At 43.5% G+C, this 71,903-nt stretch overlaps 1 protein-coding gene across 2 annotated transcripts; it reads right to left on the reverse strand.

The window, feature by feature from the left end:
* Positions 1–5,732: 5,732 nt before the first annotated feature.
* SNAP25 (synaptosome associated protein 25) lies at positions 5,733–34,037 on the reverse strand. 2 transcript variants are annotated; one of them, XM_035552940.1, is made up of 7 exons: positions 33,966–34,037; positions 33,271–33,312; positions 24,582–24,630; positions 15,858–15,975; positions 11,756–11,881; positions 9,543–9,687; positions 5,733–5,801 (listed from the first exon to the last, which is right to left on the reverse strand). In XM_035552940.1, the coding sequence occupies exons 1-7, from the start codon at positions 34,035–34,037 to the stop codon at positions 5,733–5,735; spliced, it is 621 nt and encodes a 206-aa protein (XP_035408833.1). The 2 variants fall into 2 exon arrangements, with proteins under 2 accessions (XP_035408833.1, XP_035408834.1); XM_035552941.1 differs by lacking the exon at positions 15,858–15,975 and adding an exon at positions 16,113–16,230.
* Positions 34,038–71,903: the final 37,866 nt, after the last annotated feature.

Consider the following 71,903-nt stretch of genomic DNA (forward strand, 5'->3'; position numbering starts at 1 on the left):
ATAGTGAAGTTAGCTAAACCATTTCTGATACACTATTTCATTTTAACCTTCTTACGCCAACTCGAGCTGTTATGGATTTTGGATGAAATAACCCAGCACTGGGGATCTGTCCCAGGAGGGATGAGGAAAACCTACTTCCTCTGCCTGCTTTTTAAAAACACAATTTTGAAAGCTTCAGCTTAAAATAAAATTATTTTTTGATTTATGAAATTTGGGCAAGTGAAGGAGAGTTGTTTTGCCTGTGTTAAAAAAGATCACCCAGCTGTCTCACAGAGGAGCACTGGTATCCACTAGGACTGTGGGCCAGACACGTTTAGCAGCCTCAGCTGTTGCCTTCCTGTGTAATATCTGCCCGCACTTGTATGTCTGTGCTTTGCCTTCTGTCCGCAGCTGTCCCAGCACCTTTGCTTGCATCAACCTACAGACACTTTCTGGATCCTTTTGGATAGACTATCCAAAAAATTTTCCTGGCAACTTGCATGCTGCCTGCTGGGACTGACAGGGCTGAGCAAGACTTTCTTATAGGTGTCCCTCTGAGTGATGGTGGAGTGGTGGGGTGCTAAGCTGTGGAGTGGAAAGCAGGAGGCTGCTTGTTTCTTTGGTGTTGCTCCTGCTGAGATCATGGAAGAGACGGCCTGACTTGAAAGCCCAGGGGTGACAAACATGCAAGTGGGTGGACATGAAGCAAGTGAAATGAGGGAGAAGGCTGAAGGAAGGCTAATTGAACACAGCTGAAAAAAAGAAGGAAAAAGCAATTGGATAGGTGCTAGGCGGCATAGGAGGGAGGGAGCAGAGCTGACAGAAGCCAGGGAGAAAGGGAAAGGAGAAACAGGCGGTGGGACAAAGGTGCAGGATGCACTGGAGGCCGGAGTAAAAGCAGCGTGGAGGGAGCTGGAGGCTGGTCCAGGGGAAGGAAAAGGCAGTTTGAGGCTGGGACTCTCCCATGAAAGATTCCCACAGCATTTATTTTATTGTTTATACCAAGGCAACAACAACCCTGATACCCTAGTTGCTACTTTTCACTTTCAGCAAGCAGCTGTGGAGCCTACCAAGAAAAATGTGCACCCCCTCCATGTGCTACTGACTCCTTGGCCCCTAGAAGGGCAAACCATTTACCCCATTATATTTTTTTGCACAGGCAGCGGTGATCTCAGCATGCAGCCCCAGTGGCTGTAAATCAGAGTGGTCCCACTTAATTTCTTTTGATTTCCCTCATCTTGCCATCTTGACTTTTTTAATTATGAAGTACCGCTCAAAACTAAACAAATAAAAAATGCCTAGTATTTTACAACACAAACATAATCTCTCTCAATCCTCTTACACAGAGGATCCAACATCGTTTGGCAAGTGCTTTGAAAAATAAATAGCTAAAATAAACATAACCTCCTGCCCCATCAAAACATCACAGTGCCCTAACTTCTCAGCAGGGTTCATCTCCTATGTCTGCATTTCTTGTAGCTATCTGCAGGTTTAAAAATACTGTGTTCTACTAACTTCCAAAGTAACTGTCCCCATCTCTTTCTAGAAAGGCAACAAAATGGTTCAGAAGACAGCAGTCACATCCTGCACACCTACGCCCACAGGCACACACAGCAGCAGTGCATATACTTAAGCTGTCTCTGACACATAATTTTCCTTATTACTAAGTGCTCAGCTCTTCCCTTTTCAGCGCCTTTAAAATAAAAGATTTATATGTGCTTATGTACATGTAGGAGAAGAAAGGGAGGGAAGAAGTGCGGGAATTGATTTGTCTGCTTCCAGATCCCCCAGATAAGCCTTGAGCAATCTCACCAGATTTGGGTCCAAATCCAAAGCCTGTGGAGGTTGTCAGTTACTGGTGTGGTGCACAGAATATTTTGGAGAGTAATAGTTGCCTGGATTTCTAGAGGGTTTAATGTATATCCGTAACAAGTGTGTCATGTGGTACAGGCATCTCGGTGAGGCGGTGCTTTACAGTTTGTCATGCAAACTGTGACATACTTAGTTTTCTTCAGAAGGATGCATCCTATTTAACACATAAGCTAATAAAATTTTCATTTATTTGAAAAAATGTATGCTCCTCGCTGTTCTTCAGAGTTGTCATTTCTTGTTGCATGCAGTAATACCACCAAATCTTCAAGGAATACTAATCAATTCTTTTTCACACTGTACCTTATGTCAAGTCCATGTGCTTTTCCTAACGTGCTCTATCAAACCACCGGGTACTGAGTATGACCCATGGTTTCTTTTTGTGTGTTTGTGTCAGTCTGGAAAACTGTAACCAGCTCTTCTGAGTATACAGTTGGTGAGTTTATGCTAATGTTGGGAAGCATCAACATCCTAAAGGCTTTAAGGTTATTTCAGATAATCCTCCTTGATGTTATTTAGATCTTCCAGTTTTTAAGTTTCTCACTGCTGACATCAGGCCAGGTATTTAATGAAGACAATTTTTTTGCACTATTTATTACACTACTTACGTATTTTGTTCTGTTGAAGAATAATATTCAGGTATACTTTTGGGAGATTATTTTGATATTTCTATTTCTAGGAAAGGAGGGGAAAGCATGATATGAAAGAAGTTGTTAATTGTGCACTTACAGAGCTCAACAGAGTCTGTATTATAGTTGGGCTTCAGTTTTAATTTAAGCAAGATTTTAAGTAATCCAGTTGGGTACTTCATTCAGCTATGGCATTTGAGAATATGAAAAAATTTTCTTACAGCCACCTCAACCCAACATGAACATGAAAATTTAGTTGTATTGTGCACAAACATTTCATGAAATTGCACTGCAAGTTTACAATTAAGTGATGGTTAATGAAGCTTTGTTTTTTCAAGCACCTTCATACTTTCTTGTATCAAACCTGGCCTTCCAGATGGCACTCATACTACAACAAAAGAAGTTGCTGATCCAAAAATACGTCATGGTCAAAGGGACATTTCTTGCTGGTAAAAGATGGCTTTACCTTTGAGAAAAAAAATGGTATGTTTTATTTCTACAGTCAGCGTGACAGCTTTATCTTGTGGGAGCTGTGATTCTGGCCCCCTGACCATCCCCTCCCTCTCAGGGAGCCTTACCCCTCCAGCAGGCAGACTCTGGGGAAGCCTGCATCGTACTATGGGGCAGCTACTCCCCCGGGGATGTGGTGTGTCAGAAACTTAATGAATGGAAGTGGATTGCTATAGGAGCAAACTGCAAAAGATCGAAGCTTTCTTTGAATTGTTTCAAGAACAATTAATCCTACAAAAGTCAATTTCAAAAACATCAGAGAAATGCAATATATTACGTTTACTTACTTAAGCCATTTCCAGCCATCTCCTCAGAGACCCTGCGTACAGTGGGAGAGGATACGAAGATGAATGCAATTTAACGTTTCAATATTTCTGTGTTTTAAACTTTGTTTGGCAAAAAACTCCAATAGCTTGGTTTTTCATCTTTGTTTGAGACTAAAACAGATGTCGAACCATAGCGATTTCCTTCACTGCAACAGCTTATATTTTTGAGTAGCTAAAACATACTTTGGAAGTCTATTTTTCTTCAGATAGGGTACTTTCATCATGCAGATGAGAGTACCTCTATTAAAATAATCATTGCATCCTTATATTTTCCTTACCCTTTTCAAATACCCTTGTATTTTTATGTTTTCATATTGACATGTTCTCCAGTACGATTACTGCCCTCCTTTCAGTAGTCTTTGATGGTGCAGAATGACAGTGCTGTCACAAATACTGGAATGCCTGAATGAACAGAATTGGAAATGGCCAGCAGATTAACAATATTTGTTTGAAGTTTACTCTTTGGATTGAAGTAGTGGGGGAAAATATTTACATAAATGAATTTTTAATAGATGCTAAAAATAAAAAGCTGCTAAAGAAAATACAGCTTGTGTATACATTATCATGTGATTTTAATTATGCTAGCATTTATGTGCTTTGTATATTTTGACTTAGGGCCATGTGAGACACATGAGTGAACTGTCACTCATGTAGAGTTAATTATAATTTGTCCATGTAGGGGAAAAAATAGGGAAATATGATACTTTTCATTGGCAGTAAGCATTAGTTGTTGTTAGTCCTTTGAGAAAATTATTCTTAGCAGACTGTACAAACTCTGTAGTTCAAAGTGTTCCCTGAAAAGGAGTATATTAACATGTGGCTGGATCCACTACAGGAATGAATTTTATTGACTAAAGAACTATACCCTTTTGCACCACATCATTTATTTCATTTTCCTTTCCCTTGAACAAGAAAATATATTTTGATTCAGTGTTTGGCAATCCAAACCAGGTTATTTAAAATAATATTCTTTTTGTGCTTAGTGCAAAATGCTATTTTTAGACAAGATACTTTTCCTCTTATACAGTATTGCAAACAGAAATTTCTCATAAAATTCTCATACAAAAACAGTTTGTAGAGAGTCTTTAAACCTCTTCGTGCTTCTCCTTTTCCCAGTAAGCGACAAATAACTGGGTCTCACTGACGCATAGAGTAACAAATGGATAAAGCAAGCGTGGATTCTGAGATCTATAATTTTTAATAATTTTTAAACTAGCTACAAAATGTCAATCACTTCACAAACTGACAGGAGACATAAGGAATTTCATATTACATGCTGTAAATGATATTTATCTCACAGTTTATCTAGAGTTCATTCATTTAGGTTTTTTTATTATTTTTTAATTAAGTCAGCTACTGAACATCTCAGCGATTTGGTGTGCATAGCTCTAGGTAAGCAACAGAGAACTGTACCGATAACAAACCACATGGGGATAGCGACTAGTAAGAGAGAGCCTTATAAAAATTACATTTCTTTGCACCATTTCATATGGTAGTCGTTTCCTCCAAAAGATAGTCTTCAAAATCAGCAGACAAACCTAATATATTACACTTATTTCTTTTTGTCTTTGACATATTTTCAGCCAAGCTTCTTTTGCTGGCAATGGCTAAATGGTGAGTGCCAAATCCCTCTTTTTTTCATAATTAAAAAATAAATAAATGATCATGATTAATAACTATATATATCAACAAGAAAAAAGTGGCACGACTGCAAACTTGCTGGTATAACATAGTCCCAAAAGAGTCCGAATACTGAGCATGCTTTTGTTGTCATTGTTGGTGTGCTACTGCCATGGGAAAAAGTCTTGTTTAAGTAGGAGTCTAAAAGTCTATTTATTCCTCATGCATAAATGCATAAATCACATCACTTTGTAGTGCAATGCTTGTTATAGTAATATAATTCCACATTGTCTAATCATGAAATCATAACAACAGATAATGGCAATGAAGAACCGAAGACAGCAGGTTTAAGTGCTTAAACATCATGATACCCAAAGACAGGAGTATGGCAGTAGCTCTGTGGAATGTCACAGTTTTACAAGAACAATACTGTATATTTAAAGGTTAACAGCACGTTTAGCATTCCAACATTGTTGTCATTCAGCAAACATCATTTAAAAAAAAGGAGAGGAAAAAAGAAAAGGAATCCAAACAGAAACAAGGAAAGGAGAAATCCCAAAAAACATCATAGTGAGCTATAGCCATCAAATCAGCACTATGTACAACCTTTGGAAAGAAAGATATCTAGAAAAAAATAATTACAAGTATCATTTTTGGAAAGCTGACAAACTACACAGGACAACATTTACAATGGGGTTGATATGTGCATGTGTGCAAACCTAGTAGGTAAATACCATGATAAAAGCATGAAGGTACTGCCCTCTTGGACAGCGTTAAAAGGAAATGCACTTTGCTGCATTTAACCACTGCCGAGCATCTTTGTTGCACGCTGGTTGGCTTCATCAATCCTGGTTTTATTGGAATCGGCCTAGGGAAGGACACAGGAGACAAATTATTAAGTGTCAGAGAGCAAACATGTACAATGCTTTGACGACACTCCTCTGGTGTTGGCTACATCAGCAGAAAATTTAAAAAAGGAAGAGAAAAGAGAAGAGAGAAGAGAAGAGAAGAGAAGAGAAGAGAAGAGAAGAGAAGAGAAGAGAAGAGAAGAGAAGAGAAGAGAAGAGAAGAGAAGAGAAGAGAAGAGAAGAGAAGAGAAGAGAAGAGAAGAGAAAAAGAGAACTGTTGTTACAGTGGTATTAGGGACCCAAATGGAAATTACAGGTGAGCCTGGTTTTGTGACGCTTCAGGTAACCTTTGAGCAGAGCTTTTCTGATTGTATTCAGCCTCACTGAACTCTCTTAAACACCTTGCCAGCTCTGTAGCTGGTGCTAATTGCTTGCACCATTAACAGTGATGGATGATGGCATGAAAACTGATGATGTGCCATGTGGACTTCAGCGAAAAGCTTCCAGTGCTCTGTAAGACTTAGATTCAGTGGACGTGGGCTCCATCTGGATCTCTTGGTTGCACACGTGACAAGAAAGGAGTAGGTAGGAGTGGTGCCATTATTCGTTTCTCTCAACAAAAAGCTCACCAGCGTAGTTGCAAAACAGTAACCTCTCATCGGGCAGCAGCACAGACAGGGATTAGGCAAAGGAAGGGAGTCTATCACCACTTGGGATTCTACCATTATTTGAAAGAATCAAACTGGAATTTAGTCCAGCGCGGGCTGAACTGTTAATTTAGCTGTCTTCCTTGTTGTAACACTTCCCATGCTTAAAAAACGCCGCTAATGAAGCAGCATCACCTTGGAGGTTTAGGAGTGCTCTTCCAGTGGGCAGAGCCTTTCACTGTGGCTTTCTGTTGCTCTGCAGAAGTTAGTTTTGGAGACAAAGACATTGCTGCAGCTGACAAAAACTGTCAAAGCTCCCTTCAAGCCCATGTTGCTATGTCGATTTATGCTAGCAGAGGGACTAGACAGAAAATGCTTTCAGTGTTTGAAATCAGACCTGTGGGAAAGGTGAGAGTTGTGTTACTGCTTTAAAAGCATGACATCAAACAGCAAGCTCTTTTCTGTGGTTTGATGTCTTCATTTTTTAAAACTTTAATGGTTATTCCCCCTTCTCTAGGGTGTATCCAAATTGTACAGATTTATTTTAAATCTCCAATTTGCCAAGGCAGAATGGTGAAGCAACTTTCCCACATACATTTCAAAACCTTTTAAAAATGGTTATACTGATGTGCAATAAATCATTGTTAAGAATCTTGGGCTTTTCTCCATAATTGATCTGGCAAATGCTATGTAGATGTGTATTTTTAGTACAGCAGCATGTGCCAGATCCTCAGCAAGCGTAAATCAGCATAACTACTCATTATGAACCACACTCCTTTATTTTAGCTATGAATTTGACCTTGTCTATCACGGAATAGTTTCATGTGCTTTTGCCAAAAGACTATCTAAAAAATAACTTAATGGCTTGGAAGCAGATAAGTTTGTCATGAAATGCATGCACATTGATTATTAAGTATTGATGAAACTGGATGATGTTTCATCCAAGTCAGTGGGAGTCCTTGCCCAGACCTTCCCACCTGGGTCAAGACAAAATGTTCTCAGCCCCTTCTGCTTTCCTCCCAGCCTCCCAATAATGGCTCATTTTAGGGCCAGGGTGTCTTCTGGTGATGATGTCTGGCCCATTTGACCTACTTACCACATCATCATTTTAGTTTTTCTCTTTTTCTCTCTGATCTGAGGGAAGGATAAAGCCTTTTATTTGTTGCATCCCCCTATTACCGTGGATAGATCAGATTACTTTCTGCATTATGAGATTGCTCTGGTTTGGATGCATGCATCCAGTTTAACATAAGTGCTTTAGAGGCATTTGGGCTAGCTTTGTGATGTACCCCAGCGTTTGCAATGTGTGCCAGCCCCGGGTCTTTCTAATGATCACGGCTGATCAAAAGCACAGTGCTCCAGCTGGTCAGAAAAAGGAAGCCGCTCCATCAATGCCCTATTGCCTGCCACCATATCGCACTGCAAAGTGGATGCGTATGCACGTGTCGCTTCAGTATTACCCAGATATCAGTCATTCCTGTCTCTTATAGAAGGTTTTCCTAATTGTGTTTCTTTTTCTAGTATCTCATTACTGCTCAGGCCACATGTCCTTAGAGAAATTCAGCATATTTTCACTGAGACTGAAGACTGTCTTGTTTTTGTGTTGCTTTCATGATGACTGCTCTGTGTACACTGCGAGCCCATCTTTCAGAACTGTGTCGCTGGTCTTCAATTTAACAAATGGCAATAGATTGCAGTTTCCCCATGGCTGCATGACATGCTGTACACCTGATGCTGCAGGAACACCACACAGATGTGGAAGGCCAGTCCCTCCATTAGCCAGCTGCTCTCAGCATGCACTGCCTAGAGATTGAGCCCACGTGCTTCATGTGGGGGACCACAAAGGGCCTGGTCAGTGATTTCAGTATCGAGATGTTTACAAGCACGAATTGATAGGATAATCCTTGTCAGGATGGCTGCATTCGTGCATACACAAAGCTGTGTACTCTTCTGTGTTGTGTAAGATGAGTTTCCTGCCTTTAAGACAACTTATACTTCACCCAATTCTCTTTGGTATCAAACCCCAGCAAGGAAAGATATCTGAGTGAATCCCTGACTGCAATATTTTCTGTAATTTTTTGTTGGTGTGCTAGGCTCTGATATAATTAATTGACATGAAAAACAGGCGTGGACATCCTGCTCATGTAAGAAGGTTCGCACGTGTCAGAAGGCTCAGGAGTAAAAGCTCTACCCCCTAAGGTCAACATTAAGTCTAAGCAGCACATGTAAGTCCTTGGGTTAGATCCTCAGGTTGTGTAAATCTCAGCTGAAATCAAGTGTTGTATTGATTTTACACCAGATGAAGATCTAGCCTCTTATATCACTTCAGCCTGGCTGTGCCTGTGCCTGGAGCTCTGCCAGTATGAATGCAGATGGCTTGCAGATCTCGGGATGTGAGGACGGCAGTGAGTTCCCAGCCGGGTTTGAAGGGTGCTGCTATCTGCTTCAGAAACCTGCAGTGCAGCCTGGCACTGGCACGGTGCTATCTGCCTTTTCAAACGGTGATTTCGTGATAGAAAGACTGAGCTTTTGGACTTCACTGGGCCCATGTAGGGTCCCGGTATGTGTATGCATGCTGAGAGAGCTGGTGGCTGCACCATTACCATACTGCCTTGCTTAACATGTCCCCATTCTCTTATTGGGACTGGTCCTCTAAACAAGTGATCCTATTCTGAATCTCTTGTGGAGTTTCTGAGGGGAGTAAAGTCCAGGAGGGTTTAAAACTTGCCAGGAAGTGCCAGGGTCCAAGCTCCACAGTTCTGTACAACTCAGGGTACTTTTCCTTTCCCAAAGCCCTTGCAGAAGGAGACTTTATTTGGAAGAGGTCTCCTCGCCAGCTGTTGTCTTGCAAAACCAACAGTGCAGGTTCAACCCAACCTGCAGGGAAGGCTACTGAAGATCCATAGCAGCAAGCTCTGCTTCGGCCCCGAGATAGGGAAGGAGAAGGGAAAGGAGCTCTAGGAGCTATTTCCATCCCTAGTCCTCCTCTGAGCTGAATTAAAACTACTACTCTGTGTGGGCAGGCTGGAAGACACACCTTCTGCCCCTCTTGGGCACAGCCTGTGCTTGCAGAAGGGAAAACACAGCCCCTTTTGGGGTTCTCTAAGTTCTTACCTTCTCCATGATCCTGTCAATCTGGCGATTCTGTGTGTCGATCTCGTTGCCCATGTCCAGGGCCATGTGACGTAAGTTGCCAATGATGCCACTGACCTGCTCAAGGTTTTCATCCATTTCGTTTTCCCGGGCATCATTTGTTACCCTGGGAACAAAAACCAATTATTTGAAGCAAAGAGAGAGGAAGTTCCCCCAAAAGTCTGATTCACCCAGAACCTCCTCTGCATCCTCCTTCGCTTGTCACCTGTGGAGCATGCTGCTATGCTCAGCTTTGAAGAAAAGGGATTAATAAGCAGCTAGCCTGAAAACCTTCACATGCTTATTTTTTGGATGCGGGGATTAATTGTCTGGGTTTGTCACTACTCACTCCTTCTGTTCCTAGACATGTTTTTGTCTGAGCTTCTCTGTTCCACTTATTACACCTCTCTGCTAGCAATGGTCCTTCTCAAAGGATGTGGAAGAGTGGAAGGATGCTTCACGTGGATCTGTGTGTGATTAGAGCACGTGGAAGTACCGGAGCATGATGGAATCAAAGCTGTACCAGCTACCTGCATTGACCTACACAGGATACCATCCAGTCCTTGCAGACTTGGGGCTCACTGAAATATTGGGCAAGGACAGCCTCAGTGGTGAAAATCCTGACCCAACGTTCTGTCTAATTAAATGTATTTTCAGTAGATGATAGAATCAGATTCTCTCAGATTTTTTGCCTTTAGTAAAGATCTTTTCTCTCTCCTCTTAGCCCCATCTCTTACAGCTGCTTGTTTATTAAAAGAAAAACTCACACGTGGGCCAGGGCACAGTTCAGTGCTCCAGCGACTGGAGAGGCTTGTGGTGACTGGCACTTGGAAAAGCAAGGCCATGGATCCCGCTCAGAAAATCACTACTTTGAGCCTCTTGTGTAATTTGTGTTCATAGAGGTGCTAAGAGTGTGCTACAAGCTGGTCGTGAAAGAATTATGGGATGGCATAACTTTTCTTCACTTCTATTCTGTTAGCATGTCCCAGCCTTTGGTTTGATGGGGCTGCCATCCAGAAATAAAAAAAAATAAGTGACTGGCAGACCCAGCAAACTTAAATGGCAACTCCATCCCATGCTCCAGATTGCATGACAGCATTGTTTCTATCACACTGATTTCCCTTTATCACAGCAGCCAAAAAAATAAGTGGATAATAGTTTTTGGAAAGATAATTACTTACTAATCCAGTGTCCTTAATCTTCAGAGATCAAAGCTTTGCCTACTGGCATGCCTTTATCCATTCAGCTGATGGCATTGTCATCTAAATACATGCTCTATACACACTGTAATCGGTATGTACTTATTGCTGGATCCCTATATGTTGCTGGAAGTTTACAGCTTGGTTGCCATTAGTATAGCTGTGTGTTTCAAACTCGCTTTCATTTGAGCGCACAGGGGTTGCCACTGAGGTGTCGATGTTTCCCCACAGTTGTGATCGTTCCCTGGTCAGTGAGGTTTTCTGGATAGTCATGAGCAGGGAAGTGGCTTTCTCAAAAACTATGTACCTCTGGTAGAAAGTGTGCTTCAGGTGCTGCACTTGGCTCTGCTTTGGCAGAGAGCCCGAGGCTCTTGTCTTTTTGAAAAGAAAGGAAGAGGTGCTGGATGCTTTGGTACATTTTCTAGCAAGGATGGATAATGAGCACTACATATCTTGAGGCAGTAATCATAAACCAGTATTTATCTGGCACTTCATTTCTGAGGTATTTGACAACTGTACATTGTTGCCTCCAGGGAGCTGGAGTGCAGCAGACAGGGCTGACCAGCTGTGAGAGTCTGCATCCTAACATTGCTGCTGTGCAGTATGCAACCAGGTATTATTTCTATTTTATTATTGCCCAAATCTGGTCAGTCTCAAGCAGGAAGGTTTAGGACTGCTTTTTCAAGCATCTTCTGATTCTTAGGGCTGAAACTCTGACATCCAGGACTCATGGCACATCACCATCCTCTGCGCTACCTCAAGTGCCAGCAGGGCTGGGGGGAGTCACTGGATGCAGTGGGTCCTTAGCACCTGTCCTAGTGGGTGTTGACCTGTATCTAAGTACCCACCATCCAGTGGAAAACACTGGCTCCGCCGCAGTACCCAGCACTGCTGAAGGAGTTAACGAGCATCACAGAACTCATGACCATATGGAAGAAATCTAAATATATCACCGACAAGGAAAATAGAGAGAAAACAGTGGAGAAAAAGGCTCACCTGCGGATAAAGCCACCACTGATGGCCATCTGCTCCCGTTCATCTACGACACGTGCAGGCTGGCTGGCTACAACACCGTCCTGATTATTGCCCCAGGCTTTTTTGTAAGCATCACTTGATTTAAGCCTATGCAAAAAAGATGATGAGTAACAAAGCATCAAGTGGACAAGGACAAATGCAAAACTCTTTACTTCTCCAAGCTAAAAGCTGAATCAAGCAAATGAGTTTTCAGATAGAGGGTCATTGATTGTATACCGATATATCATAACCCTGAATAAAAGGATTTATTTTTTTTTAACTTTACTGCCACAGCAACTGTGATGGTCAGAGGTTTTGTTTCCAATAGGGTGAATTGCAATTGTCAAGTCTACAACACTTCAGACAGGTTTTTGGATGTTGACTTGGTTTCCAGAAAGGAAAAGAAAAAACAAAAAAAGGAAAGAAAAAAAGAAGAGAAGAAATACAGATAACTAGAAAACATTATTTCATTTCAGTGACACATACGTTGTGACATCAAACACAGAGAACGTACTGGCAGACAGACATAAAAACAAAACTGCCAAGTATAGTGTGTACATCACATCACAGCAACACACCCTCTTAGAGAAAAATGGATTTGGCTAAATTTTAACATTTACCATGCAGAAGATTGAGCTTTTGCTGTTAACATTTTTGTGGCATAATAGGCATTTAAAGCCACTAACCGTTTCCACGGTGGTTTGGGGATGATTTCATTATAAAATTCATAGGGTTCATTAGATTTTTAAATAATATATCGGTACTTGAAAATAGTAATCATACATCGACAGTTGATGTACAAACCTTTGTCCACAGAGACAAAAAGTAAAATAGGCAGAAGTGAAATGAGTGCAGGAGAAAAGAAAAGATACAAGCAATCTAGCATCAGAAAGGGAAATTTTTCTACATTTTCTTCATGCACCAGCTACAGGCATGAATAAGAAGTAAAGCATTCTCACTAAGCACAGTTGCCCCAGTAGTTCATCATACTCTTAATGCATCAGCAGTAACAGCCTTCACAATAAGCAAGACACAGGCAAAAATGGATCATCACTTCCTTCAGGAGCTTTAAACCACAGGACTTTAAAATAGCCTAGCATGTCACCATGTTTATTATTTATGACGGTTAGAGTAGCTTTCAGAGAGCCATTTTTGACTGAGCTGCCGTGGACAGAAAATTAAAATCCAGGCATACCTTCAGTGGCAGATTAGCATGTGCAGCATATTTAGGGTTGCTGTCACTGGGGATGTCAGACTAGATCGAACACTGTGACAGGAGAGGGTGAGTGTTTGGGGTCTGTAGCTATAAATTCTTGGTTTTATTCGAGAAGTGGAGCAGTTTCCAACAAAGCTGTTGGGAACTGCCAGTCCCCATGGTTTCCCTGTTCTTCAGTCATAGAAACAGCCCTGTGGCTTGGATTTGGGTGGAGATACTTGGCATGCTTCTGGGGGCTTTGGGAAAGGACACAACAAACCCATCTCTGGTGTTATGTTCTCTCCATGCCCCCTGAAGCAGCTCAGCATCTGTTGAGCCTGAAGTTGTGTTGCATGCTTTGATGTAGAATTACAATACAGATGCAAAGAGGATCTTTCCCAAATATTCATCTGTTTTGTTGCTGACTTCCTATTACAATTTGTGAAGAGTTAAAAATAGGGTGCTTGGCTTCCTTTTTCTTAGTTCTCTGAAACTACACATTGATGTTGGCATTTCTAGAAATGAGTGAAAGTAGTTCTCTTGCTGCATGCACATTTACAGATATTCGTCTGCTCTTTCGACCTGCACAACTCAAAGTGACACAGTCTCTGCGTTTAAAGTAAATGATTTTATACACCCAGAGCTTAATCTCTGTTTTCTTGTGGACTTGCAATTAAAACAGGTGAAGTCTGGGCTTGCTCATGGTCAGCAGCAGTTGTACTTCGACTGACAAAGTCAACTTCGTCTGGACAAAGTTTCATGCCATGGGCATTCTGGGTCTTTTAAGAATGTAGGGTTGGACTTTACATTTTGGTATGTCTCACCGAGTTGCATTTACAAGTAGCGGCATATAGTTATACATGAAATGGTCAATCTTTTTGAAATATATGCATTTAATTTACCACTGGCCAGAAGAGCATTAGGGGATCACGGTAATAGTGATGCCCAGAGCTGTACGGATTTCTGTCCCTCCTACACTCCACTTCTCAAAATATCACCTTATTTGTACCAGTTGGTTCCTGGCAGAGTTCAAGGAACAATCTCTAACAGCATTTTTCATCCATACTTTGTTTCTAAACATGTTCACTGATTAGCAGTGCTAGTTTATGAAATCTGGCTGCAGTCTGCAAAGGTCAGAATACTGCCTTAAAGCAGGGAGGAGACACCTCTAAAAATGAACATTGAATGCACGCAGTATTTTTCTGTTCTTGCACCTGTTGATTTTGTGATGCTGCAATCACTGTGTAGTGGTAAATGCTTTAGGGCCACATGTCAGGTACTAACCCCATCCATGCCACAGATCTGACTGTCAGCTTAGCTTTTCCTACAGTACAGAATATTAAATCTGTTCTAAAAAAAAAGTAAATAAAAAATCCTGCAAAATGCATGGGGATTTTATTTTGTGCTTCAAGGAAGATCTTTTGATGTATGCATATGCTAGATTTCTCCAGGAGAAGCAAGCCAACTGCCTTGGCTTGCTCCTCTTTAAGCTGCAGCAGCTTTTAGAGTGTGGGAGTGTCAAAGTTTCTGCTGCATGCTCTTGTACCTGCACCTCTTCTGCTCTTGGTCAGCCTCCTGCTCTGATGCAGAGGGAGGGCAGGATGCAGCCTGTGCAAGAGGTCATATGGCTGCAGGCAGGCCCGCTGACCAGGGCTGAGTCTGTGTGTAGCTCTTTCCATTCCTCCTCACCTCTCCCACTCTGCACACCAGGCAGTAGCATGCATATTCTGGGCAGAATATTTATCCCAGCAAAGTATTTGTGGCTGTGACCACAGGAGCAAAATGGATTTTGAAATTTAAGGCAGTGTCTGCATTGTGTCCCAAGGGAATTCACTTCAAAAGAAATGGTGCCTGATAAGGCAGAAGCCCAGTCCTGCCCTTCCTACTCCAGACCAAATTCCTACCGAACTCCACGACTGATCTCTTTCATTTGGACTTGATAGTTGTGGTGGGATCGCCTGTGAACAAAGTTTCTGTGCCATGCAGAAAGGGAGGATGATACTGCAGGACCACTGCACTCTGCCCTGTTGTCTGTGGCCAACCATGTGTAAATGGTTTCACTGAAACCTAGGTGGTAGCTGACTCACTGCATGCTGGATTTGCTGTTCCATGAGGACTTCTGGTCAGTCCACTCTGTCCCCTGTTTCCTACACCCGCATAACAGCACATCACATTTTCATTTGGCAATTAAAACAAGCTTTGCATTACTTGGAGGACGGTTTCGTTCAAGAGTGGTGGCATGCAAGCAAATTTGATGCATTTCAACATTTCTGCTTAGTGTACATGCTACCCAAATGAGAGAAATTTGGCATGACGTGTTTGGGTTTTCTCAAATTTGGTTGTCTCTGGCAGGATGAAAACCATTTCAAGTTGGGTTCCAATCGTGAAACGTCATGTCTCGTTCAGGCTCTCATCAAGGACAATTTCTGTTGAACAATGAAAAGAAGCATGGTTTTCATTCATAATTTTGAGTAATGTTTATTATTGCCTCTTCTGCATTTTTGAGCTACAATTTTTGTTGCTGTTGTTGTTTTTTAAACTTGTTTGTGAAAATATGTTTTAAAATTTAGGGCCTCCAGGAATAAAGCAGCCCCAGTGGTTTTGTTCGTTGGAAAATGGAACCACTTAGTACACTTTGTGTAAAATGTTGAAACTTTTACCATTAAAAGGTGTCAACAGTGAAGCTTTCACTGCAGTATGCCTGATTTTAATGCATCTACAGTAATTCCCAGTCAGTTGTCTATGCTATGAGATGAATGCATTTGAACCAGAATCGTTCTTTCTGCATGCCACATGCTCATCCTGTCCATGTGCCTAGCAAGGATGAGCTTCACAAGGCCTTTGGGATCAGCCTTAAGTGCTCAAAGAGATGAGGCAGGCAGCACCTACTTGTTACATGGACAGACACAAAGACCACAGAATTTTCCTAGGTCCGTCAAATTCTTTTCTGCTTCTTTCATGTCCTTATTGATTTGGTCCATTCCCTCTTCGATGCGTTCCAGTTGTTCTGATTAAACACAAGTATTTTATCCCCACAGAATGAAGCAGATGGAAAAGGACAAAGAAAAAAAAGACAAAAACTTCAGACATTCACTGTGACAAAAAACTGGACACCACATAGCAGAGCCGGTACCCAGTACCTACTTGTTACAAGGACATATGAAAAGGCCACAGCATTTCCCTAAATCTTTTAAATTTTTCTCGGCCTCCTTCATGTCTTGGTTGATATGGTTCATGCCTTCTTCAACACGATCGAGTTGTTCTGGTCAGGACAAAGGGATGACAGTGTGGAATGAATTGTATTTTTGTTTGTTTGTTTTTGTCTTCAACAGAATGTGAAAAATGGCCATGTAGAACTGAATCAATAATGACATTACAATGCATTAATCTCAGCTGATGCATTGTTAAAAGGATGTAAGCCGTACTGGATGCCGAAGATGTTTTTTACTAATATGGAAAGAGTAAAACAAAGGAGGAAGATGTTTGAAATATATTAATTTAAACAAGATGTAATGATGTAAAAAGGAAGGGTTATAAACTTTAAGGTCCATTAACATATTACAATACATCCACTTACTAAGACACCAATGACATCCAAGAGAAAGAAAGATAAAGTGTTATTATTTTGCATTTATGCATGTTAATACAAGAGAAAAGGTATCCTTCCATGGAAAATACCAGTTACTTACGCTTACAAATACCTTGGAATTAGGTGAGGTGTGGCAGTGTAACTGCTCGGGTTAGTGGGTGCCTGAGTGAGGGAGCTGGTAGTAATGGGACCAGAGATGATGCGAGCTGTAAAGAGCCATGTCCAAGTACTCCTTTTTTTGCAGAGGTTGAGGAACCTGAGACCTGCAGCTCTGATTGGCATGGGAGGTTAATCTCTGATCTGAGTGTGGCTTGGGGGCTGATTTTCCTTCTCACATGAATGCTGCAAATCAGGCATAACCCAGCAAACATAGAGGAATTACAACCACCAAAGAAGCCTGATGCTCACTGAAAGAGGACCACTGGCTGCGATGTACATTGTCTCTGTCCCCAAGCCATTTTATGAAACAAAAATAATAGGTGAAGACTAAGGTTTTTCACTGGGGTCACTTCTGATTTGCTCTAGGGCAAGTGTCCAAAGCATCAAGCCCAGTAACCAGCCTCATACAGGCACTGCCTCTCCCGGCTGGCATCAAACAGAATTTGTCTTCTTTCCACCTGAGGCAGACAATGATGTAGGGTTTTCTTAGTGAGTTGGTAGTTCAGAATAATGTAGTGTGTTAGAGGAGCAGAACACCACAATGTAAAATTGTAGGACCAGATCCTCACTGATGTAAACAGATATGGATCCCATGGGATCAGGGATCTTACACGCAGTCTGTGGTAGCTATGGCATTTTACATTGGTGGAAAGCTTCACCATTTCTTTCTTGAAGGACAAACTCAAATAAGTATTACATGGGACGAGAAAGTTACTTGGAGTAGCAGTAAAAAATTTAACTATACCTAAGGAGTCTAAGTAAAGCAATCCCAGTAAAACACAATCACATTCCTTTTCCCTGTACCAAGTAGGGAAAAAATAAATGCAGAATTAGACTTGAGAGGAAAGAAACTAAGACAGCACTGGTTATAGAAGAAACCTAATGTCATGCCTGATATTAATTGAGCCCAGCCAAGATTTAAAAAAAAAAAAGGCATTTTAGAAAAAAAAAAAATCATTGACGTCAGTATGAAACTCCTCTTAACTTGTTTTGGAACATGAATAGGCCTAATTTCTTACTTGGGTTTCTACTAACAATTGAGGCTTACATTTTCAAAGCTGTCCAGGGGATTTGGATGCCCAATTCCCATTAAAATTAATTCTATTTAATTAATTTTAATGGGAATTGGGCATCTCACCCCTAGAGGGCCTTGAAAATCCTGTCCTAAATTATTCAAGCTGAAATAATTCAAATAGTGGACTTGTGCTGTTGTTTAATCCTTGCATGATGCTGGGCTGGGAGAAGGAGAGGTACCATGTCAGTATTGCCAGCTGCATCTGCTCTTCAGCTGTCAGTCTTCATTCTCCTCAGCTGGATGTGCCTGTCTCCTGACTGATACCACAGGCATTATGGATCCCAAACCCAAGGAGGATCAGAGTTACCCGGCAGTGTCCTCTAAAAGGAACACGTACAATGTGAGCAAAGGATCAGGAACTTAATAAGGAAACCTGAGAGATTCATTGCACATGTTTCGCCAGATAGATATACTGCTGAGCAAAGAACCAGAAATACAAGGCTGTATTGTCTTAATGCACAGGTAATTCTACATTTTGGCCTGGAGGCTTGAGCAGAAGCTTCGGTTCACGTTTGTACCCACAGATTGTGAATCTCATCAGAAATGTGAGCACATGGAAAAAGGTGATATTCTTCTAAGTGCTTGTGCTCCTCACTAGGTCAGAGTCCTGCCTGATCCTGCAGAGTTGGGCAATGCTCACCCTTGCTCTGGGAAGCAGCTGTGGCAGCGTCAGCTGGCTTTTCTGCTGGCTTATGCAGTGTGATGGGAATTGCTAATTTCCATCACAGATTCCCTCCTTCTGCTTGTGAGAACTGTGTTTGCAGAGTCTGGCTGGTTTTCCAGGCTCTCAGTTAAAAGAAGGCAGTTTACACACATGTATTTTGACACTGGGAGGGACAAGAGGAACTGACCTTTCTTCCACCAGCTTTGCTGCCCGCATTTTCCTAACCTTGGCTGTGCAATAGAAAACACCACCTAAGACCACAGGGATCAGTTCTAGATCAGGTACCACTGGTTGGCTTTCAGTCTTGGCTTCCTTGCTCAGGTGTCTGAGGCCAGGTATGTAATAGGGCCTTCTGAACTTTCTTTTTCTGTTTCCTATTCTGCCTGAGTAGATGAGTGTTAACTGAGGATTAAATTTGACATGATTTAAAGACTTTAAGTTATTGCTCTCTCCAGGAGTCTGGCTTAATATTTCCCGCTTCAGGATTTTTCTGTGATGCTTATGGTATTTCTGAAGAGAAAAGGGATCAGCAACTAATTTATCTTTCCTTAAAGGAAACCTCATCAGTGTAAAAAGTCCATGTCATGTTTGTAGCCCAGAAGTCTAGACAGCTCTTAAAACCATTTGCTAGCTGTTAATATAGTGGGCAGGATCGTTAACTTGTTTAAATCAGCGTAGTTATGCTGGCTTCATGGAGCAACACCGATTTATACCTGCCAAAGACCTGGTCCCACAGGCAAGTAAATAGATTCATGAGTCTAACCACAATTACTGAGGCATAAATATTATAGAGGAATTAACTTAACGAGGTCGCTCTGAATTGTTTTGGTATAAATGATATTAAAACCTGGCCTAGAAAGAATCATTGCTGGTAAGAAATTAGATGGCTATCAAAAGCTTAATTTATTGTTTTCAAAGATTTTTCCAGCTTTGTGTATTGTATTAAAGGTTTTAGGACAGACAGTCTGCTGGCATACACTGCCATGAATCTATGTAAATTCTCACCAGCAAAGATCAAGTCCTTTATCTCTAATTTACAGAAGCATTTCTGTGTCAGAGCTTAAACATATTTGATAGTTTGTTGCAGTGGTCTTTAAATATACCATGTCTATATGTATGTTTATATACATATATACCTTACACTTATATATAGTATATAAGATAACTGGCATTGCCTCAGTCTGGAGGCAGAATACACACTGTTGTACGAACAACATACTGTTGTATGAACAACATGAACAACATGTATGTTGATTGAAATTTCCTTTTTCTTTTTTTTTTTTTTTCCAGGTAGCTCTACAAATTAGTAGCCCCTTTTACATATTGATACCATTTATGGCTGAGAATGTCACTTGAATGCAAATGTAGTGGCCATATATCTGCTTGGAGCTCTTACAGCAAACCAGTGGCATGTCTTAGGTTATAAGCAAGGATATTTTTTTACTGTATTCATACCACAGGTGACTGAGGGACCGTAAGCTTGCTCTGTTATTTTCATGGTAGCATTGTGGCCCTTTATCAGTGATCTTCTGTGACAGCTTGGCAAATCCCTGCTCTGTGACTGAACCGGGGAAGTGGCTGGGAGGGGACAGCTGTGGCAAGGGCACCCCTGTGGTCCTCCTGTGGTCTCTTGAGCAAACACATCTATAAAAGCATCTGAGCACAATGTGAGATGCAAGACCAGGACAGGACAAGTGTGGTGTGCTCCACCTTTGCAGCCCATCTGCAGTTTATAAGAAATATTTCTCAACTAGTGGCAAGTACTGGGGCCTGGGCTTCCTGAATGTCAGTGAAATGCCTTTGGAGAAGGGAACGTGCCCTTTGCCTGGTGTACGGTGCAATGAAGCAATTTCCACCAAGGATAATCTTAATTAAAAAAAAAGGACATCTAAGAGTACATTGTAATCATAATTGCATACAAGAGGGGTGAGTTTGAAAGAGAATCAGCAGATTAACTATTTCCAATGATAGCTGGTGATCCCATTTTCCATAAAGGAGAATCATATTGGAGCAAAGTACGTTTCTAGGACAGCCTTTTCAGAAAGCCTGAGTCCTGACCTAGCTCTGCTCTGAAAGGCATTGCTAAGTATGCATACAAATGGAAGGAAGCTGGGGGGAAGTGCTTGTGAGCCCACATCTAGTGGTGCTAAAAATAACGATACAGGAGGCACAACCTGCTTTTGTGAGGGATTCATTTGTTTTTTCTTCTGCACTACACTTTCAACATAATTAATGCCATTTTCCCTGTAGAATCTGGAATGGTTGATACCCACCATTTTTTTCATTAATTAGCAAACCATCTCTGACTGTAATCAGCTCAGCTCATAGGTGTTGCTGGAGAGCCTTTAGCAGCTCTGCTTCTGACATCTCACTGCCTATCAATTTTCGTGGTAGGTGTTAAATAGGAGATAAGCTGGGGAAAGGGCCTGCTCATGAGGCCATAGTTTTGCTCTCAGGCTGAAAGAATTTGTAATTATGTTTGTATTTGCTGCAGTCATTTCTCCAATGCCATAGAAACAGGTCAGCCATAACTCATGGAAAGCTGGAAAACTCAAAACTCATGCAATAGCTGTAGAGAGCTCAGCTGGCAAGGGCACTGTCAGCTGAGTTTTACATGTGGTTATTCCTGGTTATTCCAAAGTTTTACCTCCATACCTCAACTTGATCTGGAGTACAGATCTGTTGGGTAGATTAAGCTCCTCTCTGTGGTCACTGGCACTGCTGGTTGTGCACTTGCAGTTTCTCTGGTGCAGGGAGAAAATTTCAGTTGCATTGACACTTTTTTTGCAGCTCAGCAAAGTTATGGATACTCCTCTGTCTTGTCTTGGATGAAAAAGGGCTGTGTGGCTATTGTTATTGGAAATGTTTCTCCCCCCACCTCATTTTGAATACAAGAAAAAAATTCCTTTGTAATAAACTGTGTGAAGATATCATCACACACACACACAAAAAAAAAACATTCTTGAAGGTCCAGATTGCTCTGCTTGCCGATACTCCCATGGGAGTCGGTGATGGGAGAAGGATATTCCCTCCCACTGGAGGAAAAAAGCTACTGTTCTGGGACCACACCAGTTTTGCAGTCCAGGTTTATCTTCTTATCCCCTCTGTGTACTGTCAGTTTCATTTCTACACTCTGCTTTTCACCAACATGAATCCAAATTTTAACATTTTTCTAAGCAAGCATGTTTTAAAGAAATTTAAATAAGGAAGCAATTGTTACTCCTCAATAATCCTTTGCAGCATAACATTTTTAGTGTAGAATATAAATATTTTAGTTTAAATTGTTATATGTATATTTAAGTAATTCAACAGGGGAGTTGGACTCAAGGCCAGGTTTAAAAAAAGGTAAGAATTAAGGATGCAGATAGGCTCTGGGAAAGACTTTCTCACTGATGGATAAAATCTCATCCAGGAGCATCCAACCTCAGCTCCTCCCTGTTGGCTTCCTCAGGGAAGGACAGTGTGGAACTGCTTTGGGCGAGAATACCTGGCCCAAAAGGCGGGGACTGTTTGTTTTGCATCGGGACTGCTCCAAAAGCCCACTCAGATTCCCACTCAGTGACTTCAAAGGGTACTGGAGGAGGTCTCTTGTTGTCTTGGCAGCCCCATCCTCTGGGAAAAAGGAGTAGTGAAATTGCTTGTGAAGCTCCATGTTTCTGTAGGGTCACAACAGACTGTGGTCTGTTGCACCAAACTGCTAGGCAACAGGAGCTAGCCAAGCTGCCTTGGCTGTGTGAGTACCGAGTTGTGTAGCATTATGTTGGCTTATTTCCTTTTATGATCCCACAAACTTCTGCTTGTGATGTCAAAAAATGAGCTCTGCTTTGTGCTACTGAGCCTGAGGTTAGGTCAGAGAAGTTTTCCTTGTGAGGTATGTTTAACTTAGCAAACAATTTTGTAAAGAAATCTAGAAACAGGGCTTCAAGCAACTGCAACGATTAGATATTCTGCTTGCCGCCCACTGGAAATATCAATGTCATGGTTTTTGTCTATTTAACACCTAATAATCTTAAGTGACTTGTGCAGTCAGCTGAAAAGAGATCACATGGCAGTGTTAGCAAATGATTTCCTTAATCTGATAATCTGTTGAGACATCCATGAGTTGCACACATTGCACTAATTACAGAGGATTCAAGGTAATCATTAGTGTATTTTGCCCAATAGAAGTCTTTCATCGCTAAAATAAAATAACAAAAGAAATAAGGAATTATTACAGCTATATATGGCTAAAATGGACAAAACATAATTAAACATTTAACATAGTACAGCAATTACAAAATTCCCAGGGTTTGTAGCATTGTTAGGCTGTTTTTTCTTGAGAAACCCATACCGTTATAATCACAAGCTTAATTTACTGAACCACTTAAGGCATGACCATAACCAATTTAAGGAGGCTTTTAAGTTGTCTGATTCCTTCAAGTATCAGCTATCCATGTCTCTGGCCATACAACATACATTCCCGTTTTCACTGTCGATACGAGTTTAATACTGAGCTTCCTGGACTCCAGAGAGGTCAGTGGGTCCAGCCTCAGTGCCTTGGCTCACATGGACAGTCCTTCCTAACATGACTAGGTGGGATAACTCGAGAGTACATGGGTTTACCAGTAGTGATCGAATAGAACTCCAAAGGAAATAACTAAATAAACAAGGAATTAAAAATAAAATAACCTCCCCTAACAATCTGTGGAAAAATAACAGTTAGAGAAAAGAAACCTACTTTCCCAAGGCTAAATACAAGGGAAGTTAGAGGCACTGCTAAAGTTTCTGCTGATCTGCCCCTGAATTTCCTTACTGGATACAAGTGGATATTTGCAGACTTTCTCTGACAATATTTGTGATTTATTTCAAGTGTTAATACACTTCTGAAACAAAACACATTATTTACACAGGTGCTGTATCTGTTTCAATATAAATAATATGTTTTTCTATATTCAGTGATAGTTCTGTTACTGACATTATTCAGGAAATAAGAAACATCCATAGATAACATCTGTAATATTTTTCTTGTCAGGACAAATTGATGAGAAAAAATGGGTAGTTTAATTTCTTTTCCTTAAAAGGAAAAAATAAAATACAAGAAGCAATAATACATGTACCTAACAACAAACAGAAGAAAATACTTTCTGTTTAGGTCCTGTTATTACTTTTCATTCATTTTAGTGCCAGAGAAGCAGGGATGTAATAGATGAAAAGGGCTTGTCGGGTTATGCAGTCCATTTCCCAATAATGCCATAACGTTGCTTATAATAGTTGTTGGGGCTTGTTGAGCTACAAAGTGTCACCTCTGTAGAAAATTTTTCCTAGCACAGTTTCACACCGTGACACATACTAAATAATAATGCGGGCTTTTGGGGGGCTGGTTTGATATAGAGTAGCAGAAAATCGTACTCTGTTGATTAACTTCCCTTTGGAGACTCCCTTTTGCTGTTGCTGTGGGTCTGCAGCAAATATTAGTTTACCTGTGGGGGAAGGAGAAGCTACCTGCTGCTTTGTGGTATTATGAAGGGCAAAAATGTAATTTCCTGGGATGCACTGAATACATCTAGCTCTGTCTCTGTCACTGTCATCCACAGGCAGGGACTTGTCTAACTTTAAAGGCTCATATATGGTCACTTGTAATGAGCCGGTTGTTCCGTAGCTTTTAATGTTAAGCTCCTGTTATCTTCACTGACATTTCTGTACAAAAAAAAAAAAAAAAAAGAATTTTGCACAAGCCAAACAATTTTAGCTTCTCTTGGGATGCATATATTGCATGCCTTTCACTTGTAGCTAAACAAGTGAGAAAATTACATAGCACCTGCTTAAATAATGTTGGATTTTATATTTATGGAGGCAAATCTTCCCATCATGTAGCTGGATCTCGGCCCAATGCTTGCTGAAAAAAAGATGATTTTGATGAGTTCAGCCTGCAGCTCTCTTTGATATTAATGGGAAACAGATCAAAAGAAGTACAGACTCTTACACAGCTATTGTACGTTCCTTTGTCAGTGAAGCTGAAGACAAAGAGATTCTTGGGTTCTCATGCATAACCGTACGTGTTTTATGGCCCTGGGATTCAGGGTTGCACACAGTTAGTACAGTACTTTGAGAATGGTTTACGTCCTTACTGAAGCAATCTGAACTTACCTCCTTGCTCATCCAACATAACCAAAGTCCTGATACCAGCATCTTTACTCTACATCCCAATAGTGGTAGCAAGGTAAGGAGAGAGAAGGGGAGAAGAAAGAGAGAGAAAGAGAGATCAGTGAGGGAACTCTCAGTCCTCGGCACGGGACATAGGAAGACAAAAGAAAAACAGTGAAAGGAATAACAAGGTCATAAGGGGCTGGTGGCACAATCCAAAGCACTTATGTGACCAGGCACCATAAAGGGAACTGTGTACTCTAAATTGTACCATCAGCCCTTTAGGATTCACTGGGACACTGAACTACTGCAGAAACACAAAGTCCCGGACCGTGAGATTAAATAATCACTTTATGTGAGAGCCATTTCTATAAAGAGGGTTTGTTCCCAAGTTCTCTGAGCAGGAGAAGGGAAGAAGGGGGTGTTGACACTGCAGATGTATGCTCATCCCACAGGAGAAATAGATGGCACACAAACGTGTTTGGTAATAAGCCATAGCGCTTCGTACATAGCCCTTGCAACACAGAAGTCAGAAAGCTTACCTCCTTAGGAAATCCATTTTAAGGCAGGCTAACATTTAGTAGGATTAAATCATATTTTTTGGCTCAGAGACTGAATAGGTAAGGTTTTGAGCCAAATTTTAATTCATTCAACAATCACCTTTAGTGTCCATCAATGGACTTTGGACTAAGCTTGAAGGCAGGACTTTTAAACCCCTCCATGCCAATCCTATCTTGGCTCCTGTGAAGGCTAAATAGAGTCTTATCACCATCACCTTCGCTGGGAGCAGGGCTTAGGCAAAGCTGAGCACTTCCGAGCTCCCTCCTGCCTGAACCAGCAGCAGGCCACCTTTCACAAATACAGTTTTTGCATGCATTATCACTACTCTGGGGTGTGACCAGAGGTGTCTCAGGTTTCTGGGTGCTGTGATACGAAGCTATATCACAGATTAGATTAGCTCCTTTTTAATTACAAAGGGAAAACTAGCTCCCTTCTGCTTAGAGCAGTGATAACATCTGTGAATAATTAATGGCCTGAACGATATCCTGACTGTTGCATTTCAATAACAGATGAAGTAAGTCCTCTGTGGCCTGACAGCTTGCCAGGGGAGTTACCTGGACATGTGTGACAGTAATTTAGCTGCTTTCTTGAACAGAAAGCCACCCACGTCCCCGTGAAGCAGATAAAGTTGGTGGTGCTGATTTTGCAGGGGCCGGGGGAGAGGCAGTTGCTTGCCCACAGTTACACAGGAACATGAGGAAGAGAAACCTTGTGTCCTGACCATCCCTCCTGTTTTTTTCAGGCTGTCCTCCCCCTCCCAGAAGCATGTTCAGGGCTTCATATTATCCCTCCTGCCATCACTCCTCCTTCTGTCGGGGAGCAGTGGTGTCTCTCTGCCACTGGCACACTCTGGGGTGCTCGCAGGCTGGCCAGCAGCGCACTACATGCTGCGACTCAGCTACCAGCCCGCCGGCAGCACTCGAGGGCTGGCTGGCGGCTGCAGCTGGTGCTTCTCTGCTCTGCTTCAAGAGCACCCCGCGCAGTTCAAGAGGGATGTGAGATGCCCCTTGTTGCGCTCTCGTCTGCCTCCCTCTGCACTCCCACTCTTGTCTTTAGTGTCTGTGTCACTGTAGGAACTGGGAAGAGCATCAGATGTGTGCAGCCTGGTTTGCTCCCCCTTTTTCAGTCACTGTGGGAATTGGCAGGTGGAGAGAAGCCTCCTGCCCTTGGGCCAGCTGTCTGCCAGGTGCTGCTGCTGCTCGCTCTCCTTTCAAGCTCATACTGCACTTGCTTGAGTCCCAGCCAGCTTTTATTTTCACAGCCTTTACAAACTTGGAGTCCAAGGGTCTTGTTAGATTTGCCTATATACAGTAAGGAAGCCACCATTAATGATCTTAAATTTTCTGTGGGACAAGTATCAGATCTGCTGAGCAGTGGATGTTAGGTAGCTTGTTATGGTGCTCTCTCTGTGCTCTTGGTGCCCAAGGTGGCTTACCCAGAATGACTTATATGTATTTTAACAAAACATACATCATGCAAACACAAGGAGGCTGCTCGGGTCCTGAGTCCTCTTGGGTTTAAGTAAATACAGCATGGTCTGATATTGCACCTTTCTGAATACCGGAGTTAGAAAACCTGCAGCTGGTGGTGTGATTGGTGTTGGCTTTCAGTGAGTCCAACATAGCCAGGCTGAGAAATGCTTGATGCTCGTTAGCCCTCTGACCTTATGTTTCTGCTGGTTTTGAGATCTGAGCAATCTGCCTTTATGCAGTTAAGTTGCCCAGTGACCTGAATGAGACCTGTGCTGAGAGAGGAACTTGGCAATTGGACCTTATGGTTTGTGTTTCGTATTAAATCCCTGCACAGAGCTAAAGAGGTGCAATTTTCTGCTACTTACTTGGCCATCAATACCATTTCATTTCATCAGGCAATACTCTATCTCTTAAGAAAGTGACCTGTCGCTCAGCCTGCCACAGCATTAATCCTAATGTGAAAATATTAGAGTGTGCATTGGATACACTCGTCTGCATCTGAGATCTAATCCAAAGCACATTGAGGCTAATAAAAAGATGCTCACTGACAAAGACGAGAGGTGATTCAGACATCAAGTGACAATCTCCTCCTGTTCCAAGTTTTGATTAAGCATTAATTGTTTTTTCACGAAAAAATTAACCATGTGCAACTGATTTGAAAAAATATATATAAAATCACATTTGTACATTTAAAACAGATCCAGACTTTCCCAAAAGTTAATTTCCATTGTGACTGTTTTTTTAGATAGATCAAAACCAAACAGAGCTATTTGGCAAATGTGCTCATCATCCAGACATCTGAGCAGGAGAGAAACACTCTGGGTATCTGACCCTCAGTGACAACAGGCTGAGCCATCTTTAGAAATATCAATCTTTCTTCATCTAAAGGAATACAGAGGAAGAAAGGTACCAAAGAAATGTATTTGGGGCTCATGAGAGAGATTTCCCAAGCACAGAACACGTTGGCGTTCCCTGCACTAAAACTACCACAGAAACTGCCCTCGGTCAGTGGGAGCAGCTGTCAGCAGACACACGCGAACTGGTTGCTTAGAGAGCGTGTAGCAGGAGGTGACGAAAGCTGTGTTTGCAAGTTGCCAGCCCAGAAGAATATGTTTTACAACGACCGATCATAAAACCTTGTTAACAGGTTCCCGATGAGCCCATGTCATGACAGCAGGTGGGTGCGGGTCCAGGGGCTCAGGAAAGGTTCCCACTCACACAACATCAATGAGATCCTACGTGGGAACCCATGCATGGGCAGAAGTAGTGAGGTCTGTGGTGTTATGAAAATGTCTGCTAATGGTACGCTTTCCCCAGGATTAGGGTGTTTCTGTCATCCTGTGCAATGGAGGAATTAGTTAAGACCCTCCAATCCTTGCATAGGAAATCCTCCATCTAGTTTTCAGCAAATAAGGGTTCTCAAAAAATGGGTTGCTTAGGATAGTTCAGGCCAGAGAGAAGAAAAGTACATCTTTGATGGGGTCCTGCAAAGTTCATGGAGCGCATGCCACTTTAATCCATCTCTCAACATCCTTGTCTCTTTGGGTTCACTTTTGACTCTCTTTTTCTTCCTGCTGCACCTGAGAGGAGAATTTGGGCTGCTGGATTTTGCCACAGTACAGCAAACATCTCACACTCCTGTTCTTTAGAAGAGAATGGCACAGCATGAATTGCTTTTGTTGAGGCATTAAACTGACAGCTTTGGAGTTCCTCTGTTTATCCATAAAACAGGTACACTGTAGATGGTAAAACATTTCATCTTTCCCACGCAGCCCTCGAACCTGCTCAGCCCTGACTCTCAGAGTGAGCAGGTTGGCCTGCGTATCCTCACAGACTTTGATTTCCACCGACACTGACGTGTGTTGCCAACTCTTCTGCAAAGCCTGGGGTATGCAGACCTGACAAACTTTGCTCACAAGATGACCCCTCATAGCAGGAGGCCATCGCTTTTGACTTAAAAAAATTAGTCACACTAGGGGAAATAGCACCATGTTTGCAGACCCCATACAGCTTATGAAAGTCAATGTCCTTCGACCTTTGGGTAACACTATGCTCTAGTGTTTGGAGAAAGGTAAACCAACAAGGAGTACTGGTTTGGGTTCAACTTCAACGTGCTTTCTGTGAAGCACACACCCAGTTTCTCCACTGGACCAGAGGCTAAGCTACTGATCAGAAAGCTAGAATATACGATTTTAAAACTTTGGGCTTAATTCAGCTTTTAGATACATCATTCTAAGGCAGTGTGCTTCAGTGAAGCCAGTTTAACAGCATAATTTGGATTCCTGCTGCAGTCTTTAACATACATTATCCTCAATCTTCTGTAACAGCTTTATAAAACTTTTTTATAGTAGGGTCTCACTCAAAGCCCATTAAATTAATCTACAAGGCATTCACTGTAATTTGCCCAGCACTTTGGAGGGGAAATGCATTGCTGTATTTATTACTGCTATGTTACTGAATTTCCCAAGGAAGGGAATTGGGAAGACTTCTCAAAGGGCCCGCCAGTCCCTGCAGAAATACAGTGTGTTTCCTATCCATGTCCACTACAAAAGGCAGCTACTCCAACTGTGGTTAAGCCCAAGGTTTGGTTTTCCTAGCAATATAAGGGAATGATGTATCAGATAGAGAACCCAAATTTTAGAAATCCCTTCCTCTGTGTTTCAGGAGGTAGCCTGAAAAACAGATATACACTCTCACTTATGTGAAGAACACATAAACTTCCTCTTCAATGAAGAATTTTACTTTAATCAATATGGATTATAGAGTTTGTTTTGAATAAATTAACACAGGCAATTATAAACCAGGACAGGCTGAGACTGCTGGCAGTTCCCAGTGACACTAAAGAGGCATGTCAACACCCTAAAGACAAAAATGTGGTCAAAGAAACACTTTTAGTCATCCGTAGTAATGCATTTAGTCAACTCCAGCTCCAGGTTCACTGTCACCCTGTTAACACTGTAATGTCTCTCCGTGCCTGACTGAAGAGCCATGTTACTTCTCCGAACCTGTTAATTCACCCTGGGGCTCAGATCCTCAGCCAATACAGGTCTGCGTATAACCCCCTTCAAATCCTGTGTGCCTGCTTTTCATCTAGCGCAATGTCCCTGACTCCAGTGCTATGCAGCTGGTAGACCCAGCTACACGGGGTTTCATCCTGCATGGCAAGCACTGACACCAGAATTATGAATCACCTTCCTCTGTGCCAGATACGTGTTTCTGTGGAATTACAGATTAAAACACTTGTCTGAGTAAAACCATTCCAATAGCTAATAATGTCAAAGGGATTTTTCAAATCAGCTTTGTCAAGATTTGGATCAAAATCTAAATTAATAGTTTTTTTTTTAATTCTTTGGTCTATAATTAAGGGGCATTTGACTGTGGTAATAATGTCACAGGAAACTTAACTTCCCAATCACAAATGAAGGAGGTAAGTAAAATGGCATGCTGTATGTTCAGTGTCCTGTTCCGAGCAGCATCATGACGTTATCAGACTTCCATAACTTACCATTTCAGCTCTGATGTCTTAGTAAACTTGACTCTAACCCTGCAGCATGTAAGAGGAGAAATAGTCCTGTCTGGATTTGAATGTACAAAACAACTCTTTCGTCTGTGCTCGTTGCTAAGTGCTTTCTTGCTGGTCTTTCTGCACTACTGATCTTGTTGATGTTTTTTCCCTTGCTGCATCAGAGCTAGAAACTATCTTCTTTTCCACCCTACAATGATCGATTTTTTTAAAGGCGATGGTGGTTCCACTAGAATATGGTAGTGGACTCACGGCTTTTCTCCTACTGTATTATTCTGCATTTCGTAAGGTTGGCTCAGAGTTTAAAAGCTTGAACAAGAAAATAATGAGAAAGTCAGCTACAAACTGTGTTTTAGTCTTACTTCTGCTTAAGTTCATTTTCATTTTATGTTTTGGTGGAAACATTGCACAGCAATGTAATAAAATGCAGGTATTTATGGCAGTGAGTAGTGAGTAGTTCCAATGCCATTGGTTAATGCGGATGTAGCTATGTGTTGCATGGGTATGCCAAGCACCACAGAGAAAACTGATTTTTGTAATCCGCCATCCCAGTACGTAGCTGCCCTCAGGCAAAGCAGTGGCCACTTTACAATGTCCACTCACCACTTCTTCTGGCTTCTCCTGTTGTGCTAGGGCTGAAACACTCAGCTCCTTGCAAAGCTGGGTTATAAAAATAAGCCACAGTAACAGATTTGGTCCTTCAGCAAGGAGAACAGCTCTGTTTTCCTCGCTGACATTTCCTGCGAACAACAGTGGGGCTTAATCTTCAGACTCAGCTGAGTCTTCTGGGGCAAGGAGTGCGGAGAAGGTCCTTTGTGGACATCGGTTTTGTCCCTCACGCTCTGGCCTCATTTCAGCATTGTACTGCTATAGGCCTTCCCTGAGCAGACAGCACTCCTCTGTCTCTAGAGCGGAGCCAAGTCAGGCTGTTTATTCTGTATTTCCCCAGCATCTAGCAGAGTGGAGCCAACCATGACAGGAATCCATATATATGTATATAGGAATAATGCTTAAATATGGAAGCATGCTCTTCCTGGTTAAGGAGTACTGGATTTGTTTTATCAAGAGAATAAAGTAAAAAGCATTCTTTCATTGAGGAAGAATATTTTCTATCTGTACTCACTAGACAGGTTCTGCTAAGCAAGTGAGTCTAATTGGATTTTTCTTTCTTTTTTTTTTTGTCTATTAAATCAGTGAAACACAAGTTCAATTTCAAAGACACTCACCACTTGTCTTTTTAGTCTAAAATCTTTCACTCCTTAACTGCTGCATGCTTTGTAAAGTACCTAGAAAATGGGGTCAGAGTAATCAACCAGCTGTTCAGAGCACAAGAGAATTTTAAAGGTCTTTTGTAGTCACATTAGTGAAAATAATATTCAGCTCATTGTAAATGAATTCCCTTGACTACTCAGGGCTAGTTTTAGAAAATTCTGTATTTGCACAGGAAGATACTGTAGCATCTGAATAAAAGCCAGGTCCAGAGAGATGCCGTGCTCTTCTAAGAAGCACTAGAGTCCTACATAAATTCATTGGTAAATGCAGCAGTCCCAGTTCTCCTCCCACTTTGCCATTTGCTGTGATTTAATACTAAAATTCCAGTGGCATTCACAATATGCTCGTTCAATATGTTAGGAAAACTCAAGCAGTGCACAGGTCACACAAATACAGCTTGGGAGAGACAGGGCTGATATTTACCGATGGCTCGGCCCTGGGCAAATCACTTCCCTTTCCTGTGCCTCTTTTTCTTCCCACTCATCATCTGCGTTGTCTATTTCGATCACAGGCATTTTGGGGCAGCGGGCTCTCCTGCCTTGTAAACACAAGGAGGTACACGTGTGGAGGTACACGTGTAAGACTTGTGCATGTCAGTGAAGCGATTTAAAGCAGGAGCTGCGTCCAGCCGGGAGGTGACGTGAAGTGAAGGTTAGAAATGGCACGTCCAGGGAGTTGAGCAGAGAAGAGGGGCAGATTGCTTGCAAGACAAGAGAGTGTTTTGGCTGCAAGGGGCCCAGATCTGAAGTATTTGTGGCAGAGAATTGATGCTGACTATGCTCAATGACCCATCTGCTCGTCTATCTGTACACGGAAATTTAATTTTGTCTCCACTGGACTCCATTGATCTCCACAGTCCTGATTGATTTTGAGGCTGTGAAGCCTACGGCTGGGCTTGTGCTTGTTCCTGGACGTGGGACCTGATGTCATGTTCTGCCCGTTGTCTCTGCTGGAGACTCCTCCAGTTGTCAGGATTACCGGGACTGTCAGTACTGATGACCCTGATTAAAAATGTCACCGGTTCCAGAGCCACAGCTCACATGGCGTCTGGAAATAACACGGCCTGTCAGGCAGGAGCAAAGTTTTCCACCACCTGATGCCTGATCGCTCTAACCTGAACTGAGTTTGCTAGTGCCCGGCTTTTAAAGCCATTTGTTACGAAGAGGGTGAAATGAGGGCAAATTTCTTTTTCCTTCTGGGGGTGACCCCTGCAGGTTGGTGCAGGCTGTGTTAGCCATAGGGGCTGAGCCCAAGTCCCCTTCCCCAGCACCGTGGAAACAGAGAACTTCCTTCTCCAGAGCTGTCGATCTAGGACATCTCATAAGCCTTGAAACCCTAGTAAATGTTTCAGAGATGTGTAAAGTGGCACTTAACACTGTGGTGACTGATGCTCTATAAATAGCTGCAAGTGGTTTTGTAGAGGGAGGTATCAAAGAGGACAGGCCAAAGAGGCAGAGGGCCTTTCTCACCTTCCTCGCTTGCAGCAATATGGCAAGGACATCAGGGCGGTGCCAGCACGAGGCTCCAGGAGCTCTGCAGCAAACTCAGCTGTTTGTCCCTCACTCCAGGTCACCTTCAGAAGCTGTTTCCTTGCCTTATCTCGAGCATCCTGGCTCAATGGATACTCAGATATGGGCAAAACATCGTGCCTCAGCAGCTAGCCTGCTGCTTGACCCTGGGCAGCTGAGGCATGGCGTCTCAAATGACCCTCATGCCTGGGCAAGGATGAGGAGGGACGAAGTGGTACAAAAAGCCATGGCCGTGCCCTAGCAATGTGAGTAAGAGGAAAAAAGAACCTCCCGGTGTGTCAGAGTCTCCATCACTTTTGCTCGCAACAGAAGCTCAAATGAAATTCAGTCCTTACCTCTTCAACAAGCTGCAGCATTCGGCGGGTGCTCTCAAGGGACTGGAAAAAACAGGAAAAGCCACTTAGATTTGGCAAGACACAGTTTCCCTCACTAAAGTGCAGGCTCATGCTGACAGTATGTTTTTCCTGTGCTCTTTGCCTTCCCCCCAAATCAGGCCATCGGCGGGTGATGGTGATCTCCTCATCCTCGGCCCCCAGGAGGGCTCACGATGCAGCACTTCCCACCACATCCTGGGGCAGCTGCGGGCTCTAACGTATGCGCTCCCCTCACCTGTGCGGTGCAGTGGTGGTGCTGGGAACAGCTGGTGTTCCACTTCAGAAACACAGTCTGCAGTGTTCAGCTACTTTTCAGTCACCTAAATGGTGACAATTAATATTGTATAGGTTTGGCAGATTGAAGGGATCCTCAGACAATACTACATTGCTGCTTTTTGCTCTAAGGTCAGTCAAACTGACGGACGTCCTAGTACCTAAACCAAACTCATGATCAATAAATATCTTAATCTAGATTACTTAATCTGGACCAAACACGATGTTAAATTGTTTCATCTCTTTTCCAGTTCTGCTTTCCGTGTAAAGCTGACAGAAAACAGAATCAGTCCCAGAACTCCTCTGCCAGACCAGCTCCTGTTTCTGGCTGTGCCTGTCACCCACACCCAGCCCCAGGGTTCCTGCTTAGCTATCAGCCTCACTTCATCAGCAAGCTGGTCGGCACGCCGCTGCATCTCTTCCAGCTCATTGCGCATATCCGCGTCTTCCGCCATTTTAGCTGTGGGTGTGTTTGTGGAAGCTGCAGATCAAGGAGTTGTGCTCAGCTGCCTGCGAGCCTGGAAGACAGCGAAAAGGGAAAGAAACAGTGTGGTTAGGCTCCCTGAAGCACCGCGATGTGCTTAAATGTCAGTCCCCCAGAAGTGCTTTTATTACGAGTGCCGTCACCCAAACTCTTCCATTCTGGATAGTCATTCCTATACGGCACAGAGCACACAGGATTTTTCAAGGTGGTGCTTTACTCCTGTGCTATTAATCACTCTTGAGGAACAAGGATCTATTCTCACCATGTTCGCTGAGGAAAAACAAATCCTTCGTTTTTCCTTAATGATTCAAAAGCTATACACACCACATCTGGAGATTCAGGGGGCACTGCTTGGTACCAGAAGTGGGCTTCAGACCCATTTATTCTTCCCTAGAATTAAAAGCCTTAATTTGAAGGAGGTCAAGGTCAAGCCTATGCTGCTTGCATCCTATATTTCAACTGCATCGCTTGGACGGCTGGACACTCAGCTAATGTATCTCCAGTGAAATTAAAGACAATGAAACTGCAGATTTTTATCAGCTAACGACTTGTCCAGGACACTCCAGTTCAGACTCTGAAACAATATTTACAGCTGGATTGGGTGAAGTTATCTACCTGAGCGAATCCTTCATTTCAGGTGAAAAGACTGCAGGACTTATCTGCTGCTGTCAACGCCACTGAGCTCGTCCTAACCCGAGATCAGGATGCAGCCCACTAATCTTCATTTGGTTAGGGTTTCTTTTTTGTTATAAATTCAAGCTAGCTCTGATTACTGAGCATGACTTGATTAAGAAAGGCGGGTCCTCCTACCATCTGTCAGGTCTTTATAACAACAACACTGGCTTATTTCTCTGCTCGATTCAAGCATGCCACATTGCAAATTACTGCTCACTGAATGTTAGATTTGTTCATTGCAGAAAAACCTAATCCCAGGTGCAGAGGAGGTGGGGAAGTTGTGGGGGACTGAGAATAAACAGCCATAAAGCACATGCCATCATGCTCAATTACAGAAAGAGGACAAAAACAGCCCCTTTCAGTAAAGCTGCTGTAGGAAAGCAAAATCCCAGGGGCTATTTTCTGTCCAGTCTTTGTGATATGTGTAGCCTTTGTAAAACAAGATAAGCCAGGGCACAGTTCGGCTCTAAAATTTTAATGATAATAACTCTTTTTAAAAGCAAATTATTTTCTATCTGAGATGAATCCACTTATTGCTTTGACAGCACTTTCCATCAGCACAACAGGAGTATGAGCTGAACAGGTACAGCTGGGTGGCAGGGATATTTCCTGGATCGCATCCTGTTTACTTAGAAATGTGTAAGGAAAGCAGACCACTCCTTGCATTTCTTCTGCAGCTCCAGCAACAAATTTACTGTTTTTCTTATCTACGAAGGAATATGTGACCTTCATGCTTTCACATTAGCCCTGCCCTCACTCATGGCTGCTTTTCCTCTTTGAAGCTACAGCAGGAAGAAATCCATCTCGGAGAGCCAGCCCTGAAGCTACTGGCACGGCATCCTACTTTCATCACTGAGTGCATCGCTACGTCCTTGTCAGAAGGAGGCTGACATTCTGTGAGGGGTCACACAATGTTTAGAAGCCCAAATATATGCTGGAAAAGAAGCCCTGTTCTGCCAGCTGCACGGTCACAGTGGTGTGAAGGACCAAGCTTAAGCAACTCATCTGCAGCCCCGGATGATGCTAATGTGGAGCTTAATTTCATGGCTAATATTCAGACTGATATCAGGCACTTCAAGGATGCTCACAAACAGCAGTAAATAAGCTTTGCAAAACTGTCACACTCTGAGGATTAGGAGGAAAAATCGAATCAGGAATTGGTCTCCTCCTGAAGGGCACGTGAAAGAGTGGGTAGGTTCTCAAGGCCACCCCAACCTTCCCACCCTACTGCTGCATGTACATTGCTTTTTGTGGCACATCATGCAGCTTCATGAAGAAGCTGCTCCTGATCAGCAAATGGAGCTGGCTTGGCTGGGATAAAAATAAGTTATTTTGATAAAGGACCACTGTCCAAACTCCTGTCCCACCTGGCACAGGCTGGCACTAGAGCGGTCACTGCTTTACAAATAGTGTTTTTTCCCAGATCGAGGCAAAACTCAGCATTAACATATCTCTGGCACAGCAATAAAATATTCTCCTCTGCCTGAATCCCTCGCTACACTTGTGCTGGAAAAAGAGCAGCATTGATCTTTAGCAAAAGTCACAAAAATTTAGACATGATTTTGGAGCTGATCTAATTGGTGTATACATCTCACTGTGAAGAGCAGAAACCTGGTCCTGGTTTATGTCTATTTGGTAGTGTTTTCCTCACTGTAAACAGGGGATTTGGTTCAGTCTCTAAGCATATCCCTTGTGAGCTCAATGATTACAGACTTGTAAGCAAGTGAAGGTGAGATGAGTGCTTTTCCTGACAATAACTAATAATGCTGTCTGCTTGTCAGTCACCACAGATAGTAAAAAATGTGCAGAAAACTCAGTTCTCAAGTAGATTCCAGCCTGACTTTTGATCTTTTACTTATTAAATTCTGATCACAAACCAGCAAAAGTGTTGGGTGGTGCAAAAAAGTAACAAAGGGGTGAAACTTCTTGATTTTTCTTTGGAGTTTTCCTTTTTGGTTAATTAGAAGCATCAGTTGACATTTTAGTGACAGATGCATCCTTTTTTTGCATCAAACTTAAAAAAATGTCAGAGGTTGTAACCAGAGAGATGTTCTGTAGCAAGTGATTGAACTTGACAGGTTTATTGAGCTTGTTTGGTATTTGTAAAGCACTTAGAATGGATTGAGAAATAGCAAAAAGCATTCTTCCAGACAAGTCATTTTACATCAAGTTTTAGTCATAAACAAAAGTAGCCTGCAGCAGTGCTGATTCAAATTTACTTAATAGAAAACCATGCGCAAGAATCAATAAAGGTTACTCATTTGCAGACAGTATGATAAACTGCATATATGTTGCAGGTGGCTAGGAACGGGTTTAATTTTTTTTCAGATTTAGCAATTCTAAAGGTGGACTAGGACAGATTAGAGATAAGAAAAGCCCCATATATGCTTAAATTCAGTTCCAATTTCATGAAATTCCAGCAACAAACCCTGTTATCTATAAAGTCCCATAGAGAACATATTCATATGTTCTAAAGGGAATTATATCACTACAGTACAAATTAGGTTTTCCCTCTATGATGATTTTTTTTTTAAAAATGTGGGGCCTATATGTGGTCCCCTTGATTTATTAGAACATTGAAACCAACAGATGACAGGAATGGCCAAGCAAAGGTAAGCGGTAGTGGAGCTGCGCTCACTGACTGCCTGATGGGCTTTCAAAAGCGTGAAGTAGTGGTCTGTCTTTGGCCCGCTAAAACCCGCTGCTATTTTAGTAAAATGGGAACTGACCAAAGATTCTACTGGGGACCTCAGGGAATAAATTCCTTGTGATATTTTGCGTTCTGTTCTCATTCAAGCTGATTTGAATCAAGTATCAAAAGCCTATAATGATTTAAAAATCCCCAATATGACTGGGCATAACCTCTACAAAACGTGCTCTTTACTTTCAATAAACTACAATTTATTTTGTCTATGGTTACTGCAGAGGTGACAGATCAGCAAAACAAAGTTGTGATGTACTATGTTAAGGTGCTTAGATCTTAAACTTTGATAAAAAAAGTTGCTACAGAAGTTACAGCCACTTGCACGCACTCAGTCAATTTGTGTTTATACTTGCAGTAATTGTATACGCAGATGCAGTTGCAAAATTTCGCAAGGATCTTGGTCTCTCTGTTTCAGAAAAGGGAAACCCTCTGGGTTCACAGACAAACATACGTAATGCTCTCATAAAAGAAGACAGAAGTCCAAATGTTGTTACAAAAAATGTCATGTGCCAAGCCAAGGGAACGGGGCAACTTACATCAAATTCCCTGTGAGCCAGTCTTGTGTGTTACAGCAGGGCTGGCAGAGGAGCACAACAGGAGACTAAGGGTTACAGAAAAATGTAAAGAGAGACTGCCTAATGGAAACGCATTGCCTATTATACTTTGAATTCTACATCTGCTAGTTTAGTAGTGCTCAGGTGCAATAAAGAATCTCATAGCCAGAACATTGTATATCCTTACAGAATCATAGTGAAGTCTAAGAGAGACCAACATATATCCCCAGAGGAAGAGAGAGACAATGAGTGACCTTTGAAAGCAAATATTTGCTTCACAGTGATATAAACACTTCAGTGCAATAAATACAGGAAAATGAAAATGCTGCAATTTACTGTGGTGAAGGCAACACTGCAATAAAGTGTTCTTTTTTAAGCACTCTCCTTGTTATTAAAGGACACATCTATTCTTCCCATGGATATTTGTAGCCAGGGGATGACTGCATTGGCGTATTCTACTAAAAAAGTCAGAGGTAGTCAATACCCCACTTTATGCTCCTTTCTTGTAAGATTGAAAGAAATTACCACAGCGCTGTGGCATTAGCAGAGCTGCAGAAAAGCCAAAGAGAGATGTTGGTCATCAAGCATCCTAGGAAGGATGTTGAGTTATTAAAAGCTGGATGCCTGTGTTACAGCTGCTCCCCTTTCAGTTTTAATCTGGTCATTGGCAGAAGGAGAAACACACTGCCAAAGGGAGCAACGAAGTTCAGCTGTAGATAAAAGGGATCATCCTTTCTCCCCAGGGCTGCCTTGCAGCGACTCAGGTTCTCTGTGCCTTGCAGCACAAGACAGGTTCAGCCACAGAATATGGCCAGGAGCAAGGCGGCTTTGGGGATTTATAGGATCTCAAGGCACCCATCCTCTTCCCTGCTCAGCTGCCGGCACTTTGGTCGTGCCTTTCACTGCCTCCTCCAGCCTTCCCTAGATGGGCTGGCTCTTTGCAGCTGGCTTATAAGAAAGCATTAACCACGAAGCTCAGTCTAGATCAGAAAGTGCCTACTAACACCAGTAGGGAATGAAATAACATCAGAAGTGCAAATATGCTGTGGAAAGACACATAAATACCAATATCTGTGTGTGTTGCTGACGGTTCCCCCTGAAACTATGTTGGGGATACAGTGTTGAAAGGCAGCTTCCAGCAAGAAGCCCTTACTCAGTCTGACAAACAACAGGTGGTGAGAAATTATTTGGGTTGGGAGCTTATTTGGGTTGAGCATAGCTTTTATAGATCGTGGGCTTTCAGAAATGTCCCTTACAAGCTCTAATTCTTCTGGGTTTTGACTTCTGTCATCTCCATTTCACCCAGAGCTCACCACAATTAATACTGTCTGTAACAGAAATATTTCCTGCATTTGCTCTTATTGTATTTTAATTGATCTGAAAGCACTTGAAGAACAAATCAGCTACTTTTGCAATGAGGAATCCTATTTAAAGATTTTATGCTATTGTATAAAACACGGTAATGAAAAATTACTCTGTTGTTTGGATTTTACTTTTAAATAGCTTCGAAATGAAATCTTGAGAAAAGACTGCTTTTTGCGTCCCTTCTGCAGCACAGCCTATTGCCTGGATATAAGTTACCCCAAGAGTTTCAGCAGAGTTACCATTTCCAAAGAAACACCTTTGTCACGTCCGTGCTGCCTGTTAAGTCACAGAGCAGCCTCTGCACGGGGGTACGTCAAGGTCCCGTCTCCCTCCTGGTACTCTCGCACAGCAGCTTGCTTGCTGGTCTTTGGCACAGCTTCACCACCCAGCTGACAGAGGATGGTGACAGCCTTTTCCTCTCTGTTTTTTGCTGCATATTCAGGAGAGAATAATGCCTACCGGTGAGGGCTTGACAGGGAGTGACTTTGGAAAAGACAGGCACTGAGATCTTGCACATTTGAATTCAGGAGAAACTGGCAATTCCTAGTTTGTCACTGTCTTCCTGCATCGCTTTAAACAACTTATTTTACTCTCAGGGCTTGCTTGCGTTGCCTAAAGACACGTCTCTGGAGCTATGTCAGATGCTCTAGGTGTTTGGTTGCCTGCTGCTGGCTGTATCTGTCAGCCTCATGCAGATGTCTTGGATACCCTCTGATGGGACTGCTTGTCCGTGTTTAACAACTGAATCTGTCTCCCATCTGCACAATGCAGACAACATCCTTCCTACCATGTCTTTTTTTTTTTTTAAGCTATGGAATTGCAGGTGTTTCAGGGCACTGACTGGCACTCAGTTTGGGGATGTTTGTGCTACCGGATGAGGGCTTTGGGGTAAATGCTACCAAGCGTGATGTGCACCACTGTGTCAGAGCCTGCATCTGGCTGGAGCGAGAACACCCCCAGCAAAGGCCAAGCTGAGGATGTTGAAGTATAATTAGACAAAATTATGATTCCTGACTATTTGCTGAATGTGTTGGAAAAACTAACTGGAAAGCAGTTTTCCTACGGGCTTTTCTTGCTGTAATGTCAAAAAGCCCAATAAAATGATTTGTTAATGCGAATGCAGCTACGCACCATAAATGCACTACCAGGGGAATCACTTTTTCCAGTAAACATGGGCACCCCTGTCCCTGGCAAACCCTGATCATTGGTGGGTAAATGAGCGTGACTGCGCACGTACACGGTTGCAGTGCGGCAGACAAGTTGTGTTGACACAACCACTCCGTGCCTCCGGTTTCTGCAAATCGGGAGGTTATGAGCAATACATCCCACACTTCCCCCAGGCGCTGCAACCAGCAGCAGCTGCAGGTGGAAAAAGTTGCCGTTGAGATCTCGGAGAATAACAGGAGGTCATAAAAGAAATGCCTGGAGCCACCCTATCCCCACACAAAGCAAGGCATTGTTGTCCTGTCAGTTGTCAGACAACACTGCTGTTTTATACAGCTCCAGCATGTGCATGTCACTTTATCAGGCTCCTGCACAGAAAAAAAAAATATTGAAATACCACAGAGCAGCCATTTTGTAACAATTTCACTTCAGAGAAATAAGAACTTGACTTTTTACCCATTTTACTGCTAACAAAACCACTTTAGAAAATAAACTTTGCAAGGTGTTATCTCTCTGCAGTCATTTCCAGAGCTATGTACCCACACATTTTCTTTCTCTCTTTTTTTTTCTTTCCAACAGCAACAGAAAAACATTGCAGGCAAAAATGTTTATTCTTTCCATTTGGGAGAGCAACCACTCGGAGTGGTGGAGGTTAAAGAGAGAAACCCTCATACCACGAGTGGGCATCACGTCTGGAGGGAGCTGCTGGCAGTGCGGAGGACACTGAACAGAGACCTGGACTGAACAGGCTGCAGTGAGTCTAATTCCCTGCTCTCGCAGGTGACTGCCTCATACAGCTTCATTCATAGCTTAGCAATGTCCTATGATTCCCAAAGTTTGTTGTGTTCCCACTAGTCCTGCTAGGAGGCCGGACTCTGTTAGTCCTTCCTTGGCAGATGGACTGCTTGTTGCCCTGACCATCCCGGGAGTTGCTGGTTCCAGTTTGAATTAGTCATCTCTGGAAATGGGTGGCCAGCACTTCACAGGGTTTTAAATGAGGACATAAGCATTGCTCAAAGGGCTTAGTGCTTCCCCTTCCCTCCAGGAGATACCTGCTCCAAAATACCCTCCAACCTCACTTGCCATTGCATAGCTGGATCTTGCTGGTGGCTCAGGACAAGAAATCCAGGTATTAGTAGAGAGGATTAAAGAAAATGTCTTGATTCCTAACAAAGCTATTTACATTCTGTGGCCGGAATCTGTGGGAAAAATAAAAGGAATCCGCTCAGTTGCAGGATGAGATTTCCAACTGTGTCACGATTTTCAGTGAAACTGACACCCTAAATTTGCTCAGGTGCTCCTCAAAGTACTCACCCTCGCTGCAGCAATGACAAGCAGCCAGTCTCTCTTCCCTTTGATTATAGTCCAACCTGGATTTCTTTATGCTGCTCCTAAGCCACTAAATCTGATTAATGGCCAATTTTAGAAGCTAGGGGTGACAGTCACGCCCCATTTGAAGTTGGAGGAAGTTTCACCGCTGCCATGAGCAGGGTCGGACTTGCAGGTGGGGCTACCAGCTGGCAGCGTGCTGCTAGATCCCAGCAGCGTACAGAGGATGAACAGTGGAGCATGTGCATGGGGGTCTGTGTGTGAACATAACACTGCTGTGTCTGGAGTCCTAAATGCTTTTGAGACAGATTTTAGAGACTTTACCAGTCCCCTTCTGTTTCTCTTCAAAAGGTATCAGGTAGGTGGATAGACATATTGATAGATGAAATATATATAAATGTATAGAATTGAATTATTGCAAGACATTTACTGAAAGATCCAGGAGACAGTGAGAAGCAGGAAAATTCTGTGGCAGATTTTCCTGGGAAGGACAGGGGGAGTTCCCACCAGGCTGCATGAGGCCCACTGCATTTTTTCTTCCTGGGTTTCTGGAAAGAACAACACTGTTCCTTCTGCACAGTCTTCTCAGGAGCGCACAGTGCTCCTGGCCCAGCGCCCTGCCTCCATCTACACATCCAAGCCTCTTCTGTATCTCCTGGTTTAAGTTAATCATTGCCTCCGCTGAACATCCCAAAACAAAATGATCCGTCGGTGCGAGGGCTGGAATCAAACCTGGGCAGTGGCAGGGAAATCAGTGCAGGACAAAGGCAGGCACATGTTTCCTGGGAAGCCAAGCGGGACTGGCATCCACTCTTGTCTTATGGCACCAGCGCCCACGTGCACCAAAATGTTATTGCCCCTTTTCCTCATTATTTTAAGAGTTGTTTACTGTCCATGACTGCTAAGTGCCGGGGTTTGGCAGGTGGTATGAAACACCTGCTTTCAGTGGGCTCAAGGAAAGGGGCTGGTCACAGCGTGGGATGGTGGTGGGCAGTGAGAAACAGTCTGTTCGCTCACAGCTCCCACGGAGGGCCAGAGCAATCTGATTCAACCTTATAAAGTCACAGCAATACAGACGATGAACCGTGCCTGTGCCTATTAACTACCCCCTGGTGCTGCAGTTAGCGTGTGAGTCAGGAGCACTTAGCTACGTAACATGTAATGCGGCCTGAGAAAATTACAGCAGCTCAGCCCTGTCTGCTCATTCTTTTGCTATCAGTCCAGCCAGTGGGGATGTTTTGCAGATCAGTGTGGTGCAACCAACTGGCTGCTGTGGGTTTGTGTTCCTGGGTGATGGGTCTCCCTCTCATTCTTCATAAACCAAGGAGCGGACTCTGTGGCAATGGAGAAAGCAAGCTGAGCTTCTGCAAGAGAGCACGCAACATGAGTGTTGTTCAAAAGGCTTCACTCATCATCACCTCAACCCGTTCTAAGTTTGCCCTGACTTTGCAAAGCCCATGTAAAATACCACCATGTTGGAAGAGTTACACATCCTTACATTATGTGCAGTTTGAATCAATGTCAGAAAATGTAAGACAGCAAATTTCTTAGAATTACCCGAGAAAGCAGACAGACAACTGGAAAAAGAAATTTTAGGCTAAATGGATGATAGAAAGGAAGCCCTTGAGTATTACAGGAAGAGAAGAGAGCACATTTGTATTGGCCTCCATCAAGAAGCAGTGATGAATTCTGATGAATTTTGTGGAAGTCTGCAAGTCAGGGCGAAATTTTGTGGTAATTTTATTTAATTAAAAAGTGATTTTTTAGATTAATTGGATGGAACAATTAATAACTCATTCATTAAAACAGTCACAGAATTCTTGATTTGTTAAAAAATGATTACTTTGGTGCTGTTCCTTCTTTACAAACCTTGGTGCTTTTAGGCTGAGACAAGCTGTGAGTGAAACTAATTTTTTTAAGCTTAGGAGGGAATGGCTGGTGATTTTGGTAGCCAGGAAAATATGGAAAGAAATTTAGTGAAAAAAAAAAAAAGCAAAAAAGCTTGGCAGTGAAATAATTAACACCATCAGCATCAGTGTTGCTGTAGCTTTGATTTCAAAGCAATAGACGGGAGTGAGGTGGTGACAGTGTTTGTTACAGGCTGTCAGCAGACTCAGGAAGACAACATTTCATTTCTTTCTGTGTGGTTCCTATCTGTAAGGTTATTTTGCAGTCCCTGCCCCGAGCTTTATTATACCAATAAGGAGTTACTTGTCCTTGCTGAGCAGGACTTGATAACCATGTGTTGGTTGAACTGAGTGCTGCAGAAGCCCTACTCCTTCATTCCTCAGCATTCAGTCTTTGTTTTATGCTCTTTTTACCCTCCCAGCACCATTGACACCTTGTAAGTGCAATATTGCTTTGCCAGTGAAGCACTTGTGCACTTGGCTGCAGGGCCAACAGGCTGTGGTCTCACTGTGGCTTTTGTGGGGAGGTTTCACTGGCTTGCAGTGCCTTTGGGCACCTTCCTCTAGCAAGAGATGGTCCTGTAGACTCTGACCTATGCAGATGTAGCTTTAACTTGAATAGAAATGAATGAAAGGCAACTAATGCATCTATTGCTACATATAGGCATTTTAACAGGGGAATACAGTTCTGTGTGCTTCGATCAGAAGGGTATTAGGAATGTAAATAGACAACTTTCCCCTATAGGCTTATACTTGTGGCAAACAAACCAATTCATCGTGTTTATGATATTTATTCTTTCCCTTCATTTCTCCCTGATGGTAAATGGGTGGCCATGTTTCAGCCAAAGACCCGATATATTTTTAGCAGAAAGACTAAATCTTCTTTAACTAAGTTGTCAGAGTCAAATCAGCAGCTGACAAAATATAAGCATTATGAAACCAGGCTGATGATATCTGTAGAATGGGATGTTTGTCTGGGGAAGGGTGATTTTTTAAAGTTCTGATGAATTCAAAGAAGATGTTGAAGAAAAGATTGCATTCTCTCTGTGTCCCTAGGTTATAGCTGATTATTCATGTGCTTTTCTTTTTCAAATGAAAGAGACAGGACCTCGTCTTTAATGACATGATTTCATTGCCCATCCATCAATTTGTCTGTCTGTCCATCCGTCCGTTCGTTACATCACATGGCATTTGAAGCAGGTAGCAAGAAAGAAGGGAGCTTGACAACTTGAGTCTTTCCCTTGAGGCACGTAGCCATTTCTGGTAAAGGCACTGTCCTGTGGAAATGCGGTGCCATACGTGAAATAGAAAAGACACAAGAGATTATAGGCCTGAAGCAAAGCCCTGTTGTGTCAAGGGACTACTATCCAAAATATATCTGAGATCTCCTGAGAGTTCAGGAGATCTGTACCTCTCCAGTATTGACAGAGGATTTTCTCTAGAGCAACAGAGCTGTAATAATGGGCAAACAAAAAAAGAGGATTGGTCTTTCCCAGGGTGCTCCAAACTACCCCTGAGTATGTTTATGCTTTGCAGACCAACAGCCATGCTCTTGGCTCAGGATTCATCTCCTGCCACATCCAGGGCAGCCCAGCCCTAACCCCGGCTCTGCTCTCCTCTACTTCATGCAGTAGTCCCCACTGGGGACTTAAACTGTGGAAGTAGAAGTTAAAGAAAGTCTGAGAGCTCTGAAAATTTACTCCCTTTCAAGAAAGAAAAAATAGTAGCTACAGCCACATTACAAAAAAAAAGGACCCTACTTGGTTTTTAACAACCCTTGTTCTCTCTTTACATATAGGTGATACATAGATAAACACGAGTATGAAAAACACAGCTGGCAAAACATAAGGACACAACACAGTACTTTTTTTAAATGCACTTTATGTGGTAAATAGGCTTGGGAGCCCATTTTTAAACCAATAAACCTTTTACAGATCTATGTATTGTTATTTTGAGGCTCTATTATAGTGTCACAAGGACTAGAAATTCTGCTACCATTAGACAGCTCATCTCCCTGAAGCAAAGCTGGACCCCTGACCCGCTGACCCCTTCCAAAAGCCTGTAGTTTTGCAGATGCCATTCAGACAAGGGAGAGGAGCTGCTGCTGCCTTCACTGGGCGTGACTGGGAGATGAAATGGGAAGATCCTAGTGTCATATCCACTGTGCATTGCTGGTGAATGTTTATACCAAAAACAATAAATTGGGAATGACTTTTTAAAATGTATACTTACAATGCACTTGTAATTGTACAAGTCAAATATTGAAAGCATCTGACATTTCTAGGCTAAGCAACAAATTATATTAGCCACAGGAATGCATAATAGCACCCCACGGATATGCAAAACTTATTCACTCATTTTCAAAGGCCACTGCTGCTTTCTGATTCACACCTACAACTAATGCCTGACTGCTACTTATTTCCCAAGAATCAGTAATATAAATTCAAAGAGGCCAAGGGCACATGCACACACTGGCTTTCCCCAACGCAGGCTATGAGAACTCCTCATTATTTATTACAGGCTCGTGAGGCTGATTTAGAAACCTCTCTTTCCTCTGAAGTCCATTTCAGCCTTCACAGGCTGATGAAAAAATCCAGCACGCTCCTCCAGTGCACCGAAGATTACCCAGACTTGCAGGCGAGGATTTAGCCGTGCTAATACAGGAGCACAACTTCTGTCCTTTTTTTTTCCCCTTTCTTTTTTTGTTGACCAATCAACTCCACAACAGGCTAGATTGTGCCTCAAGGGCATCGCTTTCAGCCACGTGATCAGCAGATTAACAGAGAGGCTGCAAAATCCTTTCCGCTCAAACTGTTTTAACAGAGGATCAAAATCTTTCTCTCTGTGTGGGGATTTTTATTTAGCTAGTTCTTTTTATTCAGTTTGCACATGTTTGTGAGGGAATTAAGGCCTGTAAAGGCATGTAAAATGGTCTGTTCTGGTTTCTAACCTTTTCTCTTCAATCTGTATATTTCAATTCCATGTGGGAATGTTGCCCCTTCCCTGGGTCTTACAGTTGCATTGTTATCAGTTGAATCTAGTAAGCCCATAGATGATGGCCCTGAAAGGTCAAAGCTTTAAAATGTTTTGCAAATCTCCCCCATTTCCCCTCTGAAGTTCATATTTTCATTAAGGAAGATGGATATATTGAAATAGGCAGTGATACAATCTGTAGGGGAGAGGCTTGGGAAAGGTGTGAGCTGGGTGAGTCCTAAGGAGATGCATGAGACTCAGAGGGCTCTGCCGAGCAATAAACCACAGGATTAAATTTGTTCATGTAAATAAAATAAATGACAATTGACTGGTTGTTGGCCCCAGCAGCCTGGCTATCGGGAAGCCGATGTGCTAACTACTTTGCAGCGTGGAGTTATATGGGGAAACCTTTAATAATCAAAGCACAGATCTCCTCCAAGGTATGCAGATACAACTACTGCTGACGGTAAGAGGGGACCCGGCTGCATTTACCATTGTAGCACAGAAGTGTTTTTACTGGGGAAAAGAGTACTTTAAAAAAAAAAAAAAAAAAAAAGCAGACTGCCTTACATTCATCTAAGGCATGAAAGCACTGAAAGCACACCTGGAGCCACGCAGAGCAAGGATCACATGGGAAGGTGTACACACAGCATAGCCAAGCGGATTCTTTGGCTACTGCATTTGTTGAAACAAAACTAACCCACTTGCTCAGCTGACAGACGACAAACCACAGCAGCATGCTGGGATGAGAGCAGTTCATGTACAAGCAACAGCAATGGCAAGAACAAACTCAGCACAAAAATAAGTGTTGGCATTTGAGAGCAATCACAGTCTGGTCACGAACAAGTCACAGAATTCAGCAAATAGAGGATTTCCCCTGCATTGTGCTTGGATATTCCCACAGTCTCACTGTCAATATCCTACAGCTCCAGATTTCAAGCTGGGGAGCAGAGTGTGTGCAACACTGCTAAGGGCAGAGGGATTTTGCTTCACTGCCTGGCAATGAAAGCTCCAATTCTTTTTCATTTAAATCCATAAACCTTTTTCTGCCACCACTGGGAGCTACATGGGGTGACTTTGGGCCTTTAAGACCAGAGGAGTTTAAATAGCCATGCCAAAATGAAGGAATAAAATATTCCTTGCAATGGATGAATAGTCAAAGCTGATCTGATTTTTTCTAAACATTTAAATGATCGTTGTTTTACATCAGAAAAATGGGATTTGCCTTCCAACCTCGACCTTCATAAGATTCACATCTATTTAGATGTGCACTCAATCACCTGAGCATAAACCCGGAGAAGTTCTGAGTTTCAGCTGAGACAGTCTGCTTTTCTAGCCTTCTAAATGAGAGCAGAGCTTTTCCCAAGGACAGGCAACTGTCAGCAGTACTTCCTCCAGAGCATTGCAGAGATGACTCACCCAGACTCAGCCCCCAGCAGCCTGGGAGTGAGAGACACCATTGCTTACAAAGCTGCAGCATGACAAGGACCACAGGGCAAAGTGGGACGGAACTGGGGGTGTACAGTTCATAACACTGAGCACATCTGGCCCAGCACAGTCTGTGAAATGAGGAAATGTCTAAGCAAGAGGGACAGCAGCAGACGTCCTCCCAAAAGGTGCATCCAGCAGCAGTAAGTGACTTCTACTTACATCCCCAAATGGGGAGTTGGGGATTGGTACACTGTGTCTGAGAGAGCAAACGTTGGAAAATAAGGAAACTGTCCTACAAGGTGCTTTTCCCCTCTTAAGTGGCCATGCAGTCGGTGTTCAGTGCAAGGCAACACAAGCAGATGGTGCACTCAAGTGGTTTGCTGGAACTGATCGGGACATGGTGTGTGTCTCTTCCCTGAGGTCCACTCAGAGAAAGCCCTCTTCTCAGGTTTTGATAGGAATGCGCTTTTCTTTCACTATCAGCCAAAAACCCTTCTGCAGATATGTTTGAGGATTTTTAAAAACAGGAATGTTTTGAAGACATGAACAGTACTTGCTAATGAAATCATTCTTCAGTAAAATAAGTTCTAATCAAGAATATTGACCTCATTTGCTATATATTTATAGATACTACTCCTGTGAGTAAAGGCAGTAGGATGGGGCATGAACTCCACTTGAATGTAACCCAATTTCAATCTAAAGCAATCATTGCTTTCTTGTGTTTTATTTAATGTAAATTTCTGGATGAAGAATCAGCAAATCTTCATCCTGGACCTACGAATAACATGAGAACAATTTCACGTTGGATACAGAATTTGATTTCTCTAAGCAGCATTGCTCAGATCACGTATTTCAGATTGAACTGCTTTCACAGGGCTGACGCTTATTTCTCAACAAGGGAATGCAAAGAGGGAGATGGCTTCTTCCTTCATGAAACCCCAATAACACATACTGCAGAAAATCCACGCAGTGTAAGAGATCGTGTAGTGCAGCTGCTGCCTGCACACTTAACCCACGGGTAAACTGGAGACCACAGCTTTAAATGAAGTTACCCTCTCAAGCTTTGAAAATGCATCTAAACAGCACATCTTGAGGACGTCTAGCCTGGACACATCTGGTAGGATAAAAGTCCTTTGTTCAAGCAAATGAAAAACAAAATCCATTGTTGAGAAAAAAATACATAATTTATGTCTCTTAAAACAATTAATGCCTTAACACAACTCTGTAACTGTATTTCAGCCCCTGTAAGCATGGAGGCCAGTGACTGATAGCCAAACCATTGTTTGAATTGCCCCAGGCTTAGCCCTTAGCCCAGGTAAGACGTGCATTGGGCAAAGACAGCAAGCATGGCCATGGTCACAGCCCTCAGGTTCTCTGCCCTCCTCCCTCGTGTGATGAGCTACCTACATGCTAGAGAAAGAGCTGTACTTCCAGGTGACCTTGAGCTCAAGAGAAGAACAGGAGCAAGAGATTTATTTAAGGAGCTTGTGGGAGGGGCGTGCTCTATTTTTAAAGAAAAATAATCTATTTGTGGAGTTTTTTACACTCCTGGACCTGGATGACTGCCAAAGAAAAAGGAGCACCCTCCTCCTCAGAGGGATATATTGCAAACCCTTCATCAGCCTTCACGTCGTCTGCAGCACCTACCTGTTCTCACTGCTAGTTCAGGCTCCGTATTGATTAATCATGGTGTGTTTGCTGCATTTCTTGAGCCTTCTTTGCTGGGAGCTGCCGTGTCAGGCTGGGGGATGAATACAGGCCATGCAGAGACTCACCCCAAAAGGTGCCAGTCCCAGGAGCTGTGCTGGAGGCCGTTGCAGTCTGCCTCGATTAACTTTGCACTTGTAATGACAACCAGCTCCCGAGCTGCCCTTGGGGCTCCTCTGCTCCCCAGCAGCCCCACCAGCAGCTGGATGCCTTTCCCCTCTCCCACTGCTCGCAGCCAGACCCACAAATCCTCCCTGCAAATGCTGCTTCGGAGGTTGCAGTGAAGAGGCTGAGAAGGAGGTTTATTCTGTGTCGAACGCAGGCAGGAGTAAAGCAGGGAGGGCATACTGCAGTATCCATCTTAATATTTGATGCAACAAAGCCCTCTGCCATGGGGATTTGCTCTCAGCTGCCGCAGCGTGTGCAGACTGCTGCAGGAGCTGGCGCTGGAGGCCTGCGGGACCCAGACGGCCTCGCTGGGCAGCAGAGGGTGCAGCAGGTAGCGGGCAGGGAGAGGGGGCAGGGTTGGCAGCCCCCATCTCCCTGGGAGAGGAGCCCTACAGTTGTTAGTGAGGTTTTGTGTTCTGCCATGATTCTGTTCAGAGCCCAGATGCAGAGAGGAACAACGACAGGCTGACAAATTATTTATTTTCTTCCCTTTTCCCTACATCCTCCATTCCTTGCCATGAAGCTGCCTAGAATCCAGGTTAAGTAACGCAGAAGAGCAGAGTCACAAAAAAGACTAATTACATTCTCGGGTTTCATTAGACGTTGAGGGTAATCTCTGTCAGAAACTTCAGACAGGCCCTAGATGAACACAAACCATCATCGATGCCCGGCAGACATCTGGCAGCAGTCTGTGAGGCAGCCTTAGCTTCACTCTCAGCATTTCAGGCACCTCAGAAATAGAGGCCATGATTTAAAACTTTGTCCTGGCATATGGAAACACCTGTATCTGTGGCTGATACTGGCAAATGTGGAAAATTACTTTTAGATGAATTCTGTATTTAAGAAAGCAAAGCCAGCTTGCGAGGAAGTGCTCTATACTCCTATTTTTTTCTTCACTGCTGGAAAGCAGGGAAGTGCCTTGGGCTGAGTGAACTAAACCATCAACTGGGTTCATTGAGGGAAGCATTTAAAATCAGCAGATCTCTTCTGAGGACTTGGCATAAGAGGCTGGAACAAGGCTCTCCCATTGTAATGGAAAACTCTAAAGATCCTTCCCCTGTCAAGCTAAGGTGAAAAAGAAACTCCTACAGGCCTTTTCTCAGAGGATTTGATCTCACTTCTGCTGAAGCAACAAAGTCTTTCTTATGAACCAAGTGGTTGCAGATTCTAGTTCATAAATCTCATGTCTTAGTAGATCCTTGTCTAACTATAGATATTTATTCATAATGAAAATTATCAATATTTATTCATATTTAATAAGCATTCTTTGAAAGCAGAGATTTCCCCCTTTGGCCCCCTTTGCCCTGGGGGCAAGTTCTCAGAAAGAGAACTTTCTACTGAAACGCGGCGCTTCCTGGGCGGCATCACAGCATGAGCCTGCCCCATCCAGCCACCTGTCTTCATCATAACTCATGTCATCTTCTGAGGAATGCATAGCATTCTCTGAGGAGGAAAACAATAGACCAACCCGTCAGTCCTTGGTAAGAAGTTGATTAATGTCAGGAGTGAGATCGTCCACTAGATTTCTCCTAGTTATTTTAGGTAGGTTAGTGAAATTTCTGATGCTATAGGAATCCTAGTCTTTGGCAAGCTTTCCTATTCCAAACCTCCTCTGACTCAAAACAGGATCAAGAATTAAAAATATACCCCAAAGCTTAAAGAGTCTATTGTATTTCCAGGACATTTCAATAGGCCTTAAGCTAAGCACTAATACAAGCTCACAAATAACACCAGCACAACAATGTTTTATAGCACAGATATGGAGATCGGAGTAGAAGCCATATATCTTCACCTTATTGTATCCCAGTGTAACAACAAAATTCATGTGAAGGCTTGCCGCTAGAATTAATAAACATACTGAACTGCAGAGCTGGGAGCATTAGGTCAGGAGCAAATTAACGTAATTGAGGCAGTGAAGCTTGACTAGGTAAGGCATGTGCCATGTCTGGGCTGCTGAGAAGGCTCCTTCATTTACTGCTGATGAGCACTTGGCCTTGGCTAGCAAAGGTAGTACTGTTGAGACATGGAGATGGCCTGTCAGGACAGGTGGCCTCCTGAGCCAACACAGAATTATTAGGAGAGCCCCAGGTGTCTCTGCCCAAGAAGTTACCAAACCCAGAGCCAACTCCAAAACCAGCGTTGTGTCACTTATACCCACTTCAGAGGAAAAGCAATGAGTCATTAAGTATGCTCTCTCCTTCCCCCTACCTTGGAGTAGGGGTCTGACCACTAGGATTTACTGCCTTACTTCTTCCAGACATAAAGACCATAACCACCTGGGAGCACTATCGGCCACCTACTAAAGGCCTATGGGCAAATCCATGGAAATTCATGGCATGAGCAGCTTCTTGCACAGACCCAGGAAAGAAAAGAAGGAAGGAGGGAAGGCAGGAAGGCAAGAAGGAAGGACAGAAGGACGGACGGAAGGACAGAAGGAAGGATGGAAGGATGGAAGGAAGGATGGAAGGACAGAAAGACAGAAGGATGGAAGGATGGACAGCAAAAAGGACGGAAGGATGGAAGGACGGAAGGACAGAAGGATGGATGGAAGGACGGACGGAAGGATGGAAGGATGGAAGGAAGGAAGGAAGGAAGGAAGGAAGGAAGGAAGGAAGGAAGGAAGGAACCTGTCCTCTGAGTGTCAGTAGTTATCCACTCCTGGAGAGCAAGGGCAATCTCAAACCATGATCAACTCAGAAACTAGACGGAAGAAGATCCTAAAACAAGAGCATTTCAGGTATTTCCAAAATCACCTCCCTGCAAGAACCTTGGCAATCTTTCCTGACTAATACATAGCCTCGGACCCTTGATGTACCCTTTTGCAGCCATTGCAGTGGGTGCTTTTCTCCTCTGAGAGCCTAAGACCAGAGCAGGTACCCAGAAGGCACCATGAGGGATCAACTACAAATGTGTATCTTGATACAAGTAAAATAAATAATACAGTAAGACCATCAGTATTAAAATATGATTTCTCCAACTGTTTGCCTTTTTAAGGAAATATGGTCCTTTTTGAAACAAGGCACAGCATTCACTACTTCAGCCTGTAAAACGTTCAAGGCCATACATCTTTATGCTTGATGCTATTTCCAGAAGAGACAGAAACCCATATTAGAGGCTGCCAAGCACAGCTTCCATATTATCCCAGACATCTAATGTGTCATCTCCAGAAATGGCTCATCCATGGTAAGTCAAATCACTCTTCATCTGCTTGATATCATCCAAACATGAGATGTAAACATTTCCCACTTTGACTATATTTCCAGCTCCAAAGCTATGAGACTAGAAAAGCTTTTTTAACATCTCCAAAGCGCAAGCAACAAAACTTTGTCCTCTTCTCTCTCTAGTTCTGGTTGTATATCAGTATTTCTTGGCTCTGCAGTCTATAATCAGTCTAAATGCTTTAAGGGGGTTGGACTAAACAACAGTACAAATGTCATTCAGCAGTATAGACTCTTTGGCAGGAGTTAAACTAGACTCCTGCCAGATACATAGACAGACACAAGTAAGCAAAGAAACAAACAACAAAAAAAAAGTTTTCAATTTCCTTAGAAATGTGCAATACACTGATTTTATAAACTCATCAAATAATGATCAAAAAACTTACTAAGAAGATTAAAACTCTTAATTTCATAGATACATGGAAGCTTTGCAGAAAATGAAAGAAAGCACAGGTACTAAAATTATTCTTAACCTTAAATTATTCTTAACCTAAAATTATTCTTAACCTTTTTGCAGCATTGACAAAAATGGTTCCTTTTCTATATTTGCAAATATATTTTATATATATAAATATATATATTCCTTTTCTATATTTGCAAAGCAAATGTGCATTTTCAGTGGCTAGAGTTCTGACTACTTTGTCACACTTTATGCACACATGCTTGTTAATCAGCTACTAAAATAAATGCCATAGTATTACCTCTGGAGGGAAGTTGTGTTCTCTTTGGTATTGGAATAGGTAGAAAGTGGGTTAAAATTCTCATTTAAAATACTGAATTTCCCCCAGTACTTCATATTCTGAGCTTTCAAGTGTTAACGTGTAATGGAAATGTCCTCATTTCGGAAATGCCAACTAGTTTAAGCAGTAATGGAGATACATACAGAGTGAGTAAATGAATTATGAAATAAATTAATTTCATCAGCACTAGTTGAAGAATGTTTCTATTTGCTGGTCTGATTTATTAAGCAAGCAATTTTTCTGCATTATATTTTCTTGTCTCTCAGTTACCTATAGATAACATCTATACTGAAATATAATGCCACAGGACACAGCAACAGTACAGATTAGTAAACTTGACTGGTAGTTTACTCAAAAATCTAATTAATCACAAGCAATAATTTTATCTACAAGAACAAATGCTTTCTTTTTCACATATGCAAAACTGACAGTATTGCTTTTCACAGAGGCAAGAAATGTTTGCAACTCTTCTTCAATTTATCTTTTCTTAAGTATTAGAAAATCTCATCCCTTAACATCTTACTCCCTTCATTGTTAACCTTTATAAAGTTAATTCTTCACATGGTTTTACAATGTGCTTTTCATAAAAAATGGTGCATATCTTTTGCTTTTTTTGTGAGTTCTAAGTAGAAAACTTCAAGAACAGTCAGAGATGTTTGCAGTAATGGCCAACTAAACTGTCATCCAACCTAGAAAGAGAACTTCTTGAATCACAAACACAAGTGAATGGCTTAATTTCCTATGACATCTGCAGTTACATCTGGACATTTCCCTTTGGTCCATCTGTATTTGGCAGTCCTGCAGTGTGTTTAATTTGCTCAAAGAATGCCAGATTGCTGCTGACTGTTACAAGTCCACATGCACACATCTTCTCTTCCTGTGAAGAGAGACAGGTCCTGACAATTTCAATAATAGATTTTACATAGCAGATCCCAAATCTCTATCTCAGGTCAATGCAGCTCACCTCTGGCTTGAGAGGTGAGCTTTTTGATTTCATGCTTCTGTGTGCTATGTCCCATCTGTGATTCTTGGGCATGAGTTCATGAAAATGAGCTTGTCAACCAGGCAACAAAAACTTTTTATACCTCACTGGTTCAAAGCCAGTTTTGCAGTTCTTCCCCATATTACAACACATGGCAGCAGAGAAAGTGATTTCCTAAAATTCAGATTGAATGCTTTTGTTTCAGTATCCCCAGCAACTTAAAATATTTCATATAACTGCATCATACTATAACACAGCCTGCCTGCACTTGCCATTTGTTGCTCTGTTTCACTCATGGCAGACCTGAATAGCCTGTCATCTTCCTTTAGGAGGCCTTTTAACAATGTTAAAGCTTCTGTGGGGGAAGTTATAATCCAGACAAGCTAAATCACTATTCTGGATATTCTTTGCTCAATATGACTCTTTGGGGGCAGCATCTCTTGTGACTGTTGCTGGAGACGGTTGCTATTTCTGCATAGCTGAATGTGGTAGCTCAGCTGAGAAAATGTGACCAACATACCTACAACTGCAGAGCTGCATTTTTAATAGCATCCTCCTGGTGCCTCAAAATATCATTTCACCTGACTCTTTTAGGACTTTTAGGGCTCCTGTCAAAAATCTTGTGAACCAAATTACACGAAGTAATAGTTGCCAAAGCATCATTTTTTTAAACTGTTTAATTAAGAATATTCACAGTGAGCAATTTCTGGATTGAAACACAGGCTTTACACTGTTGCTGCATCTGCAGCCTTTGCACACTCAGCATGGGAGCAGAAAGCCCTTGTGCTCCGCACATGAAATTGAAGAAACGCAGCACTGGTGGAGCTTCAAATGTGTGCAAAGAGCAGGCTGAATATCTAGAAATGATTTTCTCTGAAATGGTTCAGCAAATAATTTCAAATGAGAAGGAAGTCAAGAAAAATCACAATTTGTAGTGAGCAGTCCCCAAAGTCAGAAAGATTATTGGGGTTTCACTATATAATTTATATGCTGCAAATTCTTCACTTGCTTCTTCAGTTGCGATGTGCCTTAAGAGTATCTCAGCCGTGTGATTACTGAGGTGCTGATGAGACATTTTTCTCAGCTTTGCTCCTGCTCTGGACTGAAAGAACTGATTCAGTAGAGGTGACTCATTTCTGCTCTGCCATTTTGGAGAGAGGACCTGGCCAAGTTCTCCTTCAGACACGTGATTCATAGCGAAATTCCTAGTGAGCTCAACTAGATGGGAATAGGCTCTATTCCTGCCTTGTATAATCCACTGCATGACTGTGCGTATGTAGCTCTTTGCCTGGTTTCTCAGACAGTGAATTAAATTGTTATAAACTCTGAGATTTAGGCAGGGGATGTACATAGTGGCATGCAGAAGACGACAAGCGCACATGAGACGTGGTGTTCAGTGCTTCCTGAACCTCCACCCTGCACCGTGTGCTCGGCCTCAGACTGCTCTTGCCTTGCAAAGGAGGAGCAGCTCCACATCTTGTCTTCTGTGTGCTGCAGCTATGCATTATTAATGCTTTTGCACTTGAGAGGCTTGCTTTTTTAATAGGCCCCTTTGTTGTTGTGTCCAGAGAGTTAAAAAGTGCTTAATTACTGCCAGAAAGACCTTCCTCTTCCTCCTAAAGTGTGTTTTTAAGTCAGTTGTTATCAGGATCTCCACACAGTGCCAATGAGGTTTGCTCTCCTGATTGCAGTGGTGCTGTGCTGATTTACCCCAGCTAAGCCTCTGGGACTAAATGCTGGGTTGAAATGGGAAGTGCCCTGCCCCTGAAACAATTTCCTTTTCTTGTACCTATTGTTCTGGCTCTTTCAGCTCTGCAGGATGTCTCATTCCAGGCATGGTCTGTCAGCCGAAGAAGGGCTAATTCTGGCTGAGAGGACCTGCCCGTGGCAGGTTTGCAGCCCTCTGGTTGCTAAAAGTCTACACAAGTATTTCTGGTGCATTCCTGTAGGCCTTTATGCCACAGGACACTGATATTCCAAATGCTCATCTAAAAGACTGCAAAAATGTCCTTACTTGTTTTTTGGAATGTCCTTTTTGTGCTGAGGACTCAGTATCAGAACATTTTTCTGTGATGCTTCCTTGTTTTTTCCCTTGCCCTGTTCATAGTTAGCAAAAGTGTTCTTTCACTTCCAGTTCTCTTTACCCACTGAAAGTGGGGATGAGATAGGAAAAAAACATTATTCCTACTCTATGTGAGCTACTTCCTCTTCCTACGTGAGCTTTCAAATTACTGTGACTTTTTTTCCTGTCTCTCCTGCGCTCTGGCCCGTAAACCCATTCATCTGAGCAACTGCTTACAAGCATGAGCATGGCGTTCACAAATCCCACCTCGCAGTGGGATCTCATCACTTCTGGTGATGCCCTTTTTATAGTCTACCACTTTCGTTCTGTCTCATGACTTCAGCTGTGAGGCAGTAATTTAACCCCCCATCTGGCGCTATTAATTTGCACTGATAACTTCATGTCTCTTCTAAAATAGGCTTCTATTTCTAACACACTTGAAAAGAGTGCCTTTTTTTAGGCTTTCTAGCTAAATGAGAAAGTCTGGGCTCTGTCTTGTGATATCACAAACAGTGGTTTGCTTTTATTTTTGAAGTAAGTGCTGCAGAATGAGTGTGCTTGTCTCAAATACCGCAGTGAGTAGATAGCAGTCATTAATGTTTTGCTCAGCTTTGTGTCTCTGAAACGCTAACTTGATCATAATGGAAAACTTGATTAAATTTTGAAGGCACTCTGACTTCTTATGGAAAGTAGATTGTTTTGAGAAATAAATTCTGGTTGCAGGCATGAATGGAAGAGTTTATTGTCTGGAGATCATCTGCATGTACAACATACCTCTTGGAGATGTCACCACAAAAACGGGCTAGACCTTGAAAAGAAGATAAAGAAACTGAAATCTCTAAACAGCTCTGGAGTCCCACATTCTGTACTTGAAGGTCTAATCTCCCAGCATCACAGAATTTGGCCTGGCCACTGGATCAGTGCTTTATCTCGTCACCTGCCAGACTGGGGAATCTTTTAAAAGCTTTGTTTGTAATCTCTTAAGTGCAAGAAAAGACTTTCTGAGAGCAAGGAACAGAATTATAATGAGATCCTGACTGGGAAAGAACAGAGCTCTTGAGAATATGAACAATACAAAGGAAGGTAAGTATTATTCCATAAAGAAATAGGAGTGAAAGTGGGAAAATCATAGCAGGGCAGCAGTAGAGCTTCTCATCAATCTAAGTAGCAATTTAATAACTTTGCAGACAAATGGTTGCGTCCACAATGAAAAACTTGCGGGATTTCACTGTTCAATTAAAAAGCATGCATTGTCATTCTCCACCACTGGCACTCTTGAAACCAAGACTGGATAGTAGTACTGCTGGAGAAACAGTTAATTTGGAAAAGCCCCATAGTCTTTAGGGGGGCTACTGATGAGTAACCTTTTGTGGCCTCAGTGAAAGGGCCAGGCAAAGGAGAAGGAAGCACTGATGGTGCTGATGTGGCCAGGAGCCTAGTCAGCTCTTCAACCCCACCTGCACTGTGTTTCTGTCTTGCTAGCCTTTCCCTGCTTGCCCCTTCATGTTACATGTGCCCCATGTTGTATAAATCCTCCTCTGTCCGTACTAGCACACTGAGCCCCCTGTCCTGAATGGGGCTATTAGGTACCATGCTGCTTGCTGAGACTGCTGCTCACTATGACCTCGAGAAATTAAGATAGGGTTGAGCAATGCAGTTTTTTTTTTCCATCACTGAATCTCCCTCTGGCTTCCCTGACTCTGCTTTTGTTAAAGCTCTAAAACAGAGGGAGGCTGTGTACACGTGGCCATGTCTCAAGGAGACTAGATTTTGATTCCAGTCCCTGCTGTGCTTTGACCATGTAAACCATATCCTGGCTGTAAATTCTTTCCTTGCATCTCCATCTCCTGGTAAGGTGGTTTCCCTCACGTCATTTGGGAAATAAAAAGAGAGCAGAAAGCTCAGGCTGGGTGAGGTGAGGTGGGACTGGGAAGAGACCGCAAACTCCCAAGAAACAAAAAGGCAGCAGAGTTACTGAGGCCTCCAAGAGGGCAAGAGGTGCTGCTAGGCTCTTCTGTAACATGCTACCTCCTATCATCTGGCTGAATACTGTAACATTAAGTGCCCTGGGCACTAATCTGGGAATTAGCTAACCCTGGTCTTGTGGTGCCTACAGCTCCCTTGCATTATTATTTGTCAACCTGTCAGAAATGCACACCAGTTATTGTTTACCAGGCTCAGAAAATCATCCTCAGAGTCCAGAAGTTACTCCAGGAGCATTTTGTACCATTTAGAACAGTTAATTAAGAAAAAAGGAACTAGACAATGCAATGATTTAAAAATACCTTGCTAATATTGAAAATTGGAGGCATGCAGATGGCCCTACTGTTGAGTTACAAAAGTGGTCTAGAACATTATAAATTATACTCTGTGCATTCCTGGCGCCTCCAGGGTTTTTTCCACTGTCTCTTTCTTGCTGTGCTCAACCCTAAAATGAGCTAAACTGACAAGCCTCCACCAGAGCAGAGAGCCATCCAGGCCTTTCTTTTTCTTTCTTTCTTTCTTTCTTTCTTTTTTTTTTTCACTCTCTCTTTTTTTTTTTGTTTTAAAATAAGGAAAACCTCTTAGGAAAATCAGACTTGAAGGGACTTGCTGCCTTTTCTGGTCTAGTCTCTTGTGACCACCAACATATAATCCCCTTCATGAATTTATCAAGAGGCATTTTAAAACCATTTGCTGCCGTTGGCCTTTCTGTACCTGCTACTCTTGTTGGTATAATAAAAGATGTATATTATCAAGAATCAGAAAAATGGGTGCCATATCTCAAGAACATGTTTTTAATGGCAAAAACCTGTAGGAAATCCTTCAAAAGGTTAGGCAACCAATACACGTTCCCATACAGCTGAGCAAATAAAACAAATGCTTCTCTGGGGAGAAGGGCTGTTAGAAGTCAGCGGTGAATTCCGGTTTAATTGGCTTCGCATACCTCGGTTTGTTTCTTGAGGACTTTTCACATACTTGAGTGTCACTTAGGTGAATGCTCTCCGGAAAAGCAGATGTTTGGCTGAGATGCTCAAATATTCACGAAACATGTCTGGGTTGTATACTCAGCTGTCGCCTTGCCAGTTTGGCACTGGCGCTGTTGAACAAAAAGGGCTCAGCCCCTCTCCCGTGGCGTGTTACGTCTGGCCATGGGAGCACAACCAAATGTGACTGTTCCATCTGCCCTCTGGCCTGAGATTGTTTTCTCCTCTTGCTGCCACGAATGTGGTACGAATGCTCTGGTACTATCTGGTGCCTTCCAGCCAGGCCTCCCACCCACTTGGAGGGGACAATCATTTGTACCATCCCCTTGAAGGCAAAGTAAGTGATACACACCCACATTGGGAGAAAGTTGAATGGGTCAATTTTTAGGTCACCAACATGAGGCAGTGGAGACTGCTGTGCTCCAACATACATAAAAATATCCTTCCAAAGATATGGAATACTTGTCCTGCACCTGAAGGTGTGGAATGCAAACTAAAAGTTGTTTTAATCTCAGTTCTTTCTTGTGAAGGTAATTGAGGCACTTGACAAAGGTTATATTTATCTAGTGTGTGATACTTCCACCTGAATCCCAATATTCTATGTGCAGACCCTGTGCTTTAATCACTAAGCAACAATATCTGAAGCTAAAATGACTGAACATCCCTAGTCCGCGCAAACTGTGATAGTTTTCTCAGTGCTTCCTGCAAGAACAAATCGTTCATGAGAGATGGCTGTGCCTAATAAACAGACAACAGAAACTTCTCACCGAACAATGTGGGTCACCTATGGGGTCAGCACTGCTTGAGCTCTGTGAGGTGCGTGCCCGTGTGCGCAGGTGGAACAGAGGCCAGCCAGGCAGGAGCAACGCAGGGCTGAATCAAACAGTGACTCCCTCGTGCCTACAGAAATGACAGCCCATCTGAGGCCCTGTGAGGTAAATGGTGAGGTGTCTAAGGATGTGAATGGGAACGAGACTAAACCAAAAATACTGACACGGAGGGGGGAAAGAAAACTTTCATTTGCATCTGAAGCGTGGTGAAGTTAATTTTAGTACCTTTTCTTTTAAAAGATACTTAAATATGCATGGAAGACTTCTGTTTCTGTTTTAAAAAAATCAGTGAATGGTAACGCTATTTTGACAGATCAGCTCTTCTGAAGTATACTTTTGTTTCATGACATTTTTTAGAGTAGCTGGAGGAAATGTTTACCTCTGTAGGGCAGATCAATGAACTGGTGTGTGTGCAGTTCCACCGTGAGCTACAATTTCCAGGAGAGGGGAAGGAACCCAAGGAGCAGTTGGCACATCTTCCAAATTGCTGGTTTCTATGAAAAACAAATCTACTTTGTCTGGTAAAAATGCATTGCAACTGAGAAACAGAGGTCCTCTATTGGGGTGGAGAGTAATATAACAAATGAAGAACTTGTGACAAACACCATAGCTGCGATGTGATCAGAGCCTTCAGTTTTCAGCCCACTCTGCAGTAGTCCTCTAGTCTCTTTTACAGGCCGGTGACTGTGAAAGCATTTGGAGATTCGCAGGCTGGGATTTTTAGTGAGGATACAGAACTGAGAAAATGTAGGAGATGGAAGTGATCAATGGGAAATTGCAAACGTGCCCCAGAAAACACTCTTTAGTGCCTCTGCATGTGCAACTCCCTGTCATTTGGTAGCTTTTGAGTAAGAAATAGGAAATCTTGCAATAATTTTAAAAATCACGTACATGAAGCATCCTTCTATAATCATGGTCTAAGATATACGTTTTAGTTATTAGCACTGACACAGGCTCTGGTAACTATAGTTTTGCTAGTGAATTCTGCCAGTAAACTCTGGTAGAATAACTCCATCATATTTAAAGCACAAAGTACACTATAACGTGTAAAAATGTATAAAAACAGTACTCCTCTTTCTGGGTTAGAAATGTGTACAGTAAGACTTTGCTTTGACTTTGTTCTTTTATACTTCTACTGCACCAGGAATGTGGCTGAGTAGCCAAAGAATTAAAAACACTGCCTTAAAGGACTTGGGGGAAGATGCATAATTTTCCTGTGTATTTATTGGAATGCACAAAAACTTCCCATTACTTCCCAATGGGGAAAGAATGAATGAGTACTGCTAGGAAATGCAGTCCGTGAAATCAGACCACATCAATTCACCTGAAAGTGCAGGTTTCATTTTATTACACATTCATTTATACAGTTCTGACTTTTTCTGCACACAAATGTGCACCTGGGGAAAACTTGACTGTGTTCCTGGGTTTTACAGCATCGAAAAAGTTCTGCTGAAGTTATATACCAGCAGAGTGCAGCAGAACCCAACCTGAAATACAGCCAGAACATGCAGTATTCCCGCTCCACTGCTTCATCATTGCTTGCTGTCACCGTTCGTGAGGCAGACAGCTACTTGAACGTTGTCTGAGAATCTGCGACAACGAAAAACCAGACTGGTGCAAATAGGGTTTGGGGGAAAACCATTTCGAGATACTTCTGTTCCTAGAAAAAAAAGCACTCCTTCAGCAAGTACACGGCTTTCTGTTTTAGAACATGAATGGTGAGCCCCAGCTCAGGAATTCATCAGCCTGCAGTGTAACGCAGCACTCAGGTATGCCAATGCACAGCAATCAACAGTGTGGCCCAATAATAAGTTAAATCCCCTATAAAAAGAGAAATGGTGCACTGTTAGCCAAAAAAAAAAAAAAAAAAAAAAAAAAAGCTTTCAAAGGCCAGAAACAACCGTGATTAATTACTCAGTATTTCTTTCCTCTCCACATGTACTAGAATACAGCTTTCTTCAGTGAATAAGATGAGATACCTTATCTCTCAGAATGAAAGAAAGGAAGAAAGGAAGAAAAAAAGAAAAAGAAAGGAAGGAAGGAAAGAAGGAAGGAAGGAAGGAAGGAAAGAAGGAAGAAAAAGAAAGAAAGAAAGAAAGAAAGAAAGAAAGAAAGAAAGAAGGAAAGAAAGAAAGAAAGAAAGAAAAAGGAAGGAAGGAAGGAAGGAAGGAGAGGGAAAAAGAAAAAGATGTAATGCAATGATTGAATTCTCTTTAATATTACAGTGTGCCACTATATTTCAGAGGGGATATATCCACACCACTTTTTTCCCTTTGAAAAACCTAAACTACTAAATGTCGTCTCTGTTACAAGTCCCACAAAATGACGTGCAGGATTTCCTCTTGGACTGCAGGGCTAATCAATACGTGCCCATTGCTGGGAACAAGATGTTTTCCACACCCTGTGCTTATCTCTAGCACCATGCAGCCTGACTGACGAGCTTATTCAGAGCCTCATCCAAAGTTACCACTGGAAGTATTTTCCTTGATTTCATCTGGCTTTGGATAAGACGCCTTGGAATAATCAAAATCAGAAGTCCACACTCAGCTCTCTGCCCATCAGGGTCTTAATGCTTTGTCCAAGTTTGTGTTTCTTTCATTATGGTGCTCTTTAAAACAAGGAAAAGAAGATTGCAGGTGGGCACAAAGATGAGGTAAGAGAGGAGGAAATAGCAAGCAAAAACAATGAAAGATGTAAAGGCAAATCTAAACTTCGTTCTCAAATACCAGGGCAAATGGTCCAAACACTTCCTCTAGGCCACTCCAACCCACTAATGCTCAAGCCATTTTGAGTCTCACAACATCAGCCATAGGATGATTGTAAAGCAGGAAGGAACAACTGTGAGCCTATGGAGTTGAATTCTGTTTGTGCCCAGTAGAAAGCAAAGTCCTAGAAAATGCAGTGGGATGTGGAACAGCATATTGACAATTATCATCTGATGAGAGGCAGATTTTGCTGGTGGGAGTGCGTATCTGCGTATTTGTGGAGGCAGTAACAAAGGGGCGATAGACGAGAGCTAGGAACACAATTTGTTTATTTCAGTGTTTGTTGTAATTCGATGCAGGAGCTGAATCTGCAAAGTCAGTAAGGAAGAAAGACAGAGTTTATCAAAGCTAAGGGCACAGATATACGTTAAGGCTCAAAAATGACAGGGCAAAAGAAATTAACTATTCTCTGACAACTGATGGCCTCGACAAACTATATCCAGTTCTCCCAGGAGTAGATATGTGAGCCCTTGTGCCTGCTCCAAAGTCCAGCTTCCTGGAGGTAATTGTGATCTGCCTGAGCCCTGCATCCTGCTGCAGTTCTCAAGCAATGCATTTTTCTTCTCTCCGTTAGATGCTCTCAAAAGCTCAAACAATTCTACTGTTACAGGTTACCTGGCACCCACCCAGCCCAAAGATGACTGTGTTTGTAGTGGTGGAGGAAACTTCCCAGGTAGAAAAATAGTGAAGGCCAAAGTCAGTCTACATTTGTTGTGGTTTTACCTGGCTTCTAACCCTAGAAATCTCTGAAATATGTGTGCGTGTGCCTGTGTTTAAATATGTATAAATGAAAGTACTGTGATTATATTATAAAGACTTATGAGAGATTCAGGAGAAATTATCAGAAAAAGAGTAATTGTGTGAAGAGCCAGGGTAAATGTAAACCAATTCCTTCTCTTCCTAGGCTTTCCTACATTCCTGAGAAAAGAAACTGTTAACAAAGTGAGCTCTGCACTCTGCAATATACTTTCCTTTTTTCCCCGAGGGTTGCTACATATGCAGAAGCTGTAGCCTTGTGACACAAAAGCCTAAAAATTGCTTAAGTTGTTAATACCAAGAGGGAAGTATGTTGATTAGTTACCTTGCTCAGTTAAAGTAGTGCAAGCATTAGGCATAGACTGTGCTTTATTTGCCTTAGCAATTTAATCTTGCTATTTGTTGCCATGCCCAAAGCGTATGGAAATGAATGAAAAGCTTTCCATTGACCTGAAAAGCAGCTCCCACCTCCAGTGCAATAAATCTGCAAATTGGAGCTGTGTCTCATTAGATATATTTTGAGGGCTCAGTGCCGGCTGGATTCTGCTGTTCTTTATTTTCCTGCCCCCGTGAGTGCAATGGTCACAGGGCCTGGTCCTGACTGGTCTTGGATATCCCACTCTAATTTTCTAGTTAGCTGTAGAAAGAAAGTTAAACTGCATTTATTCGGGGGTTGCTATTTAGCTGCATTTTGTTTCGTAACATGCTGAGTTTCTGCAAGTCCTCTTGACTTCAGCGGCAGCCTCAAGCTCTTGCTTTTCCAAACAGTCCTGCTTGCACCTTTTCTTTTTTTTTTTTTTTTTTTTTTTTTTTTTTGTGACTTCTGCAGGCTCTTTGTCACTTGCCCTAGGTATCAAACTCTTCAGCGGTGTCCTCCTGGCTGACCCCTTCTGCACTACGCAGAAGCAACAGAAAACCACTGCTGCTTTTTTCCTAGACTGGCACCTCTGGCCATGATGCAGCGACATGCAGGGAGATGGGTGCCCTGGGACGGAGTTGCTTCCCCAGCCGTACCCTCTGGAGCACTCACACCCTCCCGGCTGGCCCCAGCCCTTCCCTGGCACCCCACAGAGGTGACTGCCCCACACGAGCCTCGTCTTGTCGTGGTGCTGGGAGAGTTGCTCCATGCGCAGAGCCAGGATGGCATGGGGAGGAGAGGGACAGGCACGTCCTTGTGGATGCTGCAGCCAGGTACGGTTTGCAGGGCTGCTGTGCCACCCCGGGCTCCACCGCAGACCAGCCTTCCCCCCCCCCCCCCCGCCCCCTTTTCAGCTGGGAATGAAACCAGCAGCAATTACTCAAGCCAAGCACGTAAATCTGGCAGATCCCGCGGCCCTCGTTTGACGCAGCTACGCGGCGCAATGTCTGGACACCCACCCCGCTCCCCATTTCTCTCCTTGTTTATTCGCCCTGCAGCAAGCGGCAAAGTTCCCAACTTTGCCAGTAGCGAGCTGCGCCCAGGGGAACGGGAAAACTGGGGTGCAGGGCAGCAGGAAAGACGGAGGGGAGAGGGCCGGGGGAGCCGGAGGCATCGCATTGTGTAGGGGGCTCAGTGCCCCTGTCCCAAGGCTGCAGAGCCCCCAGACCGAGGGTTATGTAACCCCGCTGCCCTTAAGCCACCCACCAGCGGGCTGGGACAGCGGCCGAACGCCGTGCAATTCCGCCATCCCGCCCTATATACATTTTATTATTATTATTATTATTATTATTACTATTAATTTTTAAAAAATTATCGCGTCGAGGCACCGTCAGACCCCACAAACCCACAACGCTTTGTGCCCGAGGTCCCGTCCGGGGAAGAGCCAGCTTGGGGCAGTAAGAGGGGGTTGTTTGTCGAGGGGGGTGTGTGTGTTTGAGGGGGTGTCGGAGCTGCAGGGCTCTGCAGCGCGCCCGCCTCCGCCTGCGCGCTGCCTGCGGCGGGCCCCGCGCGGAGCTGCCCCGGGAGCTGTCCGTGGTGCTGAAGGGACAGAGCCCCCGGAGCTCAGGGCCCGAGCCCCTGAGCTGTCCGTGGTGCTGAAGGGCCGACCCCGGGTGCCGAGGGGCCCGTGCCCCGGAGCTGTCCGTGGTGCTGAAGCCCCCTGCCGCCGCCGCTGTCCGCGGTGCTGACGGCGCCGCGCTGCGGGAAGGGCGCTGCAGTGCCCGCGCGGCCGCAGCGCAGCCCCCGGGAGCCCGCAGCCCGCTCCTCCCGGCCCGGGATGAGGATGGAGATTTGTTCCCCTTCTCCTCCGGCCTCCCGGCGCCCCCGAGGCAGCCCGGCACGGCGGAGAGGCAGAGCTCGGCTCCCTCCCCCCTGGTCCAGCCGGGGATGAGGCTGGCGGCGTCGCACCCTCGCCTTCCTCCAGCCCTGCGGCAGCCGAGAGGCTGCGGACAAAATGCCTAGCGGGTTCCTCCTTAAATCACCCCTTTTCTCGCTTCGTTTTCACGGCCCCCTCCCCCCTGCGCAGCCGGTGCCCCCGGTGCCCCCCCGCCCGTACCTGGGTTTGTGCAGCGCTCCGCCGGGGTCGGTGCTCGGTGCCGCAGCTGGGAGGCAAGGACAGCCGCTGCTGACCTGCGGGGCTCCTTCTTCAATGGACCGGGAGCCGTGCCCTCATCAAAGATGGCCGTCCGCTCCTACGTCAGCAGCTTTTAATAGCCCTTCCCGGCGGGGGGGTCGGGGGGGGAGAAGCGGAGAGGGGAGGAGGGAGCGGGCGGGGGGCAGAGCGGGGCCCGGGCGGCTTTGAGTCATCGCCGCCGCCGCACCGCGCTCCGGCGGCCAGGAGGCCCCGCCGCCCCTCCGCCGCCCCTACACGGCCCTGGCCCCGGCCCCGGCCCTGGCCCCATGGCCGGGGGCTGAACCGCCCGGGGAGGGGGGAAGGGGGCCTCCCGCTGCAGCCATTTCCTCCGCCAAAGGGGTGGTCCGAAGAGGGTATCCCTCCGAAGTCCCCGGTACTCCATATATGGCCAGTCTACGTGGGCTTCTATTTTTATGTGCAAATTCTTCCTTCTCTCCCTCTTTTTATTTCTCGGAGCATCCTTCCGGGGGTCTGGGTGCGTTGGTCTGGTTGTTCCCCCTCACCTCCACCCCCCCCCCGAGTAAGAAGAGCCAAACACAAGGAAATCCACGGTTAAGGACATGTGCTGTAACCGATCATTTGAGGGACAGGTTCGAAAATAAGAGAGAGAAAGATAAGACAAAATAATAATAATAATAATAAAAGCCCAGGCACAGACGTGCATGCAAACGGCAGAGAGAGAACATCCCACTGCCACCGAGGAGGAAAACAGTAATTCTGTTCCAGGAAAGAGACTGGCTTATTTATCATGGATTAATTAAAATATTCGTTCAGAGTGTACCTAATTTGGAGCAAATGGAGCTGTCTCTAGTGTGATTTCTAATGGGGAAGAAATCATTTAATTTCATACAAAACGCTGTCTTTTTGTAAAAGGTATCTCTTAATGGAGATTTTAATGAAGGATGGGGATTGCATCTGAAGTGCGACACTCTTTCGTAACCTCAGTGATCCCTTCCTTTCTATTCCACAAGCCTTCGTGCGTTCGTTTGTGGAACCATCCAGACCTACAGACGAGCAGAGATGCCTCCGTCTTCCTTGCCTGAGCCTCTCTTGTGAGCAGTCATCGAGCACTGGCTATGTTTAACTCTGACACCCTGCTAAAGGCTTTTCTAAATAGTCTGTGGATGACAGAGAGTCAAAATATCAGTCCCACATTAGCGATAATTCTACCCTAATCATTTTTTTTTTCTCCCTTTTGCCATGGCAGGGAAAACCGGAAGAGAGGGAAGGCTATGCAGCTGTATTTTGGAGCGTGTTCATCTCGTGTTATGGTTGTACGGGGGTGGGGGCGGGACGGGAGGGAAGGCGCGGGGGGAAGGAGAGAGCTGCGGTGATTCCTCCTCCCCTGCTCTGTAGTTCCCCACAGAAAAACGTGATTGTAGATCGTGCTTTGCAATTCTCACCCTCTCCTACGAAAATATGTCCTTCAGTCTCATTTGGAAGGAAACAGTCAAAAGTTTGCTAAATATACGACAAAGGAATTCTCAGGCAAGAGGGGCTCCCTGCTGCATTAGAGTATCTAATGAGCTGTGCACATGAAAACCGCAGGGAAGGAGAGAACCTGTCAGGTTTAAGGGCTGTAAAGGCAGACTGGCAGCGTAAGATTAATGCTCTGCAGACACCCCCCCCTCCTAGGCAAGGAATCTGGAACAGCAGCCCTCTTCACCCTGACGAGGGCACAGATTTAGCATCATAAATGGCAGTTTGGGAAGGCAAACCTTTCCTGGCCGGCTCATGGGGTAAGAGTACCCATCACTTCAGTTCGGCATGCAGTGCAGATGGCAGGAGGAATCCCAGAGCACGACTCGGTCTGAAATCCAGGCTGTCCATGTGCATGCGTTGTGCCTTGCGAGTTCCTAGAGCACACAGAAAGTTAAGAAGAAATTTTCAGACAGCTTGTCTGATAGGTGGTTTTGAAATGAAATACGATTTTCAAGAGAGCAATACTAGGTCTTATTAATTATTCATATTGACGGGAGATAAGGGAAACGAAAGAGAAATTATAAACTGGTGTTCTGACTAAGCCACCAGCACTGCAAAATCCTGGCTGCATCTGGATTCAGCTGAATAACGCCTTTGAGAAGAATTTCAGTCCATTGGATACCAGCAGGGATGAATTTGGCTCCTGGTGTCAAAAGCCTGGGAGGAAAATGCAGTGAAGGCAAAGTAAAATGCAGCATAACTACGAGAAAGAGGGCTAAAGGATGGCAAAAGGAAGACAGAGGAAGAGAGGGTGGGAGGAGGAGAGGTAGGTTTCCAGTGAGAAAACTGGGTTCCATTTAAGATTAATTTTCAAGCTCTGCTGCAGCAGAAATAATGTATTTTAACAAAACAACAGAAGGCAGAATCATTAAATGGATCACGAACATTGCTCATTAAGCTTAGTAGGAACAGCTACCTTTCCTATAGTTATTTTTAACCTGAGAGAGTCTATGCCTCTACCCCGGGAGATGCAGAGGGGGGCAGCCTTTTGCACCACAGCACCGGGATTTCTGTCGCAATAAGTGCTACTAAGCAATTTTAGCTGATTCGCTAGCATCATTGGAGGATGGTATTAAAAAAAAAAAAATACATCGGGAGTTTATTGACTCTATCTGATAGTATTTAAACACTCATTTCACGCTGGGTACAGGAGAGCTGTGAGAAGTGAAGCCTGAAAATGAAGTAGGAAGAGAGAGAAAACTGGAATTTGCTCTAAGAATGATTCAGCTCCCTCCCAGTTATTCAGGCAAATGTTCAGTAAGCTGAACAACTGGTACCTGTGGGCACAGCCCATGAATAATGAGATGGGGAACATGCTTTGCTTGTGTGAGTGGCATGCTGTGGGTTCCCGTCTTACCGGCCAGGAGCCAGCGAAGGGCAGAGCCTGCAGCACGTTAGCAGGGAGGAAACAACAACCCTTTTTTGTCCACAATCTGAGGTCTGATCACAGTGGAAGCTCGCTGGCTGCTCACAGAATCACCTTCAGCCTCCAGCCCGCATGCCTGCATGCTGCAGAGCTGTGCAGTGAGGCAGAAAGCAAGCGCAATGCCAAAATGTTGAGCAGTGCCGCCAGGTCCTGGATGTTAATTCCCGGGCTCTCCCCAAGTCGGATGTAACACAGAGACTGCCCCAGTCCCCTCCACCTGCCCCAGGCATTTCCATTTTCTCTGAGCAGAGGGAAATACCCTCTTTATCCAAGTGCCGCTCATCTGTGCCTCAAGTATGTGGATGGGAAATAAATCCTAATTGAACTAGTCAAAGAAGGAGAGGAGAAAAACGCGCCTGCTTTGGCAGTGAACATTTCATAGCCTCTCCGATTTCTGCATTTTCCTGGACTTAGATGCCAAACCATGCCCCAGCCTCTAAAAGGCTGGGCAATTGGACCAGTTTGAGGATTGAGCCCTTTATGCCCAGTTTCTAATCATTTTGTGGAATTTACTGCTGTTTATGTAACTAGTGAATTTTGGCCATCAGTGGCAGTTGCATCTGTGTGCCCCAGGCTGCTTCTAGTCAAGTCTGAGGGAGTAGCTAGGCCCAAGTTACTTTTTTTTCTCTGCATTTTCAGACTTTCTAGATATACAGTTAATCTGTGGGCTTTTCTAAGGACCTGTCAATGATAGGGTGCCCCAATTCAAACCAAGCCAAGATTCCTCTGAGGCTTTTGTTCAAAAGTAGAGAGATTTAAAATAAGATTTTAACATAAACCCTCGGAGACGAGTCCCCACTGATTTCCTGCTTACTCTTTCAGACATGCAGAGCCACATCCCAAAGTGCTTTGGTATCTGATTCCTGATGAGCTGCTTGATGAACAATTAGGACTTAAATATTCAGTGGATCTGAGTGCCCACTGCTGACCCCACGTCCCACAGCCCTGGCTGGGTGCCTTCCCACAGCTATGCAGCGTGCTTTGACCGAGGCATTTCCCACAATGCCAGTCTTTAATATCTATTATCCAACGTGTAAAGGGGCAATAGCCACAGCATAATCAAATCTCTGGGGATTATGATTTGGCATGGAGGTGTGACTGGCCTGAGGTCTCCAGGAGCCTTGCCAATGGAGGTTGTAGGCCAGGCTCTACAGCAAGGCATGGGAAGCATTTGAAAAGGAGGCCGCTGTCCTCAGGCTCAGAGGGATGAGCTGTAGACCCTCAGGTTCCAGAAGGGAAACATCCCCGCCAACTGGGTAACTCTAGCAAGCATGGCAGAGAGGGACAGAGGAGCCTTCCTTCTCCTAGGGACATGTCTCGTAGCATGAGGAGGCTCCACATTCAGAATCAGCCCCATAGTGGTGTGCTACCAGGATGCACGATAAAACTTTGCCTTATTCCTCATGTGAGAAGAAGGCTCTGCGCAAGTCACACCAGGCACAGAGAGAGTGACAAGGGTATGGGATGCGAGGAAGGGACAATAGGACCTTTTATTCTATGTTTTATGGACAAAAGTGGGTATACACACAAGTGTGTCAGTGCCTGTGAGAGAGACAGCAGGTAAGGGTTCAACTCCATTTTTCATTAAAGCAATCTTTGCTTTAATAAAATAAATCCTTGTTGGATTTGAATTCCTCTCCTGTGCATGTGACTTTAGCTTGGGAACCATTTCAAAACTTGTCTAACAGCTGAATTAAAGAAAGGACAGAAGGCTGCACTGAGAGGTGTGAACATCAAGCCTGGGATAAAACCGCTCCTAGCTGCTGTGCAGACCTGAAGCCACCTAAAGGCACAAGGCATTTCTGTTTGATCTCAAAACACCTGCTGCTCCTTCAGCTGCATTGCTGGGCATTGCCAGCACCATCCAGGTAAGGCCTGTTTGGGTAAAGCTGTTCCCAAATGGGCCTTACCTCCAAGCCTGGAAAAAGGAGGGAGATGCCAGGCGCTTGGAGTCCAGCTCCAACTACCTCAAGCTGTGAGCTGCAGAAACAAAGTCTCAACATTCAGTTGCAACCCAGCCAGCGACTGGAGCAGGGACCCTGAGCTCCCAGCAGCCATGGCGGGCCAGTGCCTTGTGCACT

Source organism: Cygnus atratus, chromosome 3 (assembly GCF_013377495.2).
Source record: "Cygnus atratus isolate AKBS03 ecotype Queensland, Australia chromosome 3, CAtr_DNAZoo_HiC_assembly, whole genome shotgun sequence".
Taxonomy (NCBI): domain Eukaryota; kingdom Metazoa; phylum Chordata; class Aves; order Anseriformes; family Anatidae; genus Cygnus; species Cygnus atratus.

What these genes read in the sequence shown, in the direction of transcription:
- SNAP25 (XM_035552940.1), bottom strand. Translation starts at nt 34,037, where the DNA reads ATGGCGGAAGACGCGGATATGCGCAATGAGCTGGAAGAGATGCAGCGG. An exon ending in AGTGGTGGCTTTATCCGCAG is followed by an intron (nt 9,688 to 11,755) that starts GTGAGCCTTTTT and finishes TTTTGTTCCCAG; the next exon opens with GGTAACAAATGATGCCCGGG. An exon ending in TTGACAGGATCATGGAGAAG is followed by an intron (nt 5,802 to 9,542) that starts GTAAGAACTTAG and finishes GTCCTTCCCTAG; the next exon opens with GCCGATTCCAATAAAACCAG.